This window comes from Tachysurus fulvidraco, chromosome 24, assembly GCF_022655615.1.
Source record: "Tachysurus fulvidraco isolate hzauxx_2018 chromosome 24, HZAU_PFXX_2.0, whole genome shotgun sequence".
NCBI lineage: Eukaryota > Metazoa > Chordata > Actinopteri > Siluriformes > Bagridae > Tachysurus > Tachysurus fulvidraco.
This window is the reverse complement of record NC_062541.1, coordinates 10,816,008-10,888,096: the sequence shown is the minus strand read 5'-3', so window position 1 is coordinate 10,888,096 and position 72,089 is coordinate 10,816,008. Positions and strand designations below refer to the sequence as shown.

General features: G+C 39.3%; 2 protein-coding genes across 4 annotated transcripts; both read left to right on the top strand.

Annotated features, from left to right (window-relative positions):
• The first annotated feature begins 13,341 nt into the window (after positions 1 to 13,341).
• On the top strand, positions 13,342 to 18,361 carry myclb (MYCL proto-oncogene, bHLH transcription factor b). Its single transcript, XM_027176041.2, has 3 exons — positions 13,342 to 13,630; positions 14,128 to 14,740; positions 15,989 to 18,361. The coding sequence occupies exons 2-3, from the start codon at positions 14,176 to 14,178 to the stop codon at positions 16,630 to 16,632; spliced, it is 1,209 nt and encodes a 402-aa protein (XP_027031842.2). The 5' UTR covers positions 13,342 to 13,630; positions 14,128 to 14,175; the 3' UTR covers positions 16,633 to 18,361.
• A 944-nt stretch (positions 18,362 to 19,305) lies between these two features.
• trit1 (tRNA isopentenyltransferase 1) lies at positions 19,306 to 61,242 on the top strand. 3 transcript variants are annotated; one of them, XR_003445076.2, is made up of 12 exons: positions 19,543 to 19,849; positions 37,382 to 37,522; positions 40,164 to 40,262; positions 40,572 to 40,723; positions 45,779 to 45,921; positions 46,018 to 46,129; positions 49,991 to 50,103; positions 52,041 to 52,118; positions 52,236 to 52,386; positions 59,293 to 59,402; positions 59,750 to 59,867; positions 60,597 to 61,242. XR_003445076.2 is itself a non-coding variant. In XM_027176018.2 (11 exons), exons 2-11 carry the CDS (start codon positions 37,451 to 37,453, stop codon positions 60,797 to 60,799), a joined length of 1,200 nt encoding a protein of 399 aa, XP_027031819.1. In that variant the 5' UTR covers positions 19,306 to 19,385; positions 37,382 to 37,450; the 3' UTR covers positions 60,800 to 61,242. The 3 variants fall into 3 exon arrangements, 2 of the variants coding, with proteins under 2 accessions (XP_027031819.1, XP_027031818.1); XM_027176018.2 differs by lacking the exons at positions 19,543 to 19,849; positions 52,236 to 52,386 and adding an exon at positions 19,306 to 19,385; XM_027176017.2 differs by lacking the exon at positions 52,236 to 52,386 and having other exon boundaries at positions 19,555 to 19,849.
• The last annotated feature ends 10,847 nt before the right edge of the window (positions 61,243 to 72,089 follow it).

Below are 72,089 nucleotides of genomic sequence, written 5' to 3'. Positions count from 1 at the left end.
CAAGAACTGCACTTCCAATATAAGTTGGGGATGTAATGCAATACCACTATCTGTATCTATATTGTGTATCTGTTTCTGTTTAGTGGCTTAAATATTGAAATCTGAATGTTGATTTTGATTTAAAACAAAGAGGGTGTGGCCTAAACAGGAAGGTTTTTTTTAAGCTAGCTGGCACCTGCATAAATCCAAAAACATCTATGGAGTGGGGTGTTTTTTTTGTTGTTGCATTGTTGCATTCTGCTTGATACTAGTCATGACAAACACCTATATGTGTGATGATACCCTAGATGCCAAGTAGATGTTTCTGCCGATTTAAATAAAAACCCTGGATGGTATTTTTAAATTCCCACCCAAAAGCCAGCTCTCTATTATCATTCAACAACTCCCAGCCCAGTAGGGAAAGAAGGCAAACACATACTTCTAATCTCATCTTTTCAAACTGGTGCGTAACATGGCAGCACAACACACTCAGAGTAAAGGACTATCCACCTCCTTCTGCATGTACAAGCTCACAGATGGCCATGATTGGCTAATGCCACTGTGATTGATATGGTGAGAGAGAGTATATCCCTTCCACAATAAGATCACAGTCAGTTTTGCACTCTTGGGCTCAAGGCCTCAGATGGCTGTGGGATCATTGGGATTCACGATCTCTATACAATAGGGTGAATGATTTTCTGTTGTGACACTCAATACTGCATTAATATTAATTTTTTAATGTGTGCTGATTAATCTTATCTGTATGTGTCCATTCGGAGCAGTTTATTTGTTCATTTCCGATCATATATTCCAATCCTGTTACATCGCAACTATAAGTATTTTTCTAGTATCCTAGCAGAGAGTTTTTTGCTCTCTATAGTGAAACATGACGGAATGATTGTCTTTGTTAACTGCACATATGCTACAGATGCAGTAGAAATAGATTTGATTATAAAAGAGACAGGATTCATTCTCTAAATAAATCTGAGTAGCTTTTCTTGATGACAGATTCCCTTGTACCTTTCTTCTGTTAAATTACTTAAACCAGGAATAATCAGGAACATACTGAATCTGCAGGATTTCCCAGCAAATCATTGATGTACCTTGTACAGTCCTGGCAGCTAAGAATGTCTCTGCTTTACAACAGTTGTGATTCTCTTCCCGACATTCGCCTGATTCACCAGAACTGTGTACATGTTGTCAGATGTTTTTGGTACAAGTAACAATGAATACCAATAATTGTAGTTCAATGATGATTCTTTTGATGTCTCTTTTTCTGAATTACACGCCTACATGTACACAAACAGACACTTACCATCCCACAGAAAAGTAGGAGGCAACTAGGCTGTAGGTGCAGTATACAAAGAGGAAGCAATAGACTTTTAGCACCAATCACAAAACTACAGCTGTTTTCTTAGGCACAGCTGGGTCTTTATTGTGCATGACAAAGGCAGAGTCTCTCAGACTTAATCAAAGGAAAGATGCAACAAGGATACATTACCATTCACAGCACAGAGGAAAACTGTGAAATATCACACAGCTCCACAGACTCAGATGCGCACAATAAAAGATGCGCACAATAAAAGATTGTAAGTGCAACCCTGACTGCTGATCCTCATTTTTTTAAATCATCGAGCTGTGGAAATAAACATTTAAAGTGTGTGAATGTTGTTTTAGGATCTGTGTCATGGTAAATGATGGAGAGAAATCTTTAAATTAGTCCATGGGATGCAGGGAACATTAATTACATTTACTTTCACGTCACCAAAACAATGTATCTTAAATTCCACAATGAAAAAGACACCATACACCTCCAAATGTTTATTCTACTAACAGAATTATACTATATATAATTATACACATTAACAATGACAATAACTTATACTAAGCTTGTGAAACAAACCAAGACCATATTTTCATTCATCCTTTAATTTTGTTGTCATGGATGCGGTGATTAAATCAGGCTAGTAGTTTGTTTATAATTTGAGAAATGGACCCTATCACATTTGTTACAAAATATCATGGTCATTACGTACTTTTAGGAGACACCATGTGAGTCTGTCTTTGATCCTGTTTGAGAATGATCTGAATGTTCACATGGTTCTACCTCATAGTTCAGTTGGAGCAAGTTGGTGCATTCAAGTATGAGTCGTTTTTTATATCTCTATACAAAGCAGCTCCTATACTGTGATAAGACATCTGTAGCACTTAATTATCTGATATTGTACAAATTGAAATAATCAGGTTTCTGTTTATGCACACTGATACCTCTCTCCTCACAAGTGCTACTCACATTCCTTCCTCTTGACATGTGGTGTTGAGTTTTGAGAGTTCAACCCTTTGAAGTAGGGAACATGTCTGTGGCTGCAGGTCATGGTGGGTCATCTGGACCTCCTGACTCAACATGGCCCTTTGTGCCGGCCTGCTAATCTTGATCTTGACCAGATAACAGACCACAATGTACACTTCTTCTGTCAACGACCATCACATTCCATCAGGCCATTGCTGAAAAGTTTGATAGGAGTGCAAAAGGACATGGATAGTTCACTCCTTCATTTGGGAAACAGCAAAAAGACTCCTAAGGAAAATGTGATGCACAGGCCTGACAGTGTATGGACTTTAACACATCCTTTAACACTACACTTTACAAAATGTGGAAGAGTTCTTTTTTGTTCCTACAGAGATTATGTTGGGCCAATTTTACCACACATTTCAGGAACACCTGTAGTTTTCAGAGCTATACACAGTATCTCACAGAAGTGAGTACACCCCTCACATTTTTGTAAATATTCTATCATTTCATGTGCCAACACTGAAGAAATGACACTTTGCTTCAATGTAAAGTAGTGAGTGTGCAGTGTGTAAATTTGCTGTCCCCTCAAAATAACTCGCCACAAAAGTGAGTACACCACGAAGTGAAAATGTCTAAATTTGGCCCAATTATGCATTTTCTCTCCCCGGCGTCATGTGACTTGTTAGTGTTACTAGTTCTTAGGTGTGAATGAGGAGCAGGTGTGTAAAATTTGGTGTAATCGATCTCACTCGCTAATACTGGTTACTGGAAGTTTAACATGGCACCTTGTGGCAATCAACTCTCTTAAGATCTAAAAACGAAATGTTGCTCTACATAAAGATGGCGTAGGCTATAAGAAGATCGCCAAGTCCCTGAAACTGAGCTGCAGCACGGTGGCCAAGACCATACATCGGTTTAACAGGACAGGTTCTTGTGATCTGATGATACCAAGATAAACTTATTTGGTTCAGATGGTGTCAAGTGTGTGGCGGCAACCAGGTAAGGAGTACAAATACGAGTGTGTCTTGCCGACAGTCAAGCATGGTGGTGGGATTGTAATGATCTGGGGCTGCATGAGTGCTGCTGGCACTGGGGTGTTACAGTTCATTGAGGAAACCATGAGTGCCAACATGTACTGAGACATACTGAAGCAGAGCATGATCCCCTCTCTTTGGAGACTGGCCACAGGACAGTATTCCAACATGATAACAACCCCAACAACACCTCCAAGATGACCACTGCCTTGCTAAAGAAGCTGAGGGTAAAGGTGATGGATTGACCAAGCATGTCTCCAAACCTAAACCCTATTGAACATCTGTGGTTCATCCTCCACTGGAAGGAGGAGGAGCGCAAGGTCTCTAACCTCCACCAGCTCCGTCATGTCGACATGGAGGAGTGAAAGAGGACTCCAGTGGCAACCCGTGATGCTCTGGTAAACTTCATGCCCAAGAGGGTTAAGGCAGTGATGGAAAATAATGGTGACCACACAAAATATTTTGGGCCCAATTTGGACTTTTTCACTTGTGTGGCCGGCGGTTTAGACATTAATGGCTGTGTGTTGAGTTATTTTGAAGGGACAGCAAATTTACACTGTTATACAAACTGTACACTTTATATTGGAGCAAAGTATCATTTCTTCAGTGTTGTCACATAATATTTATTATATATAAATATTTAAAAAAAATATTTTATTATATATTTACAAAAATGTAAGGGGGGTGTTCACTTCTGTGAGATACTTTATAGTAGAAAATATCAATATTTGACCATGTGAAAAGGTTTAGCACCCACTACATACACTTTTTAACGATACAGACACTTTAAAGCATTAAGGGAAACTAAAAGATTTTATAGATTCATTCAGTTACAGATATGTTGTCATGTCTCCTTATTAAAGTGTCACTGTATAAACAAATAAATATTTTATCCCCATTAATCAATAAATTATTGCTGTTAAATTACAGTCCTTTATTATTTAGAATAACAGTTCACTGTTTATGATAGATTTGTGTCAGATAGATTTCCAACCCTAGTAAACACAGATAAATATTTAACAATTGTATGCTTAAGGAGTTCTTAAAAGTTCTTGAAAAAAATAGAAAATGGAAATGTGTAAAAGGGTAATAAACTGCATATGTATGTATATATGGATTGTTATTATGAGCTCTTATTGTGTGTGTGTGTGTGTGTGTGTGTGTGTGTGTGTGTGTGTGTGTGTGTGTGTGTGTGTGTGTGTGTGTGTGTGTGTGTGTGTGTGTGTGTGTGTGTGTGTGTGTGTAGCTGTGCAGTAGACTGATTGAACAATGACTGCAGAGGCAGCAGAAGTTTACAGATGAGTGGGTGTGAATAAAAGGGGGCCTTGATGCAAGGCCAGGACACTGATCCTACAGTGCATGGGGCTTTGAGCTCATTTCCTACTGTACAATTCAGTCTAAACACACATAAGTTATACAGGTTCAGCCTTGATCACAGGCTCACAAGAAAAAGAAAACCCACCAGATGACAAGGGTATTCTATTAGAGTGAGTGGGAAGAGAGTCAGCCTCCCTTTGCGAACTCAGTGTGGTATTGAAATGTAAATGCTCTTTGGTGAATGTAGTAGGCTTCTGCTTTGTGACTCAAAGAAATTGAATGGTACAGTCTTTTGAGTGCTGCCAAAACTCGCTGCTCTTTTGAATTTTTGGAGAACAAAAAAAAAAAAGATGAACGTCAAAATATCACCAGGCTGTATTAGTGGATCAGGTAAACATCAGCATTTTTACATTTTCTGGAACTTCTATCAAGTATGCAGAATGTATTTTCACTATTCTACCACTAGGTGTCCTTGCTCCAATTCTTAGTCATTCCCACATGCATCAAAATTTTTTTTCTTTTTTACATACATTTATTACATTCATGCTTTTCTTTATATTTTACTTATACTTTCTTTTTCAGTATTGTTGTCTACTACCAGCTTGAGTAGTGAAGAAGAAAGGTTTATATTTAGAGGCAGACACTATTATCCAGAGTGACGTACGGAACTGCATATAAAGTTATAAGTTTTATCGTGTTCCAATTTAAAAATGAGACTTTCTGGGATTGACATTATGTTGTCATGTTTTGTAAATTGATTAACTTTACAACACAATGACTCTTACATCCGTCTTCATTAAACAGAATAACCTTTCACACTTATTTACAATTTTTACATTTTATCTCCATGTTAATAAAGCAGTGCTACAGTGCTCCAGGATCCCTACTGTCTGTGTGGTGTTTCACACGTTCCCCATGTGTCTGGAAGAGGTTCCTTCACGTCTCCAGTTACATCCCACCTTTTCAGAAACATGCTGGTAGTGGGATCCTCCCTAGGTGTGAACATGTCTGTATGGTGTCCTGCGGTGTGTCTAGCATCCCATTCGCCCCAGTGTTCCAGGGACTAGTTCTGGATGCACCACAACTCTGAACAGGAAAAATGCAGTTACTGAATTTGAATGAATCGGTGATTCGTTTTCATGTGTTTTCAAATTTTATGAAGAAAATATGTATAGTAATCATGGTAAAGCAACAAAAACTATAATAACCTTTGTTTCATCATTAAATCATTTAGTAATGATCAGGGGCAGTCACAAGCCCTACAACAAGTATATATAATAAAAACAGCAAATGCTGGGAATGTTTTGTTTCTAGACCATGTACACATCATAAAGACACTCCTATCTCGACAATTTATGCAAAAATAGCTTATCTCATGTGACATGTTGACAACATTTACAAAAGAGAAGAATGAAATCAGAGCAAGGACATAAAACGGCCCAAGTACACACTTAAGTGAAGGGTGAAGTAAACATATTTCCTTGTAAGAATGACCTTTGTGTGTTTTTGCAGGAGATAAAAATAAATCTGAAGGAATCCTCCTTACAGGATAAAGTCACCGCTATACATTTGTTAGTAAATATGGCAAAATCCTGAAATTTTTAAATGATGTGATGAAGGAACATGAATGTCTAGTAGAAAGGAAAAAGATTAGGACAGAATCATGTCAAGAAGAGAAACAAGAAGGAATCTGAGGACTGGTGGCAAATGTTGCCCACTTGGCTTAGTCCATACGATAGAATAGGGAAGGTGGGTATTAAGAAGTCCTTAGCATGAAAGAAAGAGGAGGTATAAAGACAGTACTCTCTCTCTCTCTCTCTCTCTCTCTCTCTCTCTCTCTCTCTCTCTCTCTCTCTCTCTCTCTCTCTCTCTCTCAAAGGGAAGTAGGGACTATATTTTTAAAGCTGAACTCTAATCTTATGTCCTAATATTTGATTGAAAAGGGAAGTGAATCCAAGCTTCATTTAATTCCCTTTAAAAGGAAACACTGAACACCCATTTTCTCTGTTTACACTGTGAAAAAAAATGGTGGTAGTTATACTGTATATGCACAAATATCTATTGCAGGTGTCTTATCTAAATATATTAGGAGTGCAACAGCAATGCAACTGAAATTTTACAAAGTTATTACTCGTTATACAGCATATAGCCAGTGCTCACATAATACATCATTGACATGAATTTTTGTGACTGTGAAATTCAAGTAAAAAAAGACTCCTGTTTTTAGAAGGCAGTTGTTTGTTTGTCTTTTATATCTAGTGTTTGAGCTAGTGGACTTTGTTGTTTACAACCTCACTTAGTTAAAATTAGTGTGCTTGCTTGTTTTTTTTTTGTGCAGTTTTGCAGTTATTGGCTCATATCTTGCATTCAAAAGAATCATTTTAAATCCATATGTTTGTTTCACTGAGCACTGGCCACGGGACACAGCAGCTGTAGTATAGCTGTGGTGGTGTGTTGGTGAAATAGGAAAGCAGGTTGCCATCATTTCCAATGCTGTTAATGTTATCCATAAATCTGTTATTAATGGATATCATAAAGCATAATACATAAAGCTTAAGTACAAATCCATATGCTGCCAGCATAAGGATTTATTGTACAGTCTGCATGTTAAACGTAATGGCATGCCAACACTCTGCGTGTTCTGCCTTCACAATTTATTCATCACCAGATAATGATTATGAAATCTTTTAACAGAGTCTGTTGCTGTGAAATACACCGCCTCCTTCTTCACCTCCCTCCCAACTCTCAGTCAATCTGTATCTGTATCTTTCTTTCTCTCTCTCTCTCTCTCTCTCTCTCTCTCTCTCTCTCTCTCTCTCTCTCTCTCTCTCTCTCTCCCTCCCTCCCTCCCTTGAATTCTGTAACTTTCTCTCACAATCTTTCTCACCCTGTCACTGCCAAGGCACAGTTTTCAACAAGAACAAGCTGTACACAGAGCTGAGCTCATGCTCCTCTCTCTCTCTCTCTCTCTCTCTCTCTCTCTCTCTCTCTCTCTCTCTCTCTCTCTCTCTCTCTCTCTCTCTCTCAGGGTTGATTCAGCCAAGAATGCAGTACAGACCTTGCAGTTTTCAGGATTAACGATGATCTATCAATCAGACAGGTCACATGACAAACCCACTCATTCCTCTGTTCTGGTCAATAGTCCATGCTTTCCACCCTCTAGATGATACCAGTCACTGCAAAAAATCCTCTCCTTAATATGGCCCATAAGGAATAATATCGATTCAGCACTGCACTACCAAGCACTGCTGTTCCAGTTCACAGAAAATCCTCTAAGGCATTTTGTAAATTGATTACTAAGAGGAGATGAGACACAAAGTCCACGCCCTGAAATTCAATACACAAGACACTTGTAGTAAAGCTAAAAGAGAAAAATATATACTTTAGCTGTTTTTGATTTGTATGTGAGGGAAAATCGAAAGTGTGCTATCTGAAGGCATTTTCTGTCAAACAGGAAGGGAGTATGTCAGTGCTGCTTCACACCTTGTGTAAATCACATTTACTAATTTGGCTGGCTGCCATCTAGATTTTGAGGACACTATGAGGGGAGCACTATAAGTGTATGATGAGAAACTTTTCTTGAGCTGTTGCTGTTTGCCGCAAAAATCAGATACTGGGTGTGGTTGGGATTTTATCAGATCAGGCATCAGCTGTAAGGTCCGCATTACCTCTGAAGTGACGAATCAGCAAAACTATGCAGAATCCCCACCTTCTCTTACTGTCTGGCTCTACATTAAGCTCTCTCTCTCTCTCTCTCTCTCTCTCTCCCCCTCTCGCTCTCTCTCTCTGCCTCTCTGACTTTACTGTCTCCACATATCTCACCAGCAACATCTGTTCATTTATTGAATAAAGGTTGACCATCCAGCACACTACCAGAATAGTCGTAGAAAACATGCAAAAATACTGTATAAGGTTGCTAAAAATATGTTCTGACTCATTTTTTTTTAATGAGATCAGAACAGACATAAAGGGATTCATGCAGTAATGTAATCATCTATCTATCTACCTGTTTTTGTTATGCATGTTAATACACATCTATATACATTCTCTTAGTAGGTGTTGAGCCTATGAGCCATTAACACTGATTCACTGAAGAACAGTGTGTCTTGTCATAGACCATTCTGTGAGCTTTTATATCCTGTAGATGGAAGAAGGGTTGTGATGGAAGAAACCACTTCCATCAGTAAATAAATGTTTAATCATTGGACAGGTGATCAGTCAGAATAACTTTGCACTGATAATAAACCTTCAGTCAAAGTGGACAAGGCCATTAACAAGCCACACATGCACTTGGTGGGAATGTATTAAAGGGTGACTCATCTGATCATATCACGTCTTCCCCGCATGTCTATACTACTACTACTACTACTACTACTACTACTACTACTACTACTACTACTACTACTACTACTAATAATAATAATAATAACAACAACACTATATTATCTCTCTATGTAGTAGTGTTGACAGTCTAGCTACTGTGTTATTTCCTGTTTACTTTATCATTAATCTAAATGCAGCTCTTGACATAGGACATGGTACACTATCATCACTATCATACTGGAAGTAATCATTATAAGATGGGCAACTTTTTGCCATAAAAAGGAGCAAATGGTCAGCAGTACTACCAAGCTGTGTCATGTAAACAATGCTGAAATAAAATTAATGGGCCCAGTGTGTACCAAGAAAACAACTTCTGACACTACACTATGTATGTTGATGCAGAATCTGAGATCGGACCAAGTGATGTTTTTCCAATCTTCAACTGTTCAGTTTGGATAAACTCGTGTCCACTGTAGCCTGACATTCCTGTTCTTGGTTGACTTAAATGGATTTCGTCTTCAGCTACATATATACAGTATGGTTTCTGTAAAATATATACTGTTCTGAAAAATCATATATATATATATATATATATATATATATATATATATATATATATATATATATATATATATATATATATATATGAGAGAGAGAGAGAGAGAGAGAGAGAGAGAGAGAGAGAGAGAGAGAGAGAGAGAGAGAGAGAGAGAGATGGGATATATAGAATAGAGAATGTGATTGTTCCTATAGAAAAGACCATACACTCAGGATTGCTCTTGATTTGCATTTGGACATTGCAGAGGACAAGAGGGTCTCCTCTAGCTGTGCATCTTTTAAAAGTCAACCAATCAGAAACAGCTAGGACCTCCTGAGGAGGAGGAGCTCAAGGACCCCCAACACTCCACATTCACACCCAACTCAGGAGGAGGCTTCTCTTTTCCCTCTCCTTCTCTCTCCCAGTCTCTGTGGTCTCTGTGGTAGGGGCCACAAAAAGGGGCTTGTTCAAGCTGCTCACTGTATCTCATCAACTTTAATAGGCAGTGAATTTTTAATATTATGTTTTAATATTATCAAGAGGTTCCTAATGTAATGATTAATGTGTCGGTTTTATGTTTACATTTTAGAAAGAATTGTTTAAAAGTATATATAATTATACATATAAACACTGTAATAATGATAAAATAAAGTTGCAATCCTTAATGTAAAGTGACTGAACTTCCCCAAAGGATTGAAAGACTGTGGGACTATTTTGTGCCTACACTTTAATTGTAATAGTAATTATTAATTACATTTGTTAAGAACAATCAATATCGATAAAGAAATTAAATTCACTGGAAATGAAAACATTTACAACATTAAAAGCGACTCAATACCAAACTTAATGAACTTTCATTACACTTTATGCTATTTAAAGAAATTTAGAGGTAAAATGCATACATGTTGGTTTGTAAGGTAAGTGAATGATTTTAATTGCAAAATGTCTGGGATAAGTGTGATTTACATTTCTTACAGCAACATTCAATTGTGCTAAATTGAATGTTCAGGTGAAAATGTTCAGGTGCAATGTTCAGGTGAAAGACACTTTTGGTTGGAGTGAGGATGTTGGTATCTTGTAGCATGTCTAGGTAGATATTCAGGTTATATCAGGTCATAGAAGACAGAAGTATCCAGTTCTTTGTACTTTAGTTTTTGATAAAAAGAGGTGTGAATATCCATCTATAGTTTACGAGAAAGAGAAGTAAGTTAAGAGCAAAACTGTTGTTGCAAGGCTTTTGGGTGGATCCATGGGTCTGAGAGGAAACTAAGTTGCAAAAGCAGGATAGATTTAGTTTTGGTGACAACTGTCTGGAAGTTCAGCTGACATTGAGTTCATTGGGTAATAGTGTGATATTTCAGTATTGGTCCACGGTTCGGTATAGATGTGTTTGTCATAGCTACAATCTTAAGTGAATGTGCAAATGCTTGTAGAACTTTTGAAAAAGTAAAACACGTGGATCTTCAAATTTTGGTGTTCTGATTTGGTGGACTTGAATGTGTGTCACCGAAAAGGTTGTGATATAAATATTGATTTGAAATGGCTCCCCAAGGAAATACACCTACACAAGCTGTAAAAGGCTGTAACATATAAAATTACAGCTCATTGTAATGTGATAATTAATTTTACTTGAAGAACTTTTCCACACACTCTTTGAGTTTGTCAAATTTTCAGTGGACATGGAAAGCACACTTATGATTATGTGAAAGCACAGCAGACTAAATCATTTCAGAATAAATGAGATATATCAAATGACTTACCAAAAATGCACTGGTATGTTTTAGGATGGTTTATTTTGCGTTTCACATTTCACTAAAGAGGATTACTAAATCCTCCTGAGCCAATTTGGTTGTACGCTTGTGATTACTGAGCTACTAAAATCTAAACAAATATAAACATTGACTTTAATTACTTAAGTTTATAATGAAAGAAAATCATATATTTCATATTAAATCTGGCTTTTAGGAAAAGAATGGTATTCACTAAACATAAACCTGTTGCCCAGAGATCAAATGGCCAGATCACAGCCTTAGAGTCATGAGGTTGAGAGACACATTACCTCTTGTTTGACCTCTTATGCTATATCTTCAGGGCTTGAAGGCACCAGATGGCATTCAGTGCACTTTGACAATGTGTCTTTTTCAGCCTCAAGCTAAAGGCAGTTAGTGATCACTGAATATATGCACTACAGTGAAGACAGAATATCAGATTTATCACAACCAGACTGAATTTTTTTTTAAAGTATTTATTTTAAAACACACATTTTTTTTTATTCCTCACTTATGCTTTATACGTAGACTAGATCCATTATTTATGCTTACAGTTACAGTTAAAGCTCATTTTCAGGTTAAGTTAATGGGTAAGTTTAAGGATTAGCAATATTTACACTGGCATTTGTCAGACATTGTCAGACAGTCAGTCATAAAATATTATCATTTCAAAGGACTAAGTACCCAAAAAACCAAAAAAAAAAACAAACAAAAAAAAAAAACACCGTAGCAGATTAAACTGGCCGTAGTTCAGTAACTCCAGTTTGCTAAACACAAACCAGCATTGCTTTTGTGGCTCTATTGTGGGTTAGCCAGTCACATGAATTTATATCAATCATTAATCTGAAGGCAGCTCATCAGACTGTAGACTGGCTATACTGGGACAAAACATTATATTGTGAAAAAAAATGTGTTTTAACAAATATTTTAATATAATCTTTTCCTCTGCTTGGCCTGATTTCTGAAAACAAACAATACTTGAAGCTGAATGTTTAAGTATATGTATATATGTACAGCATGTAATATATATAGGTATATATGTAAACATATGTACAGCATGGAATATATATATATAGGTATATATGTAAACATATGTACAGCATGTAATTATATATAGGCATATATGTAAACATATGTACAGCATGTAATATATATAGGTATATATGTAAACATATGTACAGCATGTAATATATAGGTATATATGTAAACATATGTACAGCATGTAATTATATATAGGTATATATGTAAACATATGTACAGCATGTAATATATATAGGTATATATGTAAACATATGTACAGCATGTAATATATATAAACATATGTACAGCATGTAATATATAGGTATATATGTAAACATATGTACAGCATGTAATATATAGGTATATATGTAAACATATGTACAGCATGTAATATATAGGTATATATGTAAACATATGTACAGCATGTAATATATATAGGTATATATGTAAATATATGTACAGCATGTAATTATATATAGGTATATATGTAAACATATGTACAGCATGTAATATATAAACATATATATGTAAACATATGTACAGCATGTAATATATAAACATATATATGTAAACATATGTACAGCATGTAATATATATATATATATATATATATATATATATATATATATATATATATGTATAAATATAAACATATGTACAGCATGTAATATATAAACATATATATGTAAACATATGTACAGCATGTAATATATAAACATATATATGTAAACATATGTACAGTGAATAAATAAAAAGGCTAGAGCAGTGCAGAGATGTGTGGACATTGTTGAAAAGTACAAGTAAATGGTTCGAAAGTTATTGCATTGAAAAAATGTGCAGAAGATTGTAAGGCATTATGGCATTAAAAGGTTAGCATTAGAAGGTTAAGCATTAGAATATAATATTATATAACTGGCCTTTACCAATTTAATGAAATTCTTCTGACTGATCAGGTGGCTAAATATTTTTTACCTTTTCTTGGAGCCTGTCACTTTAAATGGGCGTGGCTACGTGAATACTACCAGCCCTTTATGCAAATGAGTTCACCCGCTCAGCAAGATAATACAGAGCTGTAGTTGTTTAACAGCTCTATAGTGCGCTGAAGCGGCATTGGTTCAATCCTGCGTTTATACTCAACATCAGCTTGGACTTAGGCTTTGACAAAAGACAACTGAAAACACGGACCAACTGCACCTAGAAACCTGCACGCAAGAAATACAAAAAAATATTTTTTTTCCAGGATTTATTAGGAGTCTTGTCTTCATGAGTTGTGAATAAACTGGTGTACAGGTAAAAGGGACATTTTGCAGCTCAAATCAATGTTTTGCGGGACACAGACACCGGGGAATATTTTACGGTGAGCTCATTAGTTGTTTCTGCTGATTTGATTTTTATCCGTCTTTAGCTACATTTGTTTATTTGAACGTGCGTTAGTCTGCTAGAGGAAGAGCGCTGCTGTCCTCCATCCCGGTTCTGTACCCAGAGTCTAAACCCACTTCCCGGTGTAGATCGTGTTGTGTAATATAAACGTGTTGCGAAACTTTTTTTTTTAACTTCTACTTTGACACTTTACTCGTCTTGCAGCTTCTTTTTTATTTTTCTGCGGTACCTTTAAGGGAGCGGTGTGACTGCGTCGAGCTCATTTGAATAATAGACTTAATACTTGTTTATCTGCCGCGTTATTTTTAATAAACTTATATGACTTCATTGACTATTCATTAGATGCAGATCTCTTTATTTGACACTTATGGAAGAGGACATATTTTGTTCGATACAGCTTTTACAGGCTGCTTAAAGACACAATTGATGACTTATTTTTATTGATGAGTTGCTCTGTTGTCTTTCTTCCTTTAGGTCTTGTTTGTTCTGACTTGTGGCTGCTGTTTACTTCTGAAAGACTAGATGCCGGGAATCAGCGCAAGCCTTTTACCCTATGCATGCTGGGACATGGGGGAGCCGGATCAGTACCAACATTACTTCTATGATGACCATGATCCAGATGAAGATGTCTTTAAGTCAACTGCACCCAGTGAGGACATCTGGAAGAAGTTTGAGCTGGTGCCCACACCGCCCATGTCTCCCGTGAGGAGGGTGGATGAAACAGCTGTGTGTCCATCTCTGGGGGACAAACTTGAGTTGGTGTCACACTTCCTTGGCCAGGATGATGAGCAAGAGGCCCAGTGTAACCTCAGCTCCATAATTTTACAGGACTGCATGTGGAGCGGCTTTTCAGCCACTCAAAGGCTTGAAAAGGCTGTCAGTGAGCACATGTTATGCCAGGGTGTGGCCAAGGTGCCTCTTGTCCCACAGATTCCCCCTTCGAGGTCACAGAGTGGTCACGTGGAGTCGTTATCTCTCAACAATCCGATGGCCGACTGTGTGGATCCGGCTGCTGTGTTGACCTTCCCGCTGAGCGGCTGCAAGAAGCAGGTGTCCTCTGGCTCCGAGTCACACACAGACTCTTCTGGTAGGTGCAGAGTCCTTGACCTTGATTTACATCTGTTATAGGGCAGTACTCTTCACAGACTCACTCAATGCAAGTGAATGAGTCATTAACGCCTTAACGAAGTCTAGTTGTATTTGAAAACTTGTTCCTGTCTGGATTAAACCTCTCAAAAGTGTGCTGATGTTTAATATCAAACCTCTGAAGTCAGTGATCTGCTCATCATTGTCCTTTTCAATGTAACTTGCTGTTTCTGCATGGGATTTTAAACAGTTACGGTAACATGTGAGAATCATGGAGAGGTGTGGTTGCCCAGGTTTTGAGGTTAACATCATTCTGGGCTCCGTGTGGAATGTCTCTGTGGACTTGTGCCATGGTCCTACATTCCTGAGCTTGAACAACAGGATGGGTTGTTTTACTGATGGGCGGGGCAATGAAAGTGAAGGGCTGGAATCCGAGCCAATGAAAAGTGGCTGAAATTAATGACTTGTGTCAGATCCAGAAAGGTTTTCGGATAGGTTTAATGGAGGATTAAAGTATGTTTGTGAGGAAAACTTAAAAGGCTTTTTATCAATTTAAAGCCTTAATCTCAGAAAATGCCAGCCTCAAAGAAGACAGTTTTTTGAAACCAAGCAGTTCTTTTAGAGGTCAACAGAAGTAAAATGTCCAAATGAATATTTCATCAAGTTACTAATGTTCTTTTGTAGCTTGTGCATGATTTTCATGTGATTCAGCTAAGCTGGCTTTTGTCACTGAATAAATCCATTTATTAAATGGAGTAGTAATTTTGGAAACTTGAAAGTTATGACGCAAGTGTAGGCCTTGAATGCATTTGGATTCATATCAAAAAGCTGCTGTAGAAAAAAAAACATTTTGGACAGTGTTTATTACTTTGGTATTTTATAGTATCCCAACCAAGGCAGTGCCACATGCCACAGAATATGTTTGATGCTGTCTGATGGATCAGTAGCTGTATGGGACATTAGCTGTACTAAGGGATGTGGTAGCCTATTGGTTGTTGGACCAAGTGGAAGGTTGTGAGTTTGATTCCCACTGTTTGGCCCTTGATCAAGGCCCTTAACCCTCAATTGCTCAGTTGTATAAAATGAGATAAAATACAAGTTGCTCTGGATAAAGGCATCTGCCAAATGTAAATGCACTAAGATCAGTATTAAATAACCTATTTTACAGCAGACTACATCTTAAGTGAATGTTGTAGAATTTGTTCTAAGTGGTTGAGTGTTAAATGTTTTGTAATATCTCTTGTTTTAGATGATGAGGAGATTGATGTCGTGACGGTGGAACACAAGCATGGCAAGTCACGGGCAGTGAACTCACGCAAGCCGGTTACCATCACGGTGCGCGCTGACCCCCACGACCCATGCACAAAGCGCTTCCACATCTCCATCCACCAACAGCAACACAACTATGCCGCCCCGTCCCCTGATTTAGAGCCCCCTCGCAAGAGGATCCGCCAGGAGACCTCCCAGACCCGGCCAGGATCCACATTCCAAGAGCTCGAGAGCAAACCGCACACACCTGTTGCATCTGTTTCCATTCCCACACACTCCACAACAACCACCTCATCACCCCTCGCCTCATCCCATCATGGCCTTAAATCGCAGCCGGCCAGCCCTCAAAGCTCAGACAGCGAAGACATGGACAGACGCAAAAACCACAATTTCCTGGAGAGGAAGAGACGCAACGACCTGCGTTCACGCTTCCTGGCCCTGAGAGACGAGATTCCCGGCCTCGTGGACTGTCCGAAGACACCCAAAGTGGTGATTCTGACCAAGGCGACTGAGTACCTGCATCTGCTACATGCCACAGACAAGCAAAAAGCCCAGGAGAAGAAGCATCTCAAAAACAGGCATCAACAGCTCCTTCGGAGGATAGCAGAACTGAAACGCTTTTAAAGTTGCTCACAGATCCCGGCCACTCTCAAGAACTGTTTGTGAGCGTGGCTGGAAAAAGTTGGGATTATTTAAGATTTAACACATCTGTACTTTTATTGTTTGTTTCCTTCTCCAACGATCTTTGCACATTTGATTTTGTAGTTAGAGGGACGGATACTCCTGGGGTGTTGTGGATTACATAAACTTCACTGAAATTCCCAAAGAATGCCCTGCTGAAAATTGTATTCCATTTGGACATTGCTTGAAACGTAGCATTTAACTTGTATGCACATTCAACCACCGTAACAGGTGGATCTGTGTGAAGAAATCTGCATAATATCTGGTTTAATAAGTCTTTGCCCTGCTGTGCCATTTGAACAATTTAAAGTGAAGTTTGTGTGGCATTTACAATACTTTATCAGGATCAGAGTTTTGGAGACAGGAGATATTTACTGTATGCTGTTTTGTCTACAAAGATCACATTATTTAGTTTTTAGCAGTTTTCTAACTGTTCTTGTTCTGGTGCACATCTGAGTCCATGCCTTATCGATATGTCGTGTATATAAACTGTGACATCTGTAACCATTTGTACATAATAGCTCAGATGTATAGGTGTGTAAAAGTATATTCTATATGCTTTTTTTAATACCAAAATTGAGGTTGTTGATTTAAAAAAAATTTTTTTTGTTTGAATATGTTTTACCCTCCTGTGTTCTGAAACCCGGTTGGCCCACTAAGGCTTAATCTTATTGCAGAGTTTCTCAAAGCTTCTATTTTTGTTAACAAAAGTAAAAACAACAAAAAAAAGTAAAACACTCAAATCACTATATAAAACTTTACTTTGCATTGCTTGTCACCTTGATGTTTCCACTGCCTAATCATCTTTTTTAAGGGGTTTAGATAATATTAGGTTAGTAATTCCAAAATGCTGAGAAGAGTTTTATAATCTATTTTCTTACAGAGTTCTGTGTTTCTTTGTAATGTTAATGTCTTTTTCTGTGCCCCCCCCCCCCCCTTAAGCAAAAGCTTTACTAGTGGTATATGCATCTTTATTCATTTACTAGAGTCCCATTTCTTTTTTATTACAGTACATTTATTCTTCCTAGTGCAATATCCTTTGAATCACACAACTTTACAGCTCTTCTGGTATAATGTCATCATGCTGCATGGTACTTTCTCACACCTAAACTTTTTCTACACGACTAATGAACCACCTTCTGCCTCGTCTTCTGCCTTAATCCTTTTTAGATTCAACCTTGTCTTAAGTTTAAGTCACTATAAATGCCAATTGTAAATCACTTTCAGTGTTGGACTAGGTTTAATTACGCTGAAAAATAATCCAAAGAAAACCTAAGGAAGCTCATAGTTTAGTTTCATCACTGATCACTTTCACCTTTCCTGACACTTTCAGGCCTTTCAGGTATCTCTAAGATGCATATACCATCAGCAAGCTCCACACTCTGTGTTATTTATAATTCTTTTTCAGTGGAAAAGCCAAGCTTTAAGAGCTCATGTTACTTTTACTATTCTGGTTTGACACAGCGTTTTCACTTTTTTTCCTGTTTTTTTTATGTTTATTTTTTTTGTGTTGTGTTTGTTTTAGATTTGATTTGTTGCTACTAATTACACTTTGTCTCTCCTTGTGGTTAATTGTTAAACTTGGAGCATGACAGCAGCATTAAGCACTTTGTGTTCAGTACCTCATGAGCCCATAGAAGTCAGACAATTAATAAATTCATAATGAAAACCATCATGTCTCGGTGTTTACTTTAGTAAATGTTAAGGAATAAAATATAATTTAAAGCAAATAATAAAAAACCCACAACCTTTTATTTTTATGAATTAATCAAAAACCGATGCACTTTTTGTGTTTACAGTTATAGTGGTTTGTGTATTCTGGAATTTAGCAGATTGGTCTGAATAACACGATAATAACAATATTCTTCCTCTTAGTATTTTTTTTATTGTAAACATATTTCATACAGTGAATAAATTAAAAATTTATTACAGGTTATTAAGTATTTCAAACAAAATCAAAAACATGAAAATTGTGTCTGCATAAGCATTTAAAACCCCATGGAAGCTCCAGGTAAAACATATTGTATTAACACAGACAAAATTGACTTATATTTGTCCTTCACCTGTGAAATATTAAAACGTCTCCCATCTCCAGAACATAAAACTGTTAGTCTTTAGGAATGGAAAGAACATTAAAAAAATAAATTAAAATTTGGAAAAAAAAAAACACATTGGAAATTGAAATAAAATTGAAGTTAAAGATAATATAATTTCATAATGTATTAACGGAATGTAAAATTCAGTCTTTAAAAAAAGGACAAAGTTGACAGTTTTGCACTTTAATGTATTAACAGTTTTCCAATCTGAATTTTACAGAAAACTGTATGTTTATAATTATAAGGATATTAACATAGTTTTAATGTACTTTTGGTTTTTTCAGAAAAGGATTTTTATTCATGGCTTAAGTGTAAAACTACGCCAACTTTGGGATAAATCTATTTTAATATCATTATCACCGTCTACAGATGTCTATGTGGCTCTTTTAATAAACGTTGCCTTCCTTTCTGTGTTACTTTCTGTGATTGTTTCACGCACGGCACGAAGACGCGTATTCCAGACAAATCACCATGGCAACTGACATCTCTTTTTACTCCCGTGCCGCAGTTTCCATAGCAACCAGGCGGCTATTCGTGTACTCCGGGACGTGCGCGTGAGTCAACTGGATCTGGAAAGTCAACAAACCCACGTGCGCAGCTGTAAGTGAGCAAGGTCACTTATTGTTCTGTTACTGTTAATGTGAAAAAAATATTATTTTATTTATAAAAACAAACAACAATCAAACAATGCCATTATTACCCGAAATGTTTACGCGTCTACAATATTTTATAACATAGACGTCAAATAGGCAAACGCAGGATTTCCGGGAAACGCTCAGCACAGGGGCTCGTGTCTCATGCTGCCACAATGTTTCTATGGAAACTACTTTGGGTTGCTAAGTTAGAATCCTTCAGCACGCCGCTTCGAGTGCGCATGCGCAGTGCAGCCTGGACTTTCTACCATCATGGCGGCCTCCACTCTTGGTGTGCAGCGTGTGCTTGGGAAAGGCATAATCCCTCCTTTGGTCGTGATTTTAGGGGCAACGGGAACTGGAAAGTCCAAATTAGCGCTCGAGATCGGGAAACGACTTCAAGGGGAAATAATAAGCGCCGATTCGATGCAGGTATGTTTTCATTAAATTGCTAAATAAATGCTGGACATGAAGATCAGACTGAACAACTACATGCATTAGTTTAGATTATGAATCTATAGGTTTTATAGGCCTCCAGGAATGCTTTGTACTTGTATCAAGACGTCCCACAGAATCACGAGATGCATAAAACAGCTCTTTTTGATTTTGCTCGTATATTAAATGTTGAACAGGCTGCTTAGTTAACATTACTAACATTACTAACATGACCTGTCATTGTGTTGCATGCATCTTGTTTTCATCTTGTGATGATTTAAAACAGATGTATTTTCTGACATGTTCTCATACATGTTTTTTTTTTGTGCTGATTATTTATGTCTTAACATATTGGTTTTGTTCTATTCAGGACAATATGCTAAGTCTGATGAGCTAAATCTAAAATGTTGTTTCTTATCAATAAACAATCTACAGATTACAGCAATCGTGCAGTATTCTGTAGAAACACTGTACAGATGAATGGATCTCCAACTCTTTTACTAAACTTGTTCTAATATTTTACACAAGTCATTTTCGTGTGAACAGATTTATTTTATGTAATGTTCCTGAGGATGAAAACAGAGAGAGAGAGAGAGAGAGAGAGAGAGAGAGAGAGAGTGATGGCTAATTTTTTCTTTCACGTTTAAGCATTTAAACCAAAAGCTGAAACGGACGAAACATAAATCACTGTAAACTTATTCCATCCTTCTTGAGGCTAGACCATGTAAATCTGTCCCAGTGGCACCAAGAAATGCTGTTTACAGGCTTTATAACTTTTACTAAATCTCCTCAATCCCAGACGATTACCTAAAATCCCTAAAAAATAGAAATTGTGACATAATTACAAAATAAAGAAAACTTTTTTTTGACATTACCATCAGAAAATCTCATTAGTTTAAGCATTAATATTTCATTTTATTTATATACAATAATTCTAATAAACTTTAAATAGTTTTAATAAAATGTGGCAGCAGAAAACAACAAATAATCATTACGCACTACACATAACAAGGAAATGTGAGAAATACAACTTTTCTGGTTCTTGTGAGATCGTACTAAGATCGTCTGCTTCTGAGCTGCATTTGGATTGGACAATTTTTTTTTTTTTTTTAAATACGCAGTATTGCATTTTAAAAGATCTAGGAATTTTTTTTTTAGTTCAGAAATTAGCTCAGTTCTTAGCTGGAACAGAACTGAACAGCTTTACGCCATTTCCCTAAAGACTATATATATGGTTTCAGTAGAAGGAAAAAAAAAAAGAATGTTTTCTTCAAAGTTGCATTTTGCCGTGCATGCAGCAGAGGGCTCTCAAATTTTCAAACAACCCCTTTAAGCCTTTCTTGATTTGAACGTGTGGTCTTGATGCATAGACAAATCTTTATTGTTTTGTGTTTCCAGCTTGTGCCATGTTAAATAAGTGTTAAAGAGGCTTCAGGACTGTTGAATTGCACACACAGCTTGTCCATATGTAGACAGGAGCTACGTTTGATTTGTGGTTACCAGGCGATTTGTTTATCTGTACCATTTGTACATTTAGAGCAGAGGGATTCAATTAAAATTTAAAGTATGAAAGATGCACAAAATCCCCTGCTTACAAAAGATTAGATAAGTAAGTCACATCACAACAAGGCAACAGGAGTTTTTAATAAGCATCACTGACTAGTTCCTGGCTATAATTAAGTCAGTTTGTAGTGGTTATGTTTTGTTTTGTAGTTATACCTCATGTTACCACTTTTTACTTAACTCTACGACCCCTGGGACGCATCTGTTTAGAAACATACGGTGTGAATAAACACACTACATTTTCCCTACATTCATCTTTAAATTTTCAGTTTTCATTGTTGAATTTTCTTTAAACAGGCAAAGTCATGAGGTAACTAATCAGACTGAGGCAAAGTCATAAGGTAACTAATCCACCAATGGACGACCACTGACCTTATCAATTAAAGACTCCATCTAACAGGCAGGAGGTCAGAGGTAATCTCACCAGCACCTGAAGACCTACTTCCACTTTCTTCAATATTATTCCACTTTAAAATCAAAGCAGTGAAGATGGTATGAGCTGATGATGCTCTTATAATCTTTGTTTTGGATAAATGGCAGAGTACATAGTATCTCTGATAATTAAACCAATCTTTCCTGAGTGGGTTTGAGAAATTGATGATAAGAGACGTCATGGTGTTGCGTCACATACAGCTCTTATTGTTTATGTTGGTATTGCAACCTGAGCAGATTGTGTACATGCACAATCAACATGCGGACTAGCCATGTTGCATGCATATGGTAAAAACCAAATATAATCACTGCCTTTGTATTAACATCCGCCACAGGTGATTAGTCACAAGTGCACACCTGACCTACATGTGTCTCAAAAATGCATCTTACTGATCCCTTGTAAACTTTTTAAAATTTTGTGAACTCTATGGTGGTCTGATGTTGTCACCAGAGGCTAGTAGTAATGCTGTATGTTTATTATATCCAATTAAAAAACTTTTGGAATAAATTGTTATTTGGAGCACTTTTGCTTAGGAGAACTGAGAAGTGCTGAGGTAGCAAGCTAGTTGGTTAGAAGTTAGCATTGGATATCACAGTGTGGATTGTGATGTGGCATGGGTATATATTGTGTTTATATGTAGGTTTGGCTTTTGTTAAATAAATCACTGAGAATATATCAAAGCAAATTGAGACTTTAATAAGGAAATCTTATTTGCTGTCCTGTCTGCGTGTGATGTTATTGCTAGGAGAATTCAGATTTGATTGTGTATTTCCTGTGCATTAAAAAAATATGAATAGGATTGGCGATAAGAATTTTCTAAAAGATCAGTTCTGACTGCGGTGCTGTAATTCAGATCACAGGTTTATATCAATGCCTCATTGTTATTGTTATTATTATTATTATTATTATTATTATTATTATTATTATTATTATTATTATAGTAACAGTTTATTCACAGGGACTTGGTGACTATTCAACTGACTATGTGTCAGATAATCATGGTTTTAGCACTTTTTCCAGCTGAAATTTTCCACCATGGGAGAGTCTTCAGTACAGAGGACTTTGTATTTATTTCTCAGTAACATATTTTTATAGAGAGGTTGCTGAGAGAATACCTTTTTAATAACTGCTGTAATGTAAGTGATAACAGGAACTAGATTGTTTTACACACATTCCACAAACTTAAATATAACTCTAAAAGTATAAAAATGTATAGAATAGAAGCCTTTATTTTGTCACATATACATTACAGCACAGCGGAATTCTTTCTTTACATATCCCAACTTTGGTGGTTGGGCACAGGATCAGCCACGAAACAGTGCTTGGATTAGTGAGGGTTAAGGGCCTTGTTCAAGGGCCCAATAGTGGCAGCTTGGCAGTGCTGGGGCTTAAAACCTGATCCTTCAATCAACAACCCATAGCCTGCTTGAGCCACTATTTCCCCTCATAAAATGTATATTGATATAAAATATGTTGTTCTCTTAGGAATACAATCAAATTTAATACGTCATCTTATAATTTTTTTTCTGTAGGCCTAAGAACATACCCCACTATATTATTGTCAATGTAAGGAATTTATTATTCCACATATTACTTTATTATTTTTATGCTTTTTTCCCACTGGCCATTAATTCATCTGCTGAGATTTTCTTTAGCATGATATCTGAAGAACGAATGGTTGAATGTTTTTAGGATTTATATACTGTTATCATGTTAACCAGCAGATGAACTGAAAATATTTTGAAACTGATCCAGGGTCAGTCACAGCAAGGTCAGATGTTTGTAATAGTCTTCCAATAGCTTCCTTCCTGTTTGTTGAATTCCATTCAAACACAAAATGTATTTAAAAAAAAAAGAATCTATGTATTAGTTTATATCGTCGTAACCAGCAGATGAACTGATTAGATTTTGGAACTGATCCAAAGAGGGTCAAGGTCGCAGAAAGGCCAGATGTTTGGAATAGTTTTTCTTCAGCAGTGTCCTTCACACGGTAAGGGTACATGGGTTTGACTTGTTTATAGTTTAAAATAATGTTCACGTTGAGGATGTGCATGCATATTCAGAGGCTTTAACCCCTATTTGACTGGAGGAATGTTTAATTGCTAAAATGATGTTTAATAACTGACTATCTCTTCATTAATTCTTACAGATGTGCAAATATTCAAATTAGGCAGACATTCATTTGCAGGTAGTTTATTGCTCTGAACGGTTGCATTGTTGTCTGTTATATAGTTTAGTGTAGTTATGTAGTAATAAACAATAATGGTTTCTTTCTATTGACATTATTTTTTTGAAATCATTTGTTCATTCAACTCTAAATATATTGTAATACTGTCTAAAATGTCTATTTTAGTTTTTTTTTATATGGATTATTATGGCCATATGTAGAAATGTTATAGTAAATGTATACACGGTGAGAGTTTTTCTACTACAATTGCAGCAGATGTTATTTTTATGGCCGAATCAGAGCTGAGGCTTTGTCCCTAAAACTCAGATTCAGTCTCCACCAGAATAATTCCTTCACCCATTTATTAAGTACTGCACATCTATAATTTAGGGACACTCTGCCCTTGTCGTATGTTTCTTGACCTTGAGCGTGCCTTCACGGCTGTCACCTGGTGCAGTTAACTAGGTTACGCTAATGCAATTCCTACAGCACAAGCTCCTTAGACTCCATAGAAAGTGGGTGTGTGGGTATAAGCATCGCACTCGTGTTGAAGATGGAGTTTGTGAGACTATTGTTGCATCGGGGTTGCAGTTGCACAGACACTATAGGGAAGCACTATTGTCCTGCTCAGTTGGTTCCCACACTCTTATTGTGTAGACGAGCCTCAGTTTGCCACCGCTGGTGTTCAGCGTTTGTGGTGCTTGTATATGATGCTGCAGACACTTTCAATAGCAGTACTGTATGGAGTGCAGTCCAGATTGTTATAGTTAATACGAACATGTTAAGTTTGTGTTATTTAATAATGGTGGACACACCTAGTCGAACCATTGGGATGAATCCTGACCTTAAAGGTCACTGAGATCATTGTTCAAAGACTATGACTATAAGTGAGGGCTCATGGGAACCTCATACAGGACTGTGTGCCCTTCCAGAATGAGGGATAAAAAAAGAAAGAAAGGGAATTTCAGTCTATCCTTTTGCCCATGGGAGGTCTCAGAGGTCCTGAAGGGCAGTTTAATGGGTCACTAATAAATTGAAAAGACTGGGGCACATCAGTCACAAAGGAATTGAAATATCTTTGTGTGTTTGGAGTTGGTGATGGCTTAATGTGTCTTGCCTTGTTTTGAGAGGAATGCATATTTATTTATATTTCATAAAAATGAGAACTAAATTAAACAAATCTGTGTGTATGAAAATGACCAAAAAAGGGATGGAGATACAGTGTGAGATTTTCCTATGGCTTGTTGTATAGATGCACATTTACATCACCTATTAAGTCAGTGAGTCTAAATCAGAAAGAAGTAGATACTATAGCTGTGCTGGTTGTTTAATTTGGTTTCAGACCTGACAGTGTGCTCGGAAATCTCTTAGTCTCATACATACAGCAAAGACAGAAAAAAAAATCACTTTAGTGATGAGCTGCAACAAAATAAAAAAGTATTATTATATAAAGATCAAAACAGTTTGTGTTTTATATCCAGCATTTGTTCGTTGGTCCAAAAATCCAGATCAGGTCACATTTCTGCAGTCCTACAGGTCTGTACTCTGATACCTACAGTGAAGATGCTGCTCTTAACTCATAAAACATGTCATATTTGGCTCCTGTCCTGCAGTTTTGTCGATCCAGGACTATAGAGTTAGAAACGGACCAAATGCTATGTTCATACATGTGCAAATGAACCGCATCATATGTCAATAATTTGGCTTAAGTTTTTAAAAAATTGCCATTCTTTGAACAAAAATGAAAATATTTTTTTAAAAACTGCTGTTTTGTCTTGTACCATGAAAAACAGAAAAGAATGCAAATCCGGTGAGGAGAACTGTCTATAGCTAAGATAAGGTAAGGAATATCAGGGACTAAGTTGTTCCATGGGAACTGTAATAATAAGCAGGTAAAGTAGCCTTAAACACATTAAACGCCATCTAATGCAAAATTGAATTTCACTGATAATTCAGCAGTGAGAATCTATCATGTATAGTGTGATACTTATTTTGTTGACAGTTTCTCTTAAGTCAAGATCCTGATTAAGGAGGATTTATGGACATGTTACTTAAGAGATTTTATTTTCATACTCTCTTCTTGAGTAATGTACAAACCCCTCAGGAGACCTGGACTTCTCTGCACTTATACTTGCAGGGCATAAAAAATTCACAAATCTTTACTGTAGATTTGATTAATGCTGCCTGTGCAGGTTAGAAAGCGAGCCTGATGGGGAGTTCTCATCTCTGTGCTGCAGCAAATACACTTAACATCAAATGATCTCGTTTATTCAGAAATCACTTGTGATTTAGACAGAAAAAATCTCTTATCATAGGCGTAAGCGATGAGCCTGAAATATCTGGAGCCTTCTCATTTTTGTGAACAAGCAGTTTAATGCAAATTTCATCCGAGCTCTGTGCTGATGCAGGCCTTTAATGTGATTGTGTGATATTTGCCACCTCTTTCATAGTGAGCCACACCTGTGTGAGGTCTCCTGTGCACTAACCTCTCCCACTGTGTTGCACTGATGCTTGAAAAGTGTGAGTGGAAACTGGGAAAAAGACCAAAGCAAATCTCAAAGCTTTTATATGAATATATATATATATATATATATATATATATATATATATATATATATATATATATATATACGCTCATATATTCAAATATTATTACATGCACAATTATTCTGAAACAAAGACAGGAGGTAGATTGTGAACATTATGCTTTCAAATGTAATGTTCGACCACTTAAGTTAATCAAATAAAACACACCTTAAAGGAATAGCTGTATTTACTGTCTGGGATAAAACTGTATCGTGGTCTACATTCGAAAGCTATTATAGTAGCTACTTGTGTGTCAAAACCTTCTGAGTCATTTCCGTCAGTCCAAGCACACCAGAGGCCAAATTAAATTTGCACTGAATGAATGAAAAATTCAATTGTGTCAGGCTGTCTGGCATCATGCCTTGCGACACAGTACATGTCTGGCTTGACGTCTCTGTTCATCCAGACTTCCGTGGAAGCTTGATGGAGCCTCTGATGAGCCTGATAAGGTCAAAGGAAATCATACTGATTCTAAGGAGCAGAACATGTCCCCTGACTGGTTTTTGTACATGAAAGTGGATGTTTTTTGTGTTGTTTGAATCTACTTATAGTTTCTTGACCTAGTCAGAAAGACTGCTGTAATGAAAATAGTGCTTTAAAATGCTTGTGCAGTGACGTCCCTTTGTGGAAACGTGTCTGGTTTAAGTTCTAACAGGTTTTTCAAGTTGTGAATGTGCCATTGGTAACAAAAAGCACTTGTTTGATTGTTTTTTCCCCCGTTAATGCCCAAGAATTGAATTCAAATGGCTGTGATTTTCAGTCTGATTTTTTTGTTGTCAGACTTATGGGCCACAATGTGGATAGACATGAACATTCCATCAGCGGACACTTAATTATTTAATTCTGGGAACACTGGGTGTGAGTTGGGAATACACTCCAGATGGGACACCAGTCCACTGTAGGGCATTTCGTACAGACCCTGTCACACTTGGTGTAGCTTATCCTCTTACAGTACAGTCATTCATTTTGGAGGTGGGAGTAGAACTGTAGAACTCACAGAAACTCTACACAAACTAATTTTTCTCCTCTTTGTCCACCTGCTCATTTTCACCCACTTTCCAACTCTCCTCTTTCGTTCACCAGCTACAACACAGGGAGGGTGCGACGTAGCGCAATAATATCTGTACTGTTCTGCAAACATGAGCTCACAGACACCCATGGTAGTCTGGTGTTACTGTGATTGACAAGGGAGAAAGAGTCTTTGCTGTTCCTTCACTGGCTTCTAGAAACCAGTGTCTGAACATGAATGAATCAAATGGCATAATTTTGGGGAAAAAATAAAATAAAAAACACAAGTGGAATTTCATACCTGAGTCTTGATTTGTCATATTGTTAAAGAGTTATATAACAGACAACATTTTTTTAAGTATTTAGTTCAGTAACATAAGCTAAGCACGCAGGAACTTGTATTTTAGTAGAGATGTCAGTAATAAAAATTCTGGCAGGCAACACAAAATTTCTTGCTATTGGAAAGAGACTTACACACCATTTGTTTTTGTTGTTTTGTTTTTTTGAACAAACACCTCTTCATAATCACCACATCCAAACTTTTAAGTGTCTTCTGAGGACGACTTGAAGGAAGCAGGCATCTGCATGGAGTTGGCATCATCTTGGGAGCTTTTGAGTACTAGCCATTATTGTTAGTCTCTAAAGCTGCCACTGTTTATTCTAATTCACACTTGAACTTTCCTGGTGGGCAAACTGCTGAATTCACCATCCCTCAGTAAGCCCAGTTTTGGGTTTAAGGGTATTTTATTGTTTGAGTTATGGTGTAAGCGAGTAAAATGTGTAACCCAACCAGCTAATAAAACTTTAGCATGCGTTTTACAGCAGCTTTTATTGTTTCTGTTCTGCTTTAAGGTCGTTGTCTTCTGAGAGCCATGATAATATCAATACAGCTAGTTATTTGGCTTACTGACTGGATGACTGCTGCTTCTGTGTAGTGTGGTTTCTTTACTGCCTTTTTTTTTGTTTGTTTTTGTTTATACCTCTCCTTATTCCAATCACAATACCCTGGAGTCCATATACCCCCCTCACCCTTCTTCCTTCTTCCAGCCCTGAATGGTGCATGAGGGGCTGTGGAAATGGGCCACATAGGAATGCTTCGTTGAGATACAGTGTATAACGCTCCTGTATAATGATGGATAGAATGTAGTAAAAACCTCATGAAACATTCATTGGAGGGAATTTGCTGAGCCGCCTGCTGTAGGACGGCAGGGCGGAGTGAGCTGAATGAGGGCTGGGCAATGAGGAGATGCAGAGGGAAGTGACAGAGAGAGTATGGCGCTAAAGGGAGTTCTGCACCATCAGCTGCGGGAGATGAAGGTCATTCTAGGGATGTTTTATTGGTGTCATCTTTCAGCCCCATTCTCACTCATCCACATTTTGCCCATGTTTGCTCTGCTTCCTTATTATGTCCTCTTCCTGTGTATAATTAGGCTGCACGCGTAATAGGATTTTAATCATGATCACATTTTTGGTTTCCTCATTGAATTAAGTACATATAAATGTGTCGGCCAATTGATAAATTGAATACCAGTCTTTATTCGTTTTTTTTCTTTTGCTTTTTTTTGTATCTTTCTTTATGATCTTTATTTTTTTTTCCATTTTACCTTTCTTTCTTTCTTTCTTTCTTTCTTTCTTTCTTTCTTTCTTTCTTTCTTTCTTTCTTTCTTTTTCTTTCTTTCTTTCTTTCTTTCTTTCTTTCTTTTCATTTTTGTTTGTTCTTCATATCTTTGATCTTTCTAATAATTCACCTTGTCTTATGATCATACAGACTCTCTCTTTAATTCATTGTTGAACAAATAATTCTTTCTTTTAACCTTTCCTTTGAACTCCTGTCAGTTTTTATTTCACTCTTTCTTGTGCCCTTTTAAAGATTCTCTCAAATAACCAGAGTAAGGAATATAGGCTTATATATAGGCACAAGCTAATTTGTTTTGCTGTTGATTCAAAGTTGTTAAAAGATAATATCATTATCCTGCAGCCCTGCTATAGAACAGGTCTTGTGTAATTCATGTGGTTACATCTGGGTATCTGTTCTGGTTCAAATTTGGTCTCCTGCCCTTCTACTTCGCTCCTCTTGGAATTCTTCCAGCTTGATTGGCGGCCCTTTTCCCATCTCTCTTGTCTCCTTGCTTCATCTTTCTCTGTTGATTCGCATGGTCTCCCCCTCTTCCTTTCTCCCTGTGTGTATGAGGAGCAGCTGTCTCGTGCGTGGCCTGAGGTTGGGTGTGGATGGCAGGCCGGCTGCAGTCATCCAACACTGAGTCCATTGTCTGGGATTAGGGAGACCGGGCGGTGGGGGCAGCGCAGGGCTCTATCCCGCTCTTTCTCTATGCCGCACATCCACACACAGACACACAAAGAGGCGCTGGTCCCACCACGTGGAGCCATGCTCCCTAAACACACAGACTAGCTCCTCCTTTGTTTCACCTCCCTCTTTCCCACTCCCTTGCTGTTCTGTATGGAGCAAGAGACTCACATTCATAGGCTCACATTCTCACGCTTCGCTCCCATGTGGCTCTGAAAGGCCTGTGCTGGTGAGAGCTGTCGCTTATTGCAGAGCAGTAATACGGCTTTTATTTTGCGTTGTGAAATGTCATTTGTCAAGATAAAATGTGGATGAGACTCACAGACACTCCTCTTTCCATGCCTTATGAAATGCTTGGCCTTGAAGGGTTTCATTGAGCCTTTCTGCTACTTTTGACTTATGTCTGTGCACACATTAGTGTTGATTTAAACAAGTTTAAGCTTTTAATATTCACCTATTCAAAGGCAAAAATGTTCTTTTTAACTGTTTGATCATTTTAGTCTATTGGAAGGTATGCTTTAGAAACTTTTTGGCTTGTTGTTTGATATAGTCTGAATAAACGAGTCTGGTATTTTCAAGTCATTTATAAGTTATTTTCCAGTAGGCTTTTATTGCCTTTTTTTGCGGCTGAATCTATTGATCAAATCAGTGCACTAGGTATGGAATAAAACATAAAACGACTTGCTGTTATAGCAAAATATATAATAAATGACTGGATGTGCAGTTATAGGAAAATAATCAGCGGCCGGATGGTGAGATGTGGCCCGATGTTGCCTTGTCAGAGTAGATTATTATCCAATAACAGTATAGGGTTTTATTTCTCTTATACCACAATAATGTCTAAAGAGAAATTTGCTATTAGCACATTTTTACCTTGAACAATTTCTTTTTATTTATATTTTACCTATAATGGGGAAAAAAAACATTTAGCTGAATTCTCTGCTGAATTTAGTAATATTAACACGGTCAGTTTTCGTACATTCGAAATGATCAGAAAGTTTTCAAAGCCCTGAATAAAAATAAACTTCAAGTGTACACTAGAGCCGAGGCTCGAATCTGCTATTTCTGGTGTTTTGTACCATGCACCATTTAAACGTCTAAATTTAACACGTTGGTTATAAATCCATACGTAATATTTTTCTTCCATCTCACTCACCACATGTTCCTTTTTTTATATATAAAATGATGCAGGACATCTGTGAGACAAGTTAGCTCCTGTTAACTCTGAAATAATAGCAGTTATAAATATTTATTCTCTCTCAATTTCTCTTTTCTCCTCTCTTGAAGTTGGAGTCAAAAAAATAATAATTGCAAATACCTAAAAACTGGAAAGAACAATGATTTCGGTCCTGAAGACTCTTCACCTGACAGAAAACATACTTTCTAATCACTGACACAATAACGGAGGCATTAATATAGCCATTAAATATTTTTTTTCTTTGTTAAATAACATTTTTTTGAACCATTTAATGATGTTTGATTAGATTTGGTGGACTGACTGCTTTCACCGTCCCTGTGAAATAGCTGTTGTTATTGAAGCAAACAAATATTAGTACGGGCAGACGAACGTAAAACTCTTATTGAACTACAGCTGGCACGACTGAAAGAGCCGAGCTGCTATAGGTAATTAATAAACAGCTTCTGATCAATCAGATTGGGGCACATAGCATAATCTGCCACAGTGTTATTGCCTATAACTACATAAGCCTACATAAGCTTATATAGTCAACCTCAAAGCCATTTTTGGTCTTACAAATATTCCCACATGTAGTCCATAGACAACAAACAATAGAATACTGTGAATTTTTCAAGTGCATTCTATGTAACATCATAAATCTATAATAATTTAAAGAAATATCAGCAGTGATGTGGCTAATTAAAATCAAACCTAAACCACATTACCAAGACAAAATGTCAAACGAAATGGGATTCAGTGAGACAAACTGAGCCACAGGTCAGCTCAGAGGATCAGGTGAATGATGGAAGGAGTTCAGCAATAGCACGAACGAGGACAAGAGTGACATTATTAGCAGGACAAAAGCTGCTGTTCCATCAGAGGACAGCCTGTGCGGAGAGGAGAGACAGCAGAAGGAGTACGAGGCAGCCGGCGGGAAGAAATGCACACAAAGAGGAAGTGTGTGTGAGGGAAAGATTCCCGAAAAAGCGTTGGGGGGTGAATGTGTTGGGTGTTTCAGAGGGTGGTACTGAAGGGTGAGTGTGTCTAGGAAGAATAAACTTCACTAATGCAGGCAGCACTCAAGTAGTGTGGCCCCAAATGTGAGCCACATGACCAGAGACATGGCTTATTTTTCCTTCTATTTATTTATTTATTTATTTATTTATTTATTTATTTATTTATTTATGCGCTTCATGCAAGCTCACACACATCCATACACACACCCTCTCTCTCTCTCTCCTCTCTCTCTCTGTCATTTTTATTTTATTTATAAAATACAAATTTTAATTTTATTAGAAATACATCTACTCCAGGTGGGTTTTAATCAACGTATCTAGACAAATAGGTTTCCCTGGTGACTGTGATATCAGGTACTTTCTGTAAAGGAACATCATATGGCACTAAACAGCTATAGTGACTTTCATATGTTGTGATATAATGTTACAAAAGGGAAACGTGTCATGCTGCTAAATGCTGAGTGAGTATTTTAAGGTACATTCCTGTTTCTCGAAGGTATCACATTTGTGAGGTTTTTCCCTTTTCATGCTCCAGTTAATGGCCTTTACAGCACAGTGCTGTTGATAAGGTGACCGAACTAACAGAAGCACTGACTGTTTCTATTAATGCACTCATTTGAATTCATTTTTAGTTTCTGTAGTTACACACAGGAAGCATATTTGTAATCTAATTTACCAATGAAACGTGCATAATCTAAGAAGGGAAAACATCAGCAGCATGCTCTGTCAGGAGAACACACTGAGGAGAATACACATCCACTGCACTGCTACTGTAGGTGCTCTGATAGGGAAAGTATTCAGGCTGAAATACTTTACAGACACAGAGAATGGGGTAGAGAGAGAGAGAGAGATGCAGGGAGTTAGAGAGAGAGACAGACAGACAGGGATTTAGTGAGTGACAGACAGACAGACCGACAGGCAGGGAGTTTGAGTGTGTGTGTGTGTGTGTGAGAGAGAGAGAGAGAGAGAGAGAGAGAGAGAGACAGACAGAGAGAGAGAGAGACAGAGACGGGCAGGGAGTTTGAGAGTGTGAGAGAGACAGGCAGAGAGAGAGAGACAGGCAGGGAGTTAGAGAGTGTGAGAGAGAGAGAGAGACAGGCGGAGAAAGAGAGCAAGACAGGCAGGGAGTTAGAGAGAGAGAGTGAGACAGGCAGGGAGTTAGAGAGAGAGAGAGTGAGACAGGCAGGAAGTTAGAGAGACAGGCAGGGAGTTAGAGAGAGAGAGAGAGAGACAGGCAGGGAGTTAGAGAGAGAGAGAGAGAGACAGGCAGGGAGTTAGAGAGAGAGAGTGAGACAGGCAGGGAGTTAGAGAGAGAGAGTGAGACAGGCAGGGAGTTAGAGAGAGAGAGTGAGACAGGCAGGGAGTTAGAGAGTTAGAGAGAGAGAGAGAGAGAGAGAGAGGGACAGGGACAGGGACAGGCAGGGAGTTAGAGAGAGAGAGAGTGAGTGTGTGTGAGAGAGAGAGAGTGTGAGAGAGAGACAGGCAGGAAGTTAGAGAGAGAGACACTGGGAGAGAGACTGGGAGAGATATAAGAGGTAACAGTTGTTTATATGTTCTAATCTAATTGACAACAGGAGCAAACCTGTTTCATTTCTAAACTAAATTGGTAAAGAAAGCAGCATGTATTTACCAGTGATTTCAGGTTTGTCTGTCTGTCTGTCTGCCTGTTTGTCTATCTGACACTGAATTATGACCAAAAATCAATTTATTTCCACCACAGTGTATAAGCCTGCATGTGAGCTTCTGTGAGTTTCAAATTAGATACTCGTTAACAGTGACGTTTCCCTGGTAATGTAAACAACGGAACAGTGCTCGTGGCAATAAAGTGAGTAGGAATGACTCAGCAAGATCTTTTTCTTTATTTATTTTTTTCATGTGAGTCATGAACCGTGCATGGTGTGATGATGCAGTTTGTACATATTTCTAGCAGCAAAGTGCTCATGGAAAACATCAGTTTGCAAGAGATTGCATTTTGTGTGCAAATTGTCTTCTAGTTCCCCCTAAAAAGCAATTCCTGTTTACTGAAGTGGATTAAACTGAGCTTTACCATCCTCTCATTTAATCACGTACTATCATGCTACTAGGGTTGTGCGGTTTGCCCGTGATGCTCGGCGAGATCAGATTAACATCGTAGATGATTGCAGATAATCTTTTTTTAATACAAACTAGACAGACTCTAGTCTCGGCTTGTCTGTATGTCCATATATATATATGAAATGAGCATTGATAAAATGTTTTTGTTTTTATACTTTTAGATGTAAATAACCAATTAGGAAAAATTTCATTATAATTTTTTTTAAACCAGATGCTCATGATGATACACTGACATTATGATTAAATCTGTTAGCATGTAGTCAGTTTTAATTGTTCATTTCTTTCACTGCTTCTAAAACATCTGGCTTAGAAATATTAAACAGCTAGAATCAACTAGTGCACTAGTTTTGCTCAGACATAAAGAGACATAAAGAGGTTCAGGCACAGAGTCACTTCTCTTCTTGTAGCAGAATTAAATAAACATGTCCTCAAGTAATAAAAAAAAAAATCATCTCATTTTGAGATGAAAAGGTCTATAGGATATAAGACATCTTTTATAAAAGGCCATTTAGAAATGAAATTGAACTGAAATAATATTTTAAAATAAGCATGATGTTATATATAATAACAAGTTCAGTGTTTATTTATGAACATTTATATTCATGTTTATTGCTGCATTTCCTCGCTTTATTGTTTATCATAGGCAGACAAAATCAAATCAGGAATAAAAATGGCAGAAAATAGAATTCAGAAAAGTCTTAATTTCTTTGATCGCAGAAGATGAGGCAATGCTAATATATGATGATGACTGAGGCTTCAAAAAATGAATTGTTTGTGTGGTTTGAGAGATAAAAATCTACAAAAACCATCTCCGGTTTTTCTGTGCAGTGTTTCTATTGGAGGTTTTTGTTGTACACTGGGTCTGGAGTCTGCTGTTTCAGAATGTGTACCCAGTGTCCGTCTGATTTCCTGTCCTGCATTGACATGAACCCGACGATGATGCCAGAATAAAGCAGCACTTGAGGCCAGGACGTGACAGGCTGCTATGCCCTCACCATACAGCTATGCAGCACGTCCGCAGCAAACCGCAGGGTCACATTCTCGCACTGCAGTGCTAACCTATCAAACGCACCCTACTGATTCAAGCTAGTGATAGTGCACACCTGTACTAATGGTTAAACTGTTTATGAGGGTCTGCAAACCTACTGGTGATGAGGGGATTTTCTGACTAGCAGCTGTGATCGGGGCAGACAGGAAGTCCTGCATGCTGCTCACACCCCTCGGAGCATGGAGACGGACACTCTGGCTGTAATATTGATCTGTCTGCTTTTTCCTGTCTCCTCCCCCACACAAAAAATCCAGTTATTACTTGAAAAGCATTCTTTACTGTTTATATCAATCCTAAGATTATGTGGTTTGCAGTTGCCATAAACTGCCTTTAAAAGGGAAAGACAAACATTTCTTTAGACACCTTGTTTTCTGCTTTTATTGAACCATATAAGAATTGGTTGACAGGTAATTACTTTTTGTGAACATCAAGTGGAGCAGCAAATGAAAGGCAGGGGCGTTTTCCTGGAAAGCAAAGGCAAGTATTTTCCAGAAGCGCTAAAGCTGTAGCGGACTCCTGAGTGCTGCGAGGTATTGATAAGGCATCTGTGCCTTTTTTCAACCTCTTTTAAATCCCTCATTGCATTGGGGGGAGAGAGAGAGGCAGCACCCGCTGTCAATATTTTCCTGCTGATTTCACTCACCTCTGGATTCGCCCCGCAGAGGTGCCCTGTGGAGACGGTGACGGGGAAGAGAATTTTAATAATTCAGCAAGTTTCTTTGCACAGATAGCGAGACTGTAGTTGGAATGCAGGGTAGCAATAATCATCAGCATGACATCTAGAACTGAAGGGGTGCCATGAAATTTCAGAATATCCTGTGAGACTGTTGCCTCGCTGCCGGAGAGTAACGGGCAGCTGTCAAACACAGAGTAAGTGAATGTATTGAAAGCAGCTTCTCACACTGTATCCTGCTATAGAATGATGGCCTGCTTACAACGCTTTTATACTTCACATTTAAAAGTGTTTGATATTCTTCAGGCATGGACAAATAATTCATTTACTATCTTGACCAAATCTGAATTCACAGCATTTGGCAGACGCCCTCATCCAAAGAGACTTACATTTTTATCTCATCATATAACAGCACATGAAGGTTAAAGGCTTTGCTCAGGTGCCCAGAGCTGGCAGCTTGGTGGCCTTGGGATTCGAACTCAACCTTCTGATCATTAGCTCAACACCTTAATCTCTAGGCTCCCACATCCCCCAATTAATGACTCATCATTGTCATCATTGTACTCCAATGTCCTGTGTTTGGGTTGCTGAACACACAATTGACCAAGCAAAAAAGCTGCTCTGCTTAATAAGCCTCATTAATGAAGATTATGTTAAGGGAATGACTTCCTCTGGGGGGGATGAGTTTGTTGCCCTAGTCCTTATCCTTGCTTGATAAGGTTTAGGATGTCACACATTTTGTTTGTGAGTGCAACAAAAAGTCATTGGAGGTGTTTTGCCAGTGCAGTGTGATTTTCAGTCTTTGCATCGCAAGTATAAACATAATTTATACTGATTCATTATTTTCCCTCAGTATCAAATGCATCACAAGGTGCAAGATGGCTCAGTGGTGTGCTAGCAGGAGAGGTCTATAATCTCTTTGACAGATTTACACCACACTTTATTTTATTTAGTTTGTTTAGTTTGATTTGTTTTTATCGCATAACCCCAGAGTTACTGATTCTGAATTCATTCGTCAACCACGATCACTAGTAATTCATCTGGGGATAAGAGACGCATTGAGTGTGCTACACTAAAACTGAACAGAAAAATGAAAACTTGGCTTGTATTTCTTTATTGGACAAGTATTTGTTGAAGTTACCAAAAAACAAACAAAAAACACTTAAATTGCCTGGACATGAAACTTGCTTAAATTATACTTTTATGCACCTTTACATACCCAAACCCTAGTAACTGCACTGAAAACAATGCAAAATGATGAGGCTAATGATAAATAATAAGAGCTGATCTTTGTAACACCTGGGGCCAAGGTCACCTGGAGGGGACGCAAGTCAGTCTACTGCAGGACATGGCGATCCTATTTAGTTTGTTGTGATTGTAATAGTCAGTAAAACATGTGTTTATTGCAGTGTAACGTAATGCCTGTGGTTTTGTTTGTCCTGTGATTCTCTCACCGCAGGTTTATGAGGGACTGGACATCATCACCAATAAAGTGACAGCGGAGGAGCAGGCGGAGTGTCCGCATCACATGATCAGCTTTGTGGATCCTCTGGTGAGCAGCTACACAGTGGTGGACTTCAGGAACAAAGCACTGTCTCTCATATCCTTTGCACAAGCTGTGATAAGACGTATCAGAATGAGGCGTCCAGTGGGCTGTTGCACCATAATAAAATGATTACTTTTAATATATTAATAATATATATATATATATATATTATTCATTTAAATTTTAATTATATTATACTTTTTTTTTAGGTGGGATATTTTAGTGCTTTATTTCATACTGCGCCTTTAAATGTACTAATTCTGGTGGTTAACGAGGTGTACAGCATATGAGGAAGGAACCTTGAGACACAAACGAGAACCTGGCCTGATCTGGGTGACACTGGAAAGTGTAGTTAATGGGGGATGTGGTAGCTTTGTGGTTAAGGCATTGGACTGAGTTAGAAGGTTGTGAGTTCGAATTCCAGCTCCAACAAGCTGCCAATGCTGGGCCCCTGACTGAAGCCCTTAACCCTCAGTTGTTCAGCTCATAAACAACATATGAGCATCAACATAATTTTCTGAATTAAACTTTTTCTACTTTTATTTTCCTGTCCAGTGATCAGTGATGGAGACTTGAGTGCAAAATTGATCATTGTCACGATGATTACACTTTAGGATTTAGTTGACTAACTTGTATTATATAACAAGTTTTGCTATCTGTTTTTTTTTGTTGTTTTTTTTGCTATAAAGGGTCTTTTTTTAAATGTTTGTTTGTTTGTTTGTTTTTACACAAGCTACTGCTGAATTTAATTATTGAGCATGCAGTTTACACAACACAAGAATTTTGCAATCTAGACAACTCTGTTGTTGAAGTAATTCATGTATAATTACAAGAAAATTAAAAGTAAGGCATTTTTGCATTACTGCATTTTTGGTATTTTCCGCAACTTATTTATTTTTTTTACCAAATACCTTTTTGTTTTTTTAACATAAAAACCATTAAGTGTATGAATTTGTCCCTTCAATGTCGGAGCCCTAAAAAAGTAATGTTAGATGGCCTACAGTGTCACTATCACTCAGTGCTACAGTGTGCAGTTTGTGTTTTCGATATTGTAGCCTTGTATTTGTTAATAATTAATCAATAGCAGGTTGTTAACGTTAACAATAATTAACCAAGGAATTTCCTTCCATTTGCCACCCTAGTACTGAGGCGGTATGGTTAAGAAGGGTTCAATAGTTTTCTCCTCCCTAAACACATGAAAAATTTAAGGCTGAGTGTTTTATTGGTCATTTTACTGATGGGCTTTCTCACTAAGCATCACTGCAGTAGCGATCAGATAAAACCCCTCCCTGAAACTAGTCTCATTAAAAAAATATATATATTTTTTTCTATTTCATTTCTTTATATAATATATAATATATAATATTTTTTATTTCTAGTCAATTTTGGTTACAGTTAGTGACCAGAGTCCTACTTGTTTCTGTTAAAGAAGTTTTCCTGAGTGAATATTGCATTATTTTTTCTTTTTTCTTGCATATCAAATTGAAAAGCTGTGACATTTTCGAGCGGGTTATGAAGGTGATCCCGAAGCTGATCCCGATGCCTCGCACACTTTAAAAGGATAAATCTGTGTGTGTGTGAGAGAGAGAAAGAGAGAGAGTGTCTATGTTTGTGTCTTTCTTTTCCCTGCCGCCTGATGCTGTTGGAAGTGAGAGATGATCAGGGTGAATATTAATAGATCCAGGAGATGCTCTCTGTCATAGTCGGGAGGAGTCATCGCTGGGCATGTTCAGGCTCAACACAGCCACATGCATGTGATTTACATTTTTACAGTCGGATATCATACAGATGTCCTTTAGTAGCTACTGCTTTAACATAGCAAACAATTTTATGCTAACACTTCATCCTCTGCCTGTGTAAAGGATTAAAACTGAGTGTAATCGATGCTCATTTTATCACAGGAAACTAGAGGTGTCATTACCGGTCGGAGACAGATGAACCTGACCCCCCCCTTCTCTCTCTCTCTCTCTCTCTCTCTCTCTCTCTCTCTCTCTCTCTCTCTCTCTCTCTCTCTCTCTCTCTCTCTCTCTCTCTCTCTCTCTCGAAGCCTTGATCTCCTTCCCAGGAGAACAGAGTAAAGCAGGGTGTCAATGTGGTGTGTGTGTGTGATTGTGTATTGGAGTATGAGTGCTTGTAGGCCTTGTCTTGCTATTTAATTACTCCAGGGAAACAGGCGATGAGGTCTCTGCTGATTTTTATTCTAATCTCCACAGCCAAGTAAAAGAACAGAGGAAACTGTCAGCTCACAACGAGACATGCACTTTGATTTTGAGCCTATTTTAATGGCATGTACGTAGATTAAATGTACATTACTACGAATATTCTGGTCTACTTCCATCAACAGGGGGAGAAATACTAGGAAACATTTGATTTAATTCATTTTGGATTCACTATATCCGTGTTGATTATGAATGCATGTTGATGTTTTTATTATGATTTAAAAACTTAATTTTCTTTGGGAAAAAAAGCCAGCCTCAATGTAGACCTGTCATGCTTTTTGATTAAGAATGGCATTTTCTTATATTAGAGTATGCTGTTAAGATATACCACTCAAAATTATGTGAAAAAAAAAAAATCTCCTGACAAATTAATTGAAATTTGATATTTGACTGATGGTTTCACAGAAACTCTCTACTTTTCATATTAATGAAGATTTCTATGATCTTTATTTTGTTTTGCCTCCTTAACCCAACACATTGAGGACATACATCGGCGGAGAAAACTCCCAATCATTGTTGGTGGCACAAACTACTACATCGAATCCATTTTATGGAAAGTTCTTGTTGACACAGTGGTAAGTATATGGTGTATATATACGTCTATTCAAATGGTGTCCAGTCTTATATGGAAAGAGACGTGTTGGGTGCAGGTTTTCACTCCACCTAAGCAGAAGCAACACATGAGTCCATTGAAAGCCTAGATAAGCTGATTAAACAGCTGGAATCAGGTGTGGCTCCTGTTTGATTGGAACGAAAACCTGCACCGGCCCTTTCCGGATAAAGCTGGACACTGCAGATCTATGCTGTTTGGACCATTTGTGGAATAGTATTGTGATGCTGCAAAGATGTTGCTTCTTGAGTTACAGAGGCCATGTATTTTACAGGAGCATGGGATTGAGAAATTTCAGAGTGGGTCCTCTGTTCTAAAAGCTGAGCTGGAGAAGTTAGGAGGTCCTGAACTTCACAAACGTTTGCAGGATGTTGACCCTGAAATGGCAGCCATGTTACACCCCAACGATGCACGCAAGATTGCAAGGTATGCAGTGAAGTTTAATGACAACTTTAACTGAATACACACAGTCCATCACAGCTGTCAATTCATGAACATAAACTAGAGTGGAAAATCTGTTCTAAAATATGGTGGCTTTTCAGGAGCTGGGATTGGCAGCTTCACAATAGATGTTTTCAATGAAAAAAATTACAAAATCTTGACCAGCAATATTCACTAAGTGAGTAACAATTACTGTTTGACCCACAGTCACACTGAAAGTGCGATTCTTATCTATTTGAGGAAGTGGAGAATCCAAATTGGGTCTGGTGGGAAAAAGTCAAATCAATTTAGCCATTTAACTGTTACATGTATCTCTGGGTTTTTGTTAATTGGTTGATTTTGATAATTTTTGAAAGATTAATTAATTAAAGTTGTTACAAGGTGCTAAATACAGTACTAGGTATTCATGGATTTATACATTAGGAGTTTTTGTTTGAGTTGGTTTCCAGCAATCTACTTCTCACCACCCATAAACATCGAAGGATTAAAACCATAGCTACATTTTCAGGACAGAGGGTTTCATGGTTTCTTGGTGGCCGAGAAACGTGAAAGATAAAACAAAAGCTGATGATAGAATGTCTGTTTGTAGTTATTATAGAATTAGTGTGAAAGTAACTTATTTCATGGTTATTATCTGCACTTGTTTACTTTAAATTATTGCAGAAAGAAAAGGAAATTATCACACCTTTATTCATTTAATAATCAGTAATATATACATACACACGCACGCACGCACGCACGCACACATACATTCATTCATACATACATACATACATACATACATACATACATACATATAATGTACCCTGTATTTAGAACATATGGCTGTATTAATATCAAGATGATTTTCTTTCCACCCTGAACCCATTTTTGTGTTGAATTCTGGCACTAGTTTACAAAAATCTGTCTCCCCACCTGTGTGAAACAGTTGCCTCCGGCAGCACCAGCCTGCAGTACAGTACACACTCATTTTCCGGATGCATTGCTTGGGTTTTAATCACCATCATGGGGCCAATTAACACCACTTTTTTTGGGGGGGGGGTGCGAATCTGGCTCTCTGTGTTTTGGCTAATTGATGCCATCATGTTTTGGGGGATGAGTCCCAGTCCCACACTCCCTCAGTAGTAGATCTGCTGCTTTTGAAATTTCCTTTCATTGACTATAGGAACAGGGGCTTCTGACACAGTGGCAGCTGCTCAGCTGTCATGTCGTCTGCTACACAGACAGGCAAAGTGGTAGCAGGCTGGGTGTTGGGCTTCATTCATAGAGCAGTGTCATGCCTCTCCTTAATATCTTTCCTAAAGTGTTTCTGAGATTAACAAAAAAACTACGGATAGAGATCTTTTGCATATGCGTTTAACCAGTGCAAGCAGTGAAGTTAACCAGATTTTTATTTGTATTTAACATAAAAAGATATCTTGTTTTGTTTGTCTGTGATTTAATCAAGAGCAAAAAAAGTAGGAAGAGGTTTTAGCTTGCGGTGAATTTGAAAAGATTTTCTTATGAGATTCAGCATGTTTCAGCAACTGGATTGAACGTTCAGAGTGATTTATCAGCAGTTACAGATTCCTGAAATCCTGTTCTGAAAAATGTGTGTCTGTCCAAAAAACATACCCACATTCTCTCAGCCATATAATTTTGGCTAAAGACACATATTAGAGTGACTTTGGTGACATATCAATATTTCCCAACTAACATTGAGTAGGATTTTTAATAGCAGTGTTGGATGACAGTTTGCATAAAACAATACACAACAGACACGTGAGAAATTAGACTTTTAACGATGCATGGCATTTCTGACATCAATATATTGACTTTATTCTTGTTGCAGATAAAGCGTCATGAAAAAAAATTATTCCTTTGTATAATTCCTAGCGACGTTCATTTTGTATTCGTGTGGCCAATTAGATGTTTAATAAATTTATTAAAATTCCGTAACTCGCAGAAATGTAAAATACTGCAAGATGCATAAATTGTAACATAACTTGCGTAACTAAGTGTTTCTCTGTAACATTATCAAAAATGTTTGCTTTAAAAAAGCAACCTTTTTTTGCTACCTTTTTGAAGTAGTACCTACATAACATATCTGGTTAAATTTGATTGTGTCTGTATATAAATAAGGCATGCATGTGCTGCATAATGTTCCATCCATACATCCATCCATCCATCCATCTTCTACCGGTTATCCGACCAGATCGCGGGGGCACCAGACTAAGCAGGGATGCCCAGACTTCCCTCTCCCCAGACACTTCCTCCAGCTCTTCCGGGGGAATACCGAGGCGTTCCCAGGCCAGCCGAGAGACATAGTCTCTCCAGCATGTCCTAGGTCTTCCCCGGGGCCTCCTCTCGGTTGGACATGCCCGGAACACCTCCCCGGGGAGGCGTCCAGGAGGCATCCGAAACAGATGCCCGAGCCATTTCAGCTGACTCCTCTCGATGTGGAGGAGCAACGGCTCTACTCTGAGCTCCTCCTGAGTGACCGAGCTCCTCACCTTATCTCTAAGGGAGCGCCCAGCCACCCTACGGAGGAAACTCATTTCGGCCGCCTGTATCCGGGATCTTGTCCTTTCGGTCATGACCCAAAGCTCATGACCATAGGTGAGGGTAGGAACGTAGATCGACTGGTGAATAGAGAGCTTTGCCTTGTGGCTCAGCTCTTTCTTCACCACAAAAGACCGGTATATCGACAGCATCACTGCAGAAGATCCCAAGACCCCAAGATACTTAAACTCCTCCACTTGAGGCAGGAGCTCTCTGCCAACCTGAAGGGGGCAAACCACCCTTTTACGTCTGAGAACCATGGCCACGGACTTGGAGGTGCTGATTCTCATCCCCGCCGCTTCACACTCGGCTGCAAACTGTCCCAGTGCACACTGAAGGTCCTGATTTGAGGAAGCCAACAGGACAACATCATCTGCAAAAAGCAGAGCCGAAATCCTGTGGTCCCCAAAATGGACTCCCTCCAGCCCCCGACTGCGCCTAGAAATCCTGTCCATATAAATAATGAACAGGACCGGTGGCAAAGGGCAGCCCTGTCGGAGTCCAACATGTACTGGGAACAAGTCTGACTTACTGCCGGCTATGTGAACCAAACTCCTGCTCCGGTCATATAGGGACCGGACAGCCCTTAACAGAGGGCCCCCGGACCCCATACTCCCAGAGCACCCCCCACAGGTCACCACGTGGGACACAGACGAATGCCTTCTCCAAATACACAAAGCACATGTGGACAGATTGGGCAAACTCCCATGTACCCTCCAGCAACCTGGCAAGGGTATAGATATGGTCCTGTGTTCCACGACCGGGACGAAACCCGCATTGTTCCTCCTGAATCCGAGGTTGGACTAACGGCTGAATTCTCCTCTCCAGTACCCTGGCATAGACATTTCCGGGGAGGCTGAGGAGTGTGATCCCCTTGTAGTTGGAACACACCTTCCGGTCCACCTTCTTAAACAGAGGGACCACCACCCCAGTCTGTCCAACTTCCTCCCCCGCCATCAGATCCAACTCACCACCAGGTATTGATCAGTTGACAGCTCCGCCCCTCTCTTTACATGAATGTCCAAGACATACGGCCGGAGGTCAGATGAAACAACCACAAAGTCAATCATCGACCTCCGACCTAGGGTGTCCTGGTGCCACGTGTACTGATGGACACCTTTATGCTTGAACATGGTGTTCGTTATGGACAAACTGTGACTAGCACAGAAGTCCAAAAACAGAACACCACTCGGTGTTCCTCCCAATCACACCCCTCCAGGTGTCACTGTCGCTGCCCACATGAGCGGTGAAGTCCCCCAGTAGAATGACGGAGTCCCCGAAACGACCCTCTCGTTCACCGGGGTGAACTCCAACACATGGTGACTGAGCTGGGGGGCTATGAGCAAGCCCACACCAGCCCGCCTCCTCTCACCACGGGCAACTCCAGAGTAGTAGAGAGTCCAGCCTCTCTCGAGGAGTTGGGTTCCAGAGCCAAAGCTGTGTGTGGAGGCGAGCCCAACTATCTCTAGTTGGTATCTCTCAGCCTCCCGCACCAGCTCAGGCTCCTTCGCCCCCAGTGAGGTGGCATTCCATTTCCCTATAGCCAGATTATGTGTCCGGGGATTGGGTTGCCGAGGCCCCTGCCTTCGACTGCCACCCAATCCACAATGCACCTGCCCCTTACGGTTCCTCCTGCAGGTGGTGGGCCCACGGGAGTTCGGCCCCACGTCGCTCCTTCGGGCTGAGCCCGGCGGGCCACGTCACGGACCTTGATTTTGAATTCTTCATACGGGGCTTTTTGAACCACTCTTTGTCTGGCCTGTCACCCAGGACCTGTTTGCCTTGGGTGACCCTACCAGGGGCAGAAAGCCCCAGACAACATAGCTCCTAGGATCATTCAGGCATGCAAACCCCTCCACCACAATAAGGTGGCGGTTCAAGGAGGGGTGCTGCATAATGTTGATAAATGAAAATGATTTTTTTTCTCATTCATCAACATTGGTGCATAATGTTGATGAATGAAAAACACTGAAAAAAATCTTTAAAACACATGCTTAAATTTCTAGGCTAGGCTTCATATGACATCCTATTATGATTCATTTGAGCACCAATTCCTGCTTATTAACTGGCTACAATTACCAAATTAGAAAGAAGATAATGTGAGTATGTTTTCTCCAGGACATGTAAAGCCAGTTATTGCGTCTTTTCAAACTGCTTTGGAAAACATCATAGGGGAACTGACCAGTCTAAGCACACACATGTATATAGCCACAATTGGCTCATGTAAAAGGTAACATATCAAACTTGGATTTATGTCTGGCCAGTGTATAGGCTGTTGGATAGGTAAGAGTAGAAGCCCCCCTCTGGTTTGGATCTACTCGCTTGGACTCCTTGGCTCATGCAGTTAGAGTGTTCTAACATTGTTTTAGTCTGTTGCACTCTTTTAGAGCCTGGCCATGTGGGTTTTATATGGTGAGCCTTTTATATCCCAATTCCTGTTTGTAGTATATTCCTGTATGTATTGATAATTCTAATGAATGGTGTTTGAATGATTGACAGGAGTCTTCAGGTTTACCAGGAGACGGGAGTTAAGCACAGTCATCTGCTAAAGGAGCAGAAAGAGCAAGACGGGGCAGATGGTCTTGGAGGTCCTCTGCGTTTCTTAAATCCCTGCATATTTTGGCTCCACTCCAACATGGATGGTATGATGAATCCTCTAATCGGTGTTGATTACTCAGATCCATGGTTGATGATGACTATTTTCTTTCTTGTTGTTGTCAATCTTCTTCCACTTGTAGCTTTAGATAAGAGGCTGGACAAACGTGTGGATGAGATGCTATCTTTAGGGCTGATTAAAGAACTGAAAGATTTCCACCAGCGCTTTAACGAGAAGAAAATCCAGGACAACAGGTAATTTACTGTGTTTGCCATTTAATTCACATAGCCAGAATTACTAAATTGACCAATTCAAAGTCTTACTGTTGAGCTTTCAACACTTCAGCAGTTACACTAGTGTTTCTTCTGTACACCCGTACATAACCTAAGTCGTGTGAAAATATTAGATGTTTTGACATAACATCTCACATTAAACAATCCTAGCATACCTGAAGTTAGCTGGAATGGTAAATATGTACTAGTACATATTTACTACACTTGTCGTTACTGAACAATCACTTGAAATGGGTGTTGATGTGAAACCAGTGTCTGCAAACTTGTTTTTACTTTCATATGATTAAATAATGTCACATCATTGAAGTATTTTTCACACCTAAATGCTGATCTGACAGATGAGATATAACTGACCAACTTCAACCAACCCCTTTACTTCTGGAAACCCAGCCTTTTATCTGATCAAAGTATACAACCATTTAAAAATTGAGTCTACAATGCAGACATACTGACTCCAATGCCAAAGTAAAATTAAAAGCTTTAAGACAAAATACAACGAGACTAATGCCATAATGGTATCACTGTCCTTTTACAACCACAGCTGTTACCCGAGCAGGGGAATGATGTTATCATGGAAATCAAATATGGTGCAGGTCTTACATATACAGTACGGTATGTAAACCATAACAAACAAACAAAAAAGTCATGTCTGTATCAAAAGAAATGTCTATCAAGGCCCATAGTGTAAATTCAGCCTTAACTACTCACCCAAATCCATACGAGCGCTAGGAAGTCTTAAAGTAGTCTTTTTTTATATAATAATAAGCAGAACCTTTTTTCTGGGTTTCAGGTGTTTAACAGGTCCCAGCCTGTCACTGTCAAATTCTTCTAGCATAATGTAAAGTGAGGGAATAAGTACTTAAGCTGCAATTTCTTCAATCGGATGAAGTAGCAGTTTAAGGACACTTACAACATTTACTTTTTACATATTCAGGTTCAGAAGATTAAGATTTGTGGCCAGTTTGACCGAGAAATCGAGACCTAAAAAGACTTAAATGGGTTGGTTTGGTTTATTTTTTTTGCACTCTTTTTTGTGAAGGTTAATCTGCTTAACTATAAACCTATATATGTTGTAAACTAGATAGATGTGGTCTTATTTGACAGTATGTTTTCTAGCTGGTTGTGGTAATTGGGTCAGGGTGGATGGACCAGAAGATTGTATTTAGTAGTTACTTTTTCTGCAAGAGGTTTACCACAGTAAGCTTATTAGTCACTAGACCAGTACTAAAGGTTATTCTTTATGATTGACAACCAACACATCCGAATGGTACTGGGGTGGGCAAGAGGAAACGGGTATGTACTTTGAAGATGCCAAATAATTATAGTAACTGAGGTTTAACCAATGTTTGTATATTAAAATGAGTAAAGCAAAATAAAAGAAAAGAAAAAAGGAAAAAAAATATCTATAAGGGTTGCTAATTCATTCACAATTATTTTTAGTGTGTGACTCAATTTAAAATCTTGTTGTCAGAGATGGTAATATGTGAGTATTTGGATTGTAGCCAAAAGAATCCGGTTAACCTGGTGGATGACAGAACAGTGATGTTAATTATTTCACTTTTTCCACATTGAACTTGGTGACACTTCTACGTTGACCTAAAGACTTATAATGATGTCATTATTAGCTGCTGTTATTGTGACAGTTCTAGTTCTCTGGAAACCCGGTATCTGTTTCTGTTTGAGCTTGTTTTTGTTTTTTTGTTTTTTTGTTTTTTTTTACTCTTTCTCTGTTAAGTCATTGCATGACTGAGGCATTAATTCAAAATGTGTGAATTGTGAACTGGTCATTTACAAAGCATCTGAATATACATAGGTATCAGAAAAGCTCTGCATATGCCAATCAGGAACTCTATTTTGAACGATACTATGAGCAGTTTGCTCTGTGTTTTTTCTATGGTTTAAAATTGCACATGGCTTCGGATTTGAACACGCTGTTCTGACGAGGAGTTGAGTAAGTGCCTGGCTGTGCGGCCAACTTTTACAAGAAGAGAGACATTGATCATCTGAAAATGACAAAGGAACACTGGAGACACAAAGCAGAGTCTTGAGTAGGGATGCAAATGTTGGCACAACCTTTTAACTGTAAACGGTCTGCTAGCTGCCAGTGATTTATCATTGCAACAAGCCTGAACTCTAAAATGCCAAGCACATGCACTTTTAAGCCAGTATGTGTTCCAAAAAAAAATGTTTACTTTGTAAGTTTGCAGTAATGTAACCTGCTTTACTCTACAACAGTAGGAAGCTCAACTTACCTATAGACAGGGTTATAGTCTAAAGCAAAACCTTGCTAATACAAATGTAGCTAAAGTATAGCACAAATGTCAACAAAATAGATAATATTAAAGTTATATAAATTAAGCAGTAATATTAATATTAGTACTAGCTGCTTTAAGGATGTTCTATAGGGCTATAGATTAGCATAAATTGAATTAATTACGGAAACAGTTGTAGGCAAATTCATCCTTTAGTCACCTTCGTATTAGCTAAACCCAACCATAAAGTGCTCACAATCAAGGACTGAATAGAAATTATTACATTAAAACATTTCTTCTCACAGATTAATGTTTTTGCACATGGTTTGGCCTCTGTGAAGGAGAATAACTTTTTGCTTAGTCATGTAAAATGTAGTTATAGGAGTAGGTGTGTGTTTTGTAAGTGATTAAGCTTAGCTGAGCTGAACAGCAGTAGTGCTCCAGAGAGGCGGAAGCTGGTAGATTTGCACAAAGCTGGATGCGTCATTCATTGTAAAATGCAGGAGTTGATTCATTACTGGTCCCTATGTGCTGGTGTAATGCTGCAATATGCCCTATATAGCATATACCTAGTGGTGAACTTAATATAATAAGATTGCTATCAGACAGTGAATTATTGATGTCATCGTCTGGACTGTTGCTTGCAGGTTGTGCAGTGATATTGGCTGACTGGCCGCACTGCGTTGTGTGTGTGTGTGTGTGTGTTGGGATGGGTGGGGATGCAGAGAATTGATACTCTGGCTGGCTGTTCTGTTGCACCAGTCAAGGCCCCACCCCCAACCTTTCCTCCCTCCCAACTAATCATTTACTGTCTCCACTCAGGCCATCCCCAGCTACACAAACTGGCCACCCTTGCACTTTTCTCCCTCTCTGCTTTCACTAGTCTTCTGTCTCCCACTTTCTGCTGCAGTCTTCTCTCTGTTCTGCCTTTGTCTGCCTTGCTTCCGCTGATCGTCTCGCCTTTCAGACGGTGCCGTCACAAGGCAGGAAGGTCAAACTTTGCTCTCGTCTCCTATCTCTCCCTCTGTCTCTTGCACACATAGATACACAGCCATTCATTCTCTCCAGATAGTCAATCCATCCTGCAGGCTGGTATCTGTAGTTGCATTTCAACCTCAGGAACCATTTTTAGGAACTTGAGTCATGTTTGCAGCTATTGGTGCCTGCACCATAGTTACTAATGGGGTGATTGTTGCTGTGCTTATCAAAACGTCCTGGTCACAGAATGATTGGCCATCTTACCTTTATAAAAACTTGCTTATAATCTTATAATCAGCTAATAAAGCTATTATGTTAGAGGTAACATGATGTAGCAATCAACAAAACAAAGCTTCTGCAATGGGTTAGTTTTTTCTTTTTCAGAATTAAATGACCACTATTTAAAAAGTTATCAAAAATATTAATAACATTCATACTACATAGTTAATTAAACAGAAAGCAGCAAAACTTTTACCATCAATGTAATTCATAAAGCTTGAATAAGATGTTTATGTAATTGCTTAAGTTTCCACACACAGCATATGTGCACTATTTTCTGCCAATTTCAATGGTTTGTTTTTATATGTTTTAGTCAGGACTACCAGCATGGCATCTTCCAGTCTATTGGGTTTAAGGAGTTCCATGACTACCTCACTGCCAGAGAAGACCTCAGCCAGGAGGACCATGAGAAGCTGAAGATTAAAGGTACAGCTCCGTAAGACCCCAGTATTTTAGTCATACAGTCATGGTTTATTTCTAGAGTCTATTTTATTTAGTTTCATTTCTAGCCCTTTTCAGTTAGATAACATGGTATCTGAATCTCGAGCTATCTGTAGCCAAGTGTTTGTTTTCCATTACACAGTTGTACCCATGAAATTTCTGGAGGTTGTGAGTGGTGACATCATTTTCCACAAGATGGTAAACACTAATAAGAATAACAGTGGACAATAGATCTCACTGGATTTGTCTTATCAATTTAACACTCATTTCAGCAAATGAAAAAAATGAATGTTTTTTTTATTGTTACCGGACCTTTGCCAATAACAGAAACCTTTTATTGTGTTACGCATGTTTAAGATAGGCACAGTTGACTGTTAAACTGCTTTGGGGTGGAAGGGTGAGAATCGATAATTACACACTTGCTTCATTGCATCATGCTTGTGAATATCTCGTATTTCTTGTATTTCTTATAAACTTGATCTCTTTCTGTTTAGAAACCATAAACTGAGTTTTGAGACCTGACACAGAGCACTTGAGAACACTGAGCACAACTATATTTTAAAGTTTTATTTTTTAAAATTCTACATATTTTAAGCTAATTTGGACATTAGAAGGCTTTCTATAAAGGCTAGACATGATGTATACCTACTTACTAGCCACCCGTGAGTATATTCAACAAGTGCATCTCAACAGGCATGTTACTAGAATACTCTAATTATTCTTGGTCCAGCAAATATGATATTAATGTTGGATATCAGTTCTTTTTACCAGTAGGAATATTATTGTCTGCCAATAAGATAAATCAATAAATGGACAATAAAAATGTATTCTTCCTCTACTGGTGCCTGTTTCCATGGTATTCTCAGCCTCAAATGCCTCGCTGGCAAACAATTTTTTAAAGTTCCGTCTGGAAACAAAGACAGAAAACCGTCATTTTTTCAACTGAGTATTTAGGATAGTTTAAAAACTCGATTTTTCAAATGATATAAAGTTCGAATTAATTTCTACGACCTTTTTTTAAATCAGTCGTCTATGGTTGCACATCAGTCTATTTTGGGCATTTTATGGGTTTTTCATGCCCCTAAACATGACACTGAACAAAATAAATATGTTTGGTTGCTGTACGTGTCAGTCAGATGCCAGCTGCTATGGAGTCAATACCTTCTGCATTCAGTCTGAAGGTCTGGCCACGAGAATTTTTTTTCCCCACTGTAAATCTATTATCATCTCCAGATGCAGGCCTAAATGTCGCTGACAGGAATTTTATCACACAGTAGTAGTAAAAGTTGCTGTGCTGTTATAAGTAGAAAAAGCTAAATCTGACTGGTAAAAGTTATAGCTCTGAAGCTTATATTGGACTGATAACGGTCTGTATTATTTCTATCCGTACATAATTTTTGGTAGATGCTCTGACAGGAAATTTTAGACTCATCCACACTACACTACTTTAGTTGCTTGTGGTCAGTTATTTGGTGTTAATTGTGTGCACACTACATGAGAACTCAAAGACTTTCACTTGGAGAGATCCATATGTGCCTGCACCACAAATCTTGCTTTCTTATGAAAAGATCTGTGATTGTCACTATTTTGATTTTATCATGGAGGAAATATTTGGTTTTGAAGATTCAGGTAGTGTAAAGTGAATTATCATGGCTGTTTTTATACTGTGTGTATCCAGGAATTGTTATGTCTGTTTATTTTGCATGTATTTTTTTTAACAGCCATTTTGTAATGACTTCCAAAATAAACTTATAAATGCAATACCACTGCGCGTAAATTTTGTCCTCACTCCCACACAAATAGATGGAAGATCAAACGGATTCAGGGATTTGATGCTGATGGAGCAGATAAAATTGATGCAGTGATGAAAAACGTATGAGCTATGGGTTTGATATTGCATCTCCTTTCTTTCCCTCTCCCAGGTATTGAGGCCCTGAAGCAGGCAACACGGCGTTACGCTCGAAAGCAGAACAAATGGGTTCGCAATCGCTTCCTCAAAAGTAAGAGAAAATCTTTAACCAAAGCAAATGTTTCAGCATTATCAGAATTCATTCAGACAGCTTCTTGAAATGGGCGTATGCCTCATTTATCTGTTGCCTATATTCTGTGTGTAACAGTGGGTCTAAGTGAGGGAGATGTTTGTCTGCTGCACTGCTACACACTCAGTAGTTTCTGCGCTACTGGAGTACACTGCAAACGTCACAGCAACCAAGGGAGCAGGAGCTACCTGTCATGCTTCCTGTTAATGCTTTGCTTTTACAGAATAAGGCACGTCTGGTTTCCTTCCATCCATTTCACGAGCTGCTCTGTTGAATGCATCAGTGCACAGAACATGCAGATTTCTGATGAGTGAATGCACTTGATGTGTATTTAGATCCCTGGTAAAGACCTTTGTCATGACAAACACTAGTCGTTTGGCACTCCCTTTCTGACCAGACTGAAAGATGGGACACCAGGATGGTTTATATTGTTCTCTGGAACCTAAGAAATGGCACAGAGTATGCGATTAAAAGATAAAAAAAAAAATGGGCCATTTTATGTTATAGTGATATAAAATGGGCCATTTTATGTTATAGTGATATGCAGTTAAGCTCAGAACAGGTTCACTTATTCCAAACGTTAGCAATTCACACCTCTCTGTTATGTAGTTGCACTAGATGTTAAGAGATTTGTTAAATATGACAGGCCAATGAAGAGCATCACAGCATAGTTTTACTACAAGGTCATCGTATTCCTCTTGTGTTTATGTATGCAGAAATTACATGCCCATCACACGGTTCATCCCACTTTTACTGTTTTACTCAATGGTTCTGGCAAGGAAGTGGAAATGCAGAACGGGAACTGTATACTTCATGTTCAGATTTCTGAAACTCTAGCTATCTAGATCTTTAGAAAGGAACCTCATTGGTACACTAATGCACTTAATACATTATGGGTGCCGTGCATCCCCTACACTACCTCTTTCTGAATTTTGCACACGTCAATTTGTAGTTGCAACCTACTGTACTAATTCAATTTGTTTCTTCAAACTGCAGAGTGCATTCTGAGTGATTAGGATGAAATTACTGTTTGGAGGCTAAACTATTGTGGTTATTTGATAGGGCATTAGATATTCTGCTCTCGTGGTATAAACCAAAAGTTTTTTTTTTTTTTTATAGAGATGTAGACAGAACTGTTTTTTTTTTTCTTTTAATCGCACATATTATTTTTATTTGTACTAACTTATGATATTTTCTAATTCATTTAGTTGACTATTTTTTCAAAATATAATCTAATTAGCTTGATTTAAACCATCATGACCCAAGCACTGCTACACATTCATGTTATTTGATCCCTCATGAACGTAAAACCTGTCACTCGTGCAAATTCAGGTTTTTTGTTATCCACAGCATTCCAGTCAACAGTGTGCCCTGTGGCACCCTGTGCAACCTTTTTGCCTAGTTTTCTTCAAGAAATATTGGTATTTTTATCTTTTTTAATGTATCAGCACTTGAATAGTATGTGATTTCGGATATTATGGACTTTTTCTGCATTCAGCTGTTTTCTGACTATGACAGTCAGAAAACAGCTGAATATGAGTTTATCCCCAGATTTGAGGGTCTTGTCCACATGTGCAGTATGCTGAAGAAATGTTAAGTGGGGGAGGGAGGCGAGTAAGCGATTGATGAAGAAAATTGTTAAGGAGGTTTGGTCCTTTGTAACTTCATATCCTTGACACTGGTTTTTCCTGTCTGTTTACAATCTCTCCATCCACTCAGCCATACCACTCTCTTCACATTTCTTCCTGTAATAGCCCACCACCCTGTGGGACAGCCTTTGATCCTTTTCCTTTCCCGCTCTTTGACTGGATGTCAACCCTCCTCCCACACCACCACCACTTCTTACTGTTCCACCACAATGGCTGGAGCGTGTCTCGGATTTCCTGTGCCATTCGTTTATCTCAACCCTCCCACAGTCGTTATTGTTTTGCACAGTTCTCCATGAAGACTGTGGCCACAGAGACCAATGTGCTGTAGAAAGCCTGTTGTCCACTCCCTCCACCAATCCTGTTAGGGTTAAAGGCATGAAGTGGAAACTGTGGCTAAACCTGATTAAGTGTCTGTGCATCCTGCCATATGGGCCTACACCCTCTTGGGCCACCATAAGGCTTCAGGGGATTTTGGGGCTCAGCTTGCAGTAGATCACTGAGCAATGAGCAGACAATGACAAAGTAATACATGTCTTTTTTTAATGAAGCTGGAGATCAGTGTGGTTAGAATTTGTGGTTCCATTTTATTGCTTTATTTTACCAAATTTTCTCCAAGTTTAGTCATCGACACCCACTAGCTAGCTCTGTCATATTACATGATTCCCACTCATAAAGACTTACAGGAGTCTTTAGACTCCTGACCTCAGATGTGTGTGGTATTGTTGACTGTTTAACTATATTAAGTTTTGGCTATTTAGTAGAGAGTCCTTGCCAGTTTTCAGCCCTTGAGCAACTCGACTACTCTGATCAGTTGAAAGTTGCTTTAAATAAATTGTTTACCAAAAGGATAATGTAAATGAAGTTTTTGAAGAAATTGCAAGACAAAAACACTTGTTTGGTAGATTGGATACTTTTTTGACCCATTTTTGAGACCACCACACACCTGACCTAACCAGCTTGAGCATATGGATCGATACATGACTCATTTCATGCTTATTTGCTGTAATTACACTGCTTTACGTCAGTAATTCTCCTTCGCGTCTTTGTTCCCTTGGCTGCCTTTAAGCCTATAAGCTTTACCGTCTCCGTATCATGCCGACCCACTACCCTACTCTTCACTTAGTCAGCTGAATCTTCACTACACCCATGCTTACTGTTTTATTACAGCATCACACGTGGCTTTCCTTACATTGCTGTTATTGGGCTCCTGACCTGCTTTAGCTCATAGTTAAGCTCCTCCATCTTGGTGGCTTTGAAGCGGTCTTAGCAGATCCTCTCTTAATTCAGAAGGTATTAGACCTCAGGGTGAATATATCTATTAAGATTCAGATTCATCTTTCGTACATCAGGTACCATGGGATATTTAGTCAAACTATTTAGCATGCATGTTTTATAGTGTGCATCAATTAGGCAATTAAATTAAAACACAGGATCTCAAGTGTTCACATACAGTTTTTTAACCTATGAAAATTTCAGTCATGTTCAAACAGTGCAATTTGTTCTAACTGTTCTAGTGAGTATATAGGAAACTCTTCAGGAGTCAGTTATTCTATGCATGGATAAATTCCTCACTTCGCTGCTATTTGTGGATGTGCTTAGTTGAACTGTGAGTGTTTCAGAGCTCTACAGGCCAGTGTTCTGAATGTTGAGGCCTTGCTTGGAGTGGAAGAACATACATATAATAGTCTGTCTGTTTGTCTAATAGAGAGGAATGCAATAGCTTTGAGCAGGACAGCTGTGTGGTTCATACATTCTTGCAGTTAATTGCTAATTTAGACAATCACACACACTCTTGTTCAGCTGAGAGTATCATTGTGTGTAGTTTTGGTGTGTGAGAGGTGTGTCATTCAGTTAAATGTTATATAATATCCCTGCAACTCTTGGTTATCCTTTGTTTTGTGGAACAGGTGTGACATGGTAACAGATGTCTCCTTTAATGTCACACGCCTCCTTTATTTTAGAATCTTGGCATTACAAAAACCATATTGTACAGTGAATACTTCTCCTCAGTGTTTAAGTCTGTCAGCTGTCAAGTTGTGTGTGTGTGTGTGTGTGTGTGTGCGTGCGTGTGAGTGTTTTTCTGCTAAGCATGGCTGCAGCAGGTGGTGTGTTGCCTCTGTGAGCCTTTGCCATGTCAGTCTGTGTTCCCCCAACCTGCTGTTCTGCCATCTACCAACTCTTGTGGTTGACACTTGAGAGCACTGCGGTCAGAAAGTCTCATTTATCTCTCGTCTTCCCCATTCACATCCAACCGGATTATTTTACTCAGATTTCACTGAGATTTGAAGTTAAAAGGGGCTACTTCGTCCAACATCTGCCGTCCCTCGGGCAAGCACTGCTGCCCTTCTATCTTAACCTTTCCTGCTCTCTGAACGCCAGAGTGGAGAAGTTAATAGAAGTTGGTAAAAAAGAGAGATATGCTTCCTCCACTTCACACATGACTCAGGTAGGCCAGGTGCTTTAGTGCGGCAGTCCCACCTGCTGCCTCTTGTCTGAAGAGGATAAAAGAGGACAAAAAGAGCATGGGCTGAAAAGAGAAACCCAATCTTTGATTAAGAGCAATGGCAGGCGGGAGGCAACATGGGCCGAAAGGTTGGCGAGGCGTGCTCTACACGAGCCAGCTGGGGTTAAGGGAGAAAGAGAGAGAGTGTGTGTATGTGAGAGAAAAAGAAACCAAGAGATCTGTTGGAGACCCTAAAACTTTAGGGCTTGGTTTGGAAAGATTGAATGATTGGAATCGGATTGGAAAGATTGACCAGTATATACAAAATAATTTAGAATTTTTTTTTGTGTATGTTTCTTCTATTTGCACCAATGTGGGTGTTAAAGGCTTAGCAACTTAAACGATAGGCATAATAAGCAACATAACCCTCATTTATTAGTTTTTCATCACACCTACATGTTTCCAGAACTTTTGATTAGGTAAAATTATATTACTGTGCGCAAACTGTCAGCTACCTCTACCCCATTTATCAATGAACGGTGACCATTTAATACTGATATGTTATCTATACACACACCTGCTGTAAACAGAAAAGGACAATTAAAGGCAGTCCTCTTTCTAGCATGCACAGACACGCTGCCCTTCCCAGGTTTTTATTAGACAAGTATTTATCAGTTGACATTATTTCTTGAAATTTGCAAATCATTTGCATATAAATGGCAGTATTTACTGCAGATTTTATTTGAAGAAGTTGCAACATCCCGATTTATTCACTCTTCTCTATAAAGAAAGTGTGGAAATCCCCAGATTAATCCAAAAGACCTTGGGATCAGACTTGCTGTTTTGCATAAAATTGATGACTGATGCTTTCATTTTGGAAGGAAAATTGTTTGCGCTGTATGAACTGTGTTCTGGCAATGCTGGATTTCTGTTTCACCAGTCTTGAAATCAGCAGTTAAGGGTGTCATTTTGATTCGAATTTTATTAGGGGACTTCCCATCTATAAAATCTGGACAAAGCCGTTGAAATATTTGAATACACAAACATACTTCAAGGCTTGCTTTGAATATTTCTTTACACAATGCGTTTGGGGTTATACAGAAGGCAAGACTCCTTTTGTCTTTATCAGTTATCAGGAGGCAATTAAGCTGCATTTTTAATTCTAAAGTACTGGAATTAATTGTGTTAAGACTGAACAGTGTGGACTAGGCTTGCTTTGATAAACTAAAGGCTGTTAGTCATGAAGCGGAATTGTAGCTGGTTGATTTTATCAGTAAGCTTTTTCCCACTGATTGGCCACCCACTTGGTGAAACTGGGCACTTGTACAATGTACCACAGAGCGAATTAGCTTAAAGGTTCGTGTATCAGGACATTGGGTCTATTCTGTAATGCCTCATTTGATTTCTTCTGTTGGACTAGATGAACACGTAAGTGATTTAGATAATTAAACTATTCTAGCCAATATAATAACATTCAGGCATGAATGCAGCTCATAGAAAACTGATCCTTTATATCAAAACCAGCTGGTGCCAAGAGTCATGTTCTGACTCTGAAGTATGTTTCTTTCCGTCACCAAAGCAAAGGTTGCACCTCATGACTTCAACCTAAAAGCATGTGTAATATTAAAAGTATTTAACCTTCAGTCCAAGTCCTGATAAGACGTAACTTAAGTCTTGGCAAATGGGTATTTCAAGCTATTTGTGTATTCTGGTGGATGTTTGTTTTCCCTGTAACTTTACCAGCTGGTGTTGCCTTTCTATATGTAAATAAAGTCCTATGTCTGGGTCATTCTCCTTCCTGCTTTCTCTCTCTCTCTCCCTCTCTCTCTCTCTCTCTCTCTCTCTCTCTCTCTCTCTCTCTCTCTCTCTCTCTCTCTCTCTCTCTCTCTCTCTCACACACACACTCTCTCACTCTCTCACTCTGCTACGTAAGTGAATCATTAGTGAGAGTGGAGGCTCTGGCAGAGCTGGATTCTGCCAGTCTGACTGCTGACTGTGCCAGAACACTGAGGAAGAACGCTTATGGAGCTGTTGAACTCAGTCAGTTGATGTTTCTTGTTGGTCCAGTCTGTATAGTAATGCATTAGTGCCTCCACCTTTACATAGACCCAGACACAGTTTCACTCTCAGTGCTGTCTCAATGTCATAAAAATATGAGTTAGTTTACAAAACATATAATACTTGGTCTCAAAGTCTTATCTAGACCTTGGACTTGTAAGTGTTTGGCAAAACTGACTATTTATAGTTGTACAAAAGTTGTCCTGTATATTACATGATCATTTTGATTAAAATCATATGAAGAAAAAGTGAATTTAGGAAAAATAATTTTAAGTATGTTAAGGGTTAACTTTGTATATCATGTGTTGCTGACTCCTGCTGTGGTTTGTATATATTGGAACAAAATAATACAAGAACCTATAACTTAAAATTTACAAACCAACAAATAACACACACACACACACACACACACACACACACACACACACACACACACACATATATATATATATATATATATATATATATATATGATTACACGGAAGGAAGTTTATTATTATAAATTGAATCACTTTATCCTCATGTCATATTACATCATTATATCCCCAGTTGTGCCTGCCGCTCTCAGCTTCTTTAAACCGCTGGAAGCTTTAATTTTATTCAGCTTCATGTGCAGTCCCAAAAAACCTGCATGCATGGTAGCTTTCTAATTAGGTTATTGTAGGACTTGTGGGAACAAAGCTTGATTGTACAAAGTTGAACTGAACTAAATAGCGTCTGCTTCCCAGTCGTCCCATTTGGATCAAATACCTTCAGGATGACATTAAAAAAAGAATATAAATAATACTCATAATGAAGGCAGAAACATTTCTACATGTTCTAAAGTTACACTGTTAATCAAAATAATATAAAATTGTGAGGGATGTCTCTTTTTGCCGTTAGTAAGATTTTCCTTTGTTTGTAAATTACATTAGTTTTGTTGCTCTAGTTCCTTAATGTTCTCTTTAAAGTTTTTGTTGTTCTTGTTTCTTTCGCTCTCTCTCAGGGCCAGGTACCAGTGTTCCACCTGTTTATGGCCTAGATGTGACAAATGTGTCCCTTTGGGAACAAACAGTCCTCACTCCTGCCCTAGACATCCTGGACAGCTTGTGCAAGGTGTATTTTCTATTTCTGGTACTCTTTTATCCTGTCGTTAAAACAATACGAGACGTTTACCCTGAACGACCTGTAACGTAGTGTGATATTTAGAGGAAGCTTGTAGAGGCTTGCTAATTTTGTGTTTGGCTTTATATTATAAGCTGGTCAGATGTGGTGGAGTCTTTCTTTATTTATTCTTTTAATACAGCATTTGTACTTGACTGCCACCAGATTTAGATATCCAGTGATTTCTTTTTATTTCTGGAATAATCAACTCATTTGTGTATACAATTGATTGCAGCTTATTTTGTGAATGAACTCACATGTCGTATTTGAACTGCTCTTCTTTGTGTTAACTTGTCCAGGGAGAACGGCCATCTGTTGAGCCAATCAGAATTGAGGGGGAGGGACTACGGAACAAACGGAGCCACCACATGTGTGAACTGTGTGATAAAGTCATCATCGGTGACCTGGAGTGGACAGGTGAGCACTTTTAACTCCGAGCATCTGCAGGTATAAGGAGATCACACCCTTTGGATGTTGAACATAATTCCATTTTTGGGGCTGGTAAGAGTAAGTTTGATTTGTATCGGATCACATCACGTATTACTTTTAGCTTATTATTGTGTTGTTATTCTGGAATCATTTTAAAAGCTCTTCTTTATTGTCTGTTTGTAATTTTGTTCCTGTTAGCTGATGTGGCAAGAAAATCCAGAGAATATCACAGTAATAAGTAATATCAGAGTAATGCTAATCCAAGCACTTAATGTATATTATACAATAGAGTTGTTGCAAGGTTGTAAGTTTTAGCATCTTCAGTCATTTCTCCAGATTCCTTTTTTTAGAAACCCCATTTGCAAGACAATTGTGCTGGCACAGCTGATCAACTGTTCTACTTATTAAGGGAGCAATACAAGTAGCCTTCTTTAGCTTAGTTTAGTATCTAGAGCATCAAGAGTTGTGGGTTTGTTTACAGACATAAAATCGGCAGAAAGAAAGATCTAATTGTCTTTTCATGGTAAGAATTTATCTAACCATGTTGAGAGCTACTCCCATCATTAAACAGTTCACCAGTTCTAACAAGGGCAGAAAAAGTAGTGGGACTGGAAAATAAGGAAATTTCTAAGTGATCCCAAACCTTTTATCGGTAGTGTATATCTGAATTTTTAAATGTGCTCAAGGGTTATTCATGATGCTCATCTTCATTTTTAGCTCATGTGAAGTCTAAAAGCCATCAGCATCACATCCGGAAGAAGCGCAAAGCTGAGGGTGTTGGGTCTGACCTTCCTTCTACTGCAAAGTGGCAGAGACAGGCAGCTTCTACTCCTCACACACCAGGCTCGGAATCAGACTCGAACCAGGAACACACAGGAATAACACGTGTTTACGAAAAGCAGATGTCTAAGGAGTCGTAAGCTGAGCGATTAAGCAAAAGGATTTTTATTTTACAGCTTGTGCCTTAAATTGATGACTTCAGGAGTGAGGAAGACCTTCATGGAATAATAGTGGCTTTGGCGTCTGCACAGATAACAAGTTCACTTTGTTTGCCTCTTTATCCGGACTAAGCCATTTCAGTCCTGTTGTTGGAGTAAGACGGTATCCACATTGCATTGGGTGAAACTTCTCCATGACATTGTGGAAGTTCTCATGAAGATTGTTGTTGGATGAAGAACAGTTTCTGTGATTTTACACAGAAAACAAAAGTTTTTTAGTCTTTTTCTGGTTTCACAAAGGCCAAAGTAGACTTTCTTTTAGAAATATTCTTGCACAAATGTTTGGTCCTGCTGTCGAGTTTAATTTGAATCTATAATCTAAATCACTTTTGTCGTTTTGTAATTAAATTGCGCTACTATTTTAATCTTTCTTATTTGCCTATATGATTGCGTGTGTGTGTGTGTGAGCGGGAGAGTGTGTGTGAGCGGGAGAGTGTGTGTGAGCGGGAGAGTGTGTGTGAGCGGGAGTGTGTGTGTGAGCGGGAGTGTGTGTGTGAGCGGGAGTGTGTGTGTGAGCGGGAGAGAGAGTGTGAGCGGGAGAGTGTGTGTGAGCGGGAGAGTGTGTGTGAGCGGGAGAGTGTGTGTGAGCGGGAGTGTGTGTGTGAGCGGGAGTGTGTGTGTGAGCGGGAGAGAGAGTGTGAGCGGGAGAGAGTGTGTGAGCGGGAGAGAGTGTGTGAGCGGGAGAGAGTGTGTGAGCGGGAGAGAGTGTGTGAGCGGGAGAGAGTGTGTGAGCGGGAGAGTGTGTGTGAGCGGGAGAGTGTGTGTGAGCGGGAGAGTGTGTGTGAGCGGGAGAGTGTGTGTGAGCGGGAGAGTGTGTGTGAGCGGGAGAGTGTGTGTGAGCGGGAGAGTGTGTGTGAGCGGGAGAGTGTGTGTGAGCGGGAGAGTGTGTGTGAGCGGGAGAGTGTGTGTGAGCGGGAGAGTGTGTGTGAGCGGGAGAGTGTGTGTGAGCGGGAGAGTGTGTGTGAGCGGGAGAGTGTGTGTGAGCGGGAGAGTGTGTGTGAGCGGGAGAGTGTGTGTGAGCGGGAGAGTGTGTGTGAGCGGGAGAGTGTGTGTGAGCGGGAGAGTGTGTGTGAGCGGGAGAGTGTGTGTGAGCGGGAGAGTGTGTGTGAGCGGGAGAGTGTGTGTGAGCGGGAGAGTGTGTGTGAGCGGGAGAGTGTGTGTGAGCGGGAGAGTGTGTGTGAGCGGGAGAGTGTGTGTGAGCGGGAGAGTGTGTGTGAGCGGGAGAGTGAGTGTGTGTGTGTGAGCGGGAGAGTGAGTGTGTGTGTGTGAGCGGGAGAGTGAGTGTGTGTGTGTGCGGGAGAGAGAGAGTGTGTGTGTGAGCGGGGGAGAGAGAGTGTGTGTGTGAGCGGGAGAGAGAGTGTGTGTGTGTGTGTGTGTGTGAGCGGGAGAGAGAGTGTGTGTGTATGTGTGTTTGTGTGAGCGGGAGAGTGTGTGTGTGTGTGTGTGTGAGCGGGAGAGAGAGTGTGTGTGTGTGTGTGAGCGGGAGAGAGAGTGTGTGTGTGTGTGTGTGTGAGCGGGAGAGAGAGTGTGTGTGTATGTGTGTTTGTGTGAGCGGGAGAGTGTGTGTGTGTGTGTGTGTGAGCGGGAGAGAGAGTGTGTGTGTTTGTGTGAGCGGGAGAGTGTGTGTGTGTGTGTGTGTGAGCGGGAGAGAGAGTGTGTGTGTGTGTGTGAGCGGGAGAGAGAGTGTGTGTGTGTGTGTGTGCGAGCGGGAGAGAGAGTGTGCGTGTGAGCGGGAGAGAGTGTGCGTGCGTGTGAGCGGGAGAGAGTGTGCGTGCGTGTGAGCGGGAGAGAGTGTGCGTGCGTGTGAGCGGGAGAGAGTGTGCGTGCGTGTGAGCGGGAGAGAGAGTGCGTGCGTGTGAGCGGGAGAGAGTGTGCGTGCGTGTGAGCGGGAGAGAGTGTGCGTGCGTGTGAGCGGGAGAGAGAGTGTGTGTGTGTGAGCGGGAGAGAGAGTGTGTGTGTGTGAGCGGGAGAGAGAGTGTGTGTGTGTGCGGGAGAGAGAGAGTGTGTGTGTGAGCGGGGGAGAGAGAGTGTGTGTGTGAGCGGGAGAGAGAGTGTGTGTGTGTGTGTGTGTGTGAGCGGGAGAGAGAGTGTGTGTGTATGTGTGTTTGTGTGAGCGGGAGAGTGTGTGTGTGTGTGTGTGTGAGCGGGAGAGAGAGTGTGTGTGTGTGTGTGAGTGGGAGAGAGAGTGTGTGTGTGTGTGTGTGTGAGCGGGAGAGAGAGTGTGCGTGTGAGCGGGAGAGAGTGTGCGTGCGTGTGAGCGGGAGAGAGTGTGCGTGCGTGTGAGCGGGAGAGAGTGTGCGTGCGTGCGTGTGAGCGGGAGAGAGTGTGCGTGCGTGTGAGCGGGAGAGAGTGTGCGTGCGTGTGAGCGGGAGAGAGTGTGCGTGCGTGTGAGCGGGAGAGAGTGTGCGTGCGTGCGTGTGAGCGGGAGAGAGTGTGCGTGCGTGTGAGCGGGAGAGAGTGTGCGTGCGTGTGAGCGGGAGAGAGTGTGCGTGCGTGTGAGCGGGAGAGAGTGTGCGTGCGTGTGAGCGGGAGAGAGAGTGTGCGTGTGAGCGGGAGAGAGTGTGCGTGTGAGCGGGAGAGAGTGTGCGTGCGTGTGAGCGGGAGAGAGTGTGCATGCGTGTGAGCGGGAGAGAGAGTGTGCGTGTGAGCGGGAGAGAGTGTGCGTGCGTGTGAGCGGGAGAGAGTGTGCGTGCGTGTGAGCGGGAGAGAGAGTGTGCGTGCGTGTGAGCGGGAGAGAGAGTGTGCGTGCGTGTGAGCGGGAGAGAGAGTGTGCGTGCGTGTGAGCGGGAGAGAGTGTGCGTGTGAGCGGGAGAGAGAGTGTGCGTGCGTGTGAGCGGGAGAGAGAGTGTGCGTGCGTGTGAGCGGGAGAGAGAGTGTGCGTGTGAGCGGGAGAGAGTGTGCGTGTGAGCGGGAGAGAGAGTGTGCGTGCGTGTGAGCGGGAGAGAGAGTGTGCGTGTGAGCGGGAGAGAGAGTGTGCGTGTGAGCGGGAGAGAGAGTGTGCGTGTGAGCGGGAGAGAGAGTGTGCGTGTGAGCGGGAGAGAGAGTGTGCGTGTGAGCGGGAGAGAGTGTGCGTGTGAGCGGGAGAGAGTGTGAGAGAGAGAGAGAGAGAGTGTGTGTGTGTGGGGGGGGGAGCAGGTTAGAGGGTGTGTGCTGGACCTCTTTGCTTGCTCCCCATCACTCTAGGTGTGTTTGTGCTTCACAGGCTTGCAGTGTTCTGAAAGCTGCTGTTAAGGGGCCAGCTACATTTCCTCTGAAATGATAACATACTAATTTAGAGGCTGGTGCACGGTCGGGAGTAAAAGGTCAGTAGGACCTGCTGTGTAAAAAGAAACGGTCACTTTTATCTTCACACGTGTCAGTAGCAAAGGTTCCTAATGATATGGCCATAATAACCTATTGTTTTTGGTAGCTATTTTTCTATTTTTTCTTTGCAATAAATCTCTTTAAAGCTGTTCTGTACGGATGGTCAGAACCTTTATTTAACTCTTGCGGTGATGATTAGATCTAACATTCTCTCTTTTGTGCTGCTAAATCAGGCTTCATGTTATAAAAAGCATGTGGTTGTTAGAAAATGGGGAAAAGCACAAAAGCAGCCCAGGAAATGAGTGCTTTAGTCTTGTTACAGTAGCTGGCTGCACAGAGCTTGAAAGTAGAGCAGGTTGTTGTGTTTATTTCGGGAACGCTTCTTGGAATAGAGAAGTGTGTGAGGGTCAAGCACACAGACACACATTGACACTGAGATATTTGTGACATGTGATGCAGCTGGTCCCAATCTTTTTGTAGCTTTCATTTTGTTTTGGACCAGTAAAAGGGTATAAATGATGTCTCTAACAGTGTTTCTCTCTCTCTCTCTCTCTTGCTCCCTCCCTCTCTCTCTCTCTCTCTCTCTCTCTCTCTCTCTCTCTCTCTCTCTCTCTCTCTCTCTCTCTCTCTCTCTCTCTCTCTCTCTCTCTCTCTCTTTCTTGCTCCCCCCCTCTCTCTCTCTCTCTCTTGCTCCCTCCCTTTCTGTCTCTTGCGCTCTCTCTCTCTCTCTCTCTCTCTCTCTCTCTCTCTCTCTCTCTCTCTCTCTCTCTCTCTCTCTCTCTCTCCTGGATTTGGGAACAGATTTTATTGCCCTTTCTCCCCCCCCCCCCAGTTGCTGGAGGTCAGGCCCCAGCCTGTCTATCAGTGGAAAATGACCTCTATAGTTCCACTGCTGCCAGGATATTATTTGGGTGGTGGATCAGTGGATCATTCTCAACAAAGGAGTGACACACTTGTACCAGCACCACACACACTGTCTTGGCAATATAAGATACACAGCTGTGTTGATCACCTCACATATATTTCACTGATCTGAAAATCTTCAGCCAAAGTCCACTTAGAATTTAGTATGAATTAAAAAAAATTATAACTGATATTAATTCAATATCTTCCAGGTATCCAGGCTGGTGTTTAGTCAACCTATTTTAATTCAGTATTTTGTCTCCATCAACCGTATATGATTTCTAGTCCAATTTTATCAGAGAATATAAAATAAGTCTCTTTTTCCAGAACTCAATCAGATGGTGTGAGAGGGATTAATAGTGAGTTTTAGCTTTTTTCCCCTAAAAACATGTGACTCTTGTAGTATAACATTTCCTGTGACTTAATTGTATGAATGAAACCGGCAGTGATGGAGCAGAGAGGGGGAAAAGAGGGAAGTGTGTAACAGAGCGTGGAGGGAAGAAAGGTAAAATAACAGATGTACATGTGTGCAGTCAAATGCACATGAAGCACACTCTTTACTAACATCATCATCCACAGCTTTTTCTTCCTACTTTTTGTTTGTGCTTAAAAGTCATAGATATGAGCTGCACACCAATGTTTTCTAAGGGATCTGCTCTGATCTGTTTGAGATTTAGGATCTGAGTGCTTTCTTTTTCCAGAATGTCTTCTGCGCATACAATAATGACAAAGAAATTCAGTATGAAGACATAGAGCAGTAATTGCTCAGTAAAACTTGGAAGTCAGTTAATTAACTCTAATAAGATTGATAGATTTTGTTTTTCTATATTCAATCCTCTCTCTTTCGGCAATATGTTAAGACTTTGTAAAGCATGCATGGTTTATAGAGTGTCCTGTAAAATCTGCAGATAATCCTAATCCCGTTAGACAAAACAGATGGCCATCTGGAGCTGGTGACGTGAACAAGGCTAATAAACAGAGAATGACCACAAACCTTCAGTTAGAGACAGACAAATATTATTCAACTCTGCTATCCAGACAAACCATTACTACATCCTTTATATACAAACCTGCTTCATAGTTAAAAAGTAGACACAATATGCCTTTAGACATGTTCTTGAAATTAAAACAGTAAACAGTAAGACTGGACACAGTGGACATTTTGTAGTGGCGAAACATATTATTACAGAAGTGCTGAATAAAATAATGACATTTTAGAGTTTAATATTAATAGTAAAATAATCAAATGATATGAGAATTAGATCTAGTTAACAAAAATAATTTTCTAAACTTTATTTAATAATAGAATAATTGATGTATATAACATTGTTGTTTAGGCTTGATTCATTTCTGTGCTTGCTTGCTAAATGTTTTGGTTACTTTTTTGTCAAATGTATTTATTTTTTGGCATAGTTGTTGATACGGTGAGGATTAGGTTAGTAGATGTTAGGCTTTAGGTTACAGGTAAAACATTAATTTTTTTTATAATATAATTTTTTTAAATATATTTTTATTTTCTGCTTGTAGCTACTGTAATGTAAATGATCATTTGTTAATTCTACAAAATTATTTAAAAAAAATTACAATGTGTATTTTTTCATTAAAAAAATACTATTATGGGGAAAAATTCCGCTGGTCCTCATCAGACCAAAGATTTTCCATACCCATATACCCCATTATGTTTTATTAAAGAAACTGTTAGAAGGGAAAGGACTTCATTAAAGCTAAATTGATTGTTGAAAGCATTCTTATGAACCGTATCTGGTTCAGTCGAAAGATCTGTTTGTTTATGTATCTGTTATTCTCAAGTTGGTGAAATGTTTGCATCTCTGTGACTCCACTTAAACTTTATCTGTAAACTCTTAACCATGAAGGTTGGCATTGTTATCTGTCTGCCTTCACAGTCCCAAGGCCAGAATTTGAGACGCTCTTTAGTCTGCAAAATTTAGAAAATGATGAAATTCCAGACACACACATGTTTAGTCTGGCCTGGCGGTTTGTACTTTTCAAATTTGTTTTGGGTTTGTGAGTGTTGCGTAGAACAGTGCAGTACTGGGGTGAATTTCTTCACTGTCAGTGATTTAGATTAGTGACAGTGGGCTGTGTTTGGAGGCTCTGGCAGTGTGGGTGCTGAGACATGAAGGACGTGTTTTTGTCTCTAGTGAGGTACGCCAAAGCCGAGTAAAGAAAACTCTATATCAGGCAAGGTGAGGATGCATAGACATGCAGTGGGTTACTCATTGTTTTATCTTTCTCCATTAATCTACAGATATAAAACATCTATTGAGCTCTGAGAGAGACATGTATGCATTATTTCCTCTTCAAGATGCACATAAGTACTCGACTTAATCAGCACCAACGCTGAGAAATGGATTTGTGTGGGCTTTGATTTCCACACCCAGCTCTTTTCTTTTTGTGTGTGTCTTCATATAGCAGGAAGATAGAGAGTGTTTGGCAGGGCGACTGGTTGATGTGTTTCCTGAGTTGGCTGCCAGCCTGCCTGCTCCTCTCCCTGGCCCTGGGTGCACTTTGAAGCTTAATCACCATCATAATAAATATGTTGTTCTCACTTGCCCTGCCTGTTAGTTTCCACTCACACATAACTGCATGGAATGTCAGTTACTGATCAATGAGGACCAAGTGTTACTTCAACATTATAGAATACTTCTGGAAGTGTCTTTTACACCTGCATGGATTAATATGATGAAAATCTTCTGAAAAATCATATAGAGGCCTTATTTATTTATTTATTTATTTATTTATTTATTTATTTATTTATCTAATTAATTAATTAATTAATTAATTAATAAAATAACCTCTCTATTATGCTTTTCAACAAAGTTCACCTCAAAGTCGGAATGCACTGCACGATGCACTCCAGGGAAATCTGAGATCAGGAGGTGTGTTGAGTAGATTCTTTTTGTCCTTTTGGCTGCTACATACAACCTTGAATGTACAAAAAGGTAATGAAGCAAGAGGCCATTGTAGTCATTGTATTTTAAATATACCAATTATTTCCTTTTTCCTTCCATTTTCTCCCCAATTTGGTCAAATTCGTAATCCCAGCCAGTTGTACATATGTGTGTGTATACGTGTATGCATATATACATACACACACATACATATATATATATATATATGTGTGTGTGTGTGTATGTATATATATATATGTATGTATATGTATATACTGCTCCCCGGGCGCCGCAGCATAAATGGCTGCCCACTGCTCCGGGTGTGTGTTCACGATGTGTGTGTGTTCACTGCTGTATGTGTGCACTTTGGATGGGTCAAATGCAGAGAACGAATTCTGAGTATGGGTCACCGTACTTAGCTGTATGTCACTATATAGATGACAGACAGAGAGACAGAGAGAGACAGAGAGAGAGAGAGAGTCCGCTACCAGTCAGTAAGGGTGAAGGCTTATGAGATTCTCTGAGTTGTGTAAAGCTTACTTGAGTAACATGATCAGAGCAAAACAATATCTACTCTCTTTAGAATACATTAGCTAAGAGTTACCATGATTGTCTAGTGTTGATTGACAGGTGATAGTCAGTCAGCCTGCTCCCCAGTTGTGGAATGTTGTGGCATTTAAACCTAGGATCTCTTGATAGTGTAGTTTGAGAAAACTGTGGTTTTTATTGAAAGAAACTTGCTGTGTGTTACATAGCTTCCCTATAATTAGCTAATTGCACTTAACTGCTGTAATTAGGTACTTAACATTGTAATTAACAGTTCACTTCTGTGCATTGTGCCTTTGATGAAATTATTAACATTATTAAAATTAAGTAACCATTTATGAAGTTTACAAAATGTTCCTTCTATAAGATTTTACCCTAAAACATTTTTTTAGTCCTTTCCAATTTAAACAATAATTTTAGTCTACATTGTCACTCCTCTTGCTAAATCAGAGGCTTTGTGATGCAGGATGATTTGGTCAGTGGAGCTGCAGCTTGATGTCACTCAACAACATTATCTTGACTGTATGTCCTATTCAGATTCACACAACAAATTACAGCTCAACATAATATCTATTTTCTTTTATTTCTTTTCTCTATTCATAGCCATATCCAGTAACACGATGCATTCTGACTTTTCATTATAAAGCCTTTAAGCTGTTAAGAAACAACACGGAATGTAAATTCAAACACACTTTTCTTGTGTCATTGGGTAAGAACAGGTCAAGATCATAAATGAAATGCTATTTAGGTGCAGAGAAGCCTACCAATAAATTGTAAGATTATGTATTTATTTATTTATTTATTTTTAAATCAGCTGCTCTGTGTTTTAATTTCAGGTTGTTTAAAGGGTGTAAATAGTGCATCAATGCCACATTCCTATTTTGGTAATCTAGTAAAAGCAACGTCTCAGTAACAGCTGATAGCCCACGCAGGAATAAATCTTCCCCATTCCTCATACAAGCATACAGCTGATTACATTTGAAGACCTCAGTCCATAAATAACAACAACTTTTACCAGAGTCACATTTGTAAATGGTTCATCTGAATTCAGAGTGCTACTCAGGAGCATGCTGTTCTTTTTCACACCCTTCTTTCTTTTTCTCTCTCTCTCTCTCTCTCTCTCTCTCTCTCTCTCTCTCTCTCTCTCTCTCTCTCTCTCTCTCTCTCTGTATTTTCTTTTTTTGTTCATAAAGAAGGTCAGGTTGTTGATAGTCTGCAACATTACATTCTTATGGTTTTTAAAGCAAAGGGTTTTTTAAGACTCCCTGTACTGTTTGTGGGGAAACGCAAGGCCATTTCCGTAGGAGCAGAAAACCTTGTACTGACTCTCTGTACCTATCGTTCATATTCGCAGCATCTTTTTGTGCTGACTGATCAGTGATCTCCACAGTACACACACATTACAGTGAGCTGCTTTCTCAGAATGTGAAATATTAGGTCTTGTAATGTTTACTTAGCTCTAAATCTGTATTATGGCTTTCTTCCAACAGACAACCTTTTTATCCATTTTTTAAAAAAATGCAAGCATATTTTATTTGCTCTAATAATTCTGTAATCAATTTTAAGTGTTTGTATACAAGATTCAACAACTTCCCTTAAAATTGCATTATGAAAAAATAATAGTAATAATAGTAAAATTTTAAGAAAAAAAAACAAAGAACTTAAAAAGACTCAAAAAACATTTTGTTCTCAAATATTACAAACCATAGAACCTGAGCTGTCAAAATATTTATAGTTGTTATTTTTTAATCTTATACTGTCTGATTTGGGTGATCCTGATGTGGTCTGCTTTTGTAGCCTGAAATGCTTTTCTGCTCACCATGTTTGTAAAGAGTGAAGATTGAGTTAACAAGCCTGGCTATTCCCTTCTAACCTCTCATCAGCAAACCATGTCCACCCACAGAACTGCTGTTCACTGGATGTTTGGTTTTGTTTCTCTGTGTAAAATCTAGAGACTGCTGTGGAGGAAAATCCTGGGAATCAGCAGTTTCTTAAATACACCAGCCTTTCTGCCATCGACAACTATGCCACAGTCACTGAGATCGCCTTTGTTTACTCCTCCCTGCCTCTACACACCTGTTCCTTATGTGTTCATTGTCATGTCTATTTAACCGTGCCGCATTGCCAATAGCAGGGCGGAATCATCATCAGTGTATGTTGTTCTACCTTGTCCTGTGTCCTGTGTAGTTTTTGTCTTTGTTCCTGTTCTTTTTATTTTAGTTATTACACCTATTTATTTGAAGCTATCCTGCGTATGGGACTGTCTTCCTTCTCCCGTTGTGACAGAATGATTCCGCCCAAACTTGGACCCAGCAGGATAGCTTCCAGCCTGGACCGGCTTATTGGGAGCATTTTTTCCCCCCTTGGACTTTTTCCTTTTTTCTGTGACATCGCTGAGCATTTTATCCGGTTAGGGATGCCGCTCCACTTCCGGTTCGCCGCAGAGGACGTCGCCTCACTTCTGTTCTGTGGAGGATGTCACCATTCCTGTTTTGTCCATTTTTTTTTTGGTGTCCTATGGCATCACTTCGCATCTGTTCCGGTGGGGGATGTCGCTTCACTTCCTGGTTTTCCGTGCAGGACATCGCCTCACTTCTGTTCTTTCCCACCCTCTCTCCCATTCTGGTCTTCGAGACGTGGTCTGGCCGCGATGTGTCGGGGTTGTGCTCGGCCCTTCTGCTCAGCGGTGGACCGTCGCTCGGCCCTTCTGCTCGACGGTGAACGGTGCTCTGCCCTTCTGCTCAGTGGTGGAACGTCGCTCGGCCTTTCTGCTTGGCAGTGGACGTTGCCTGGCCCTTCTACTCGGCTGTGTTACGTGTTCCGTGTTACGTCTCTGCCCCGCCTTTGTTTACTCCTCCCCATCTCTGCACACTGTTCCATACGTGTTCATTGTCATGCCTATTTAACCGAATCATGGTCAGTGTATGTTGTTCTACCTCATCCTGTGTCCTGTGTAGTTTTCGTCTTTGTTCGTGTTCTTTGTATTTTAGTTATTAAACCTATTTGAAGCTATCCTGCGTATGGGTCTGTCTTCCTCCTCCCGGTTGTGACATACAGTACAACACCTAGTGTTAAATCATGTAATCAATAATTTGTAATAAACATCACTGAATATAGAAAGTTGGAGTATATAATTTGAAAGAATTGGAATTAAAAAAAAAAGAGGAAGATGTGACCTCATGGATTAAAACAGATTAAAATAGAAGTGTTTCTGATCCTTGAATCAGATGAGCAACACTTCTGGAAATACTTTTGTTTGCAAACTGTCATTTAGTTTATTTACATTCAGTGCTGCTTAGAGACAGTACCACACCATGTTCTATTCTCTTAAGCATTTATCGGGTTGGCTCTGATTACAGCCAAGAGCAACGGTTAACTGGTTTCCCAGGAATCACCACACCCTCTGTGTGTGCACGTGTGGTTGCGAGTGTGTATCTATAATGGTCTGTCAGGCAATTAGTTTGTCTTGTAAACCATTCTTCAATCCGTTTTCCAAACACGTGCATGCAAATATATGCAGAAAAAGAATGACAACAGAATGAGAAGAA

What these genes read in the sequence shown, in the direction of transcription:
- myclb (XM_027176041.2), top strand. Translation starts at nt 14,176, where the DNA reads ATGCCGGGAATCAGCGCAAGCCTTTTACCCTATGCATGCTGGGACATG. An exon ending in GTCACACACAGACTCTTCTG is followed by an intron (nt 14,741 to 15,988) that starts GTAGGTGCAGAG and finishes CTCTTGTTTTAG; the next exon opens with ATGATGAGGAGATTGATGTC.
- trit1 (XM_027176017.2), top strand. Translation starts at nt 19,691, where the DNA reads ATGGCGGCCTCCACTCTTGGTGTGCAGCGTGTGCTTGGGAAAGGCATA. An exon ending in GCTCCACTCCAACATGGATG is followed by an intron (nt 45,922 to 46,017) that starts GTATGATGAATC and finishes TTCCACTTGTAG; the next exon opens with CTTTAGATAAGAGGCTGGAC. An exon ending in TGAGAAGCTGAAGATTAAAG is followed by an intron (nt 50,104 to 52,040) that starts GTACAGCTCCGT and finishes TCCCTCTCCCAG; the next exon opens with GTATTGAGGCCCTGAAGCAG.